Here is a 72,089-nt window from a genome sequence, read left to right on the forward strand (position 1 = left end):
ATTAATGTCTATGGATGTAGATGAGGACAGTGAAGCCCCCGGAGGAGGATGTGGGGGGCACATACTTTCTCCATATTAATGTCTATGGATGTAGATGAGGACAGAGAAGCCCCCGGAGGTGGATGTGGGGGGCACATACTTTCTCCATATTAATGTCTATGGATGTAGATGAGGACAGAGAAGCCCCCGGAGGAGGATGTGGGGGGCACATACTTTCTCCATATTAATGTCTATGGATGTAGATGAGGACACAGAAGCCCCCGGAGGTGGATGTGGGGGGCACATACTTTCTCCATATTAATGTCTATGGATGTAGATGAGGACACAGAAGCCCCCGGAGGTGGATGTGGGGGGCACATACTTTCTCCATATTAATGTCTATGGATATAGGTGAGGACAGTGAAGCCCCCGGAGGAGGATGTGGGGGGCACATACTTTCTCCATATTAATGTCTATGGATGTAGATGAGGACAGAGAAGCCCCCGGAGGTGGATGTGGGGGGCACATACTTTTCTCCATATTAATGTCTATGGATGTAGATGAGGATAGTGAAGCCCCCGGAGGAGGATGTGGGGGGCACATACTGTCTCCATATTAATGTCTATGGATGTAGATGAGGACAGTGAAGCCCCAGGAGGAGGATGTGGGGGGCACATACTTTTCTCCATATTAATGTCTATGGATGTAGATGAGGACAGAGAAGCCCCCGGAGGTGGATGTGGGGGGCACATACTGTCTCCATATTAATGTCTATGGATGTAGATGAGGACAGAGAAGCCCCCGGAGGAGGATGTGGGGGGCACATACTGTCTCCATATTAATATCTATGGATGTAGATGAGGACAGAGAAGCCCCCGGAGGAGGATGTGGGGGGCACATACTTTCTCCATATTAATGTCTATGGATGTAGATGAGGACAGTGAAGCCCCAGGAGGAGGATGTGGGGGGCACATACTGTCTCCATATTAATGTCTATGGATGTAGATGAGGACAGTGAAGCCCCCGGAGGAGGATGTGGGGGGCACATACTGTCTCCATATTAATGTCTATGGATGTAGATGAGGACAGTGAAGCCCCCGGAGGAGGATGTGGGGGGCACATACTTTTCTCCATATTAATGTCTATGGATGTAGATGAGGACACAGAAGCCCCCGGAGGTGGATGTGGGGGGCACATACTTTCTCCATATTAATGTCTATGGATGTAGATGAGGACAGAGAAGCCCCCGGAGGAGGATGTGGGGGGCACATACTTTCTCCATATTAATATCTATGGATGTAGATGAGGACAGAAGCCCCCGGAGGAGGATGTGGGGGGCACATACTGTCTCCATATTAATGTCTATGGATGTAGATGAGGACAGAGAAGCCCCCGGAGGAGGATGTGGGGGGCACATACTTTCTCCATATTAATATCTATGGATGTAGATGAGGACAGAAGCCCCCGGAGGAGGATGTGGGGGGCACATACTTTCTCCATATTAATGTCTATGGATGTAGATGAGGACAGAGAAGCCCCCGGAGGTGGATGTGGGGGGCACATACTGTCTCCATATTAATGTCTATGGATGTAGATGAGGACAGAGAAGCCCCCGGAGGTGGATGTGGGGGGCACATACTTTCTCCATATTAATGTCTATGGATGTAGATGAGGACAGAGAAGCCCCCAGAGGAGGATGTGGGGGGCACATACTGTCTCCATATTAATGTCTATGGATGTAGATGAGGACAGAGAAGCCCCCGGAGGTGGATGTGGGGGGCACATACTTTCTCCATATTAATATCTATGGATGTAGATGAGGACAGAAGCCCCCGGAGGAGGATGTGGGGGGCACATACTGTCTCCATATTAATGTCTATGGATGTAGATGAGGACAGAGAAGCCCCCGGAGGTGGATGTGGGGGGCACATACTTTCTCCATATTAATGTCTATGGATGTAGATGAGGACAGAGAAGCCCCCGGAGGTGGATGTGGGGGGCACATACTTTCTCCATATTAATATCTATGGATGTAGATGAGGACAGAAGCCCCCGGAGGAGGATGTGGGGGGCACATACTGTCTCCATATTAATGTCTATGGATGTAGATGAGGACAGAGAAGCCCCCGGAGGAGGATGTGGGGGGCACATACTTTCTCCATATTAATATCTATGGATGTAGATGAGGACAGAAGCCCCCGGAGGAGGATGTGGGGGGCACATACTTTCTCCATATTAATGTCTATGGATGTAGATGAGGACAGAGAAGCCCCCGGAGGAGGATGTGGGGGGCACATACTGTCTCCATATTAATGTCTATGGATGTAGATGAGGACAGAGAAGCCCCCGGAGGAGGATGTGGGGGGCACATACTTTCTCCATATTAATGTCTATGGATGTAGATGAGGACAGTGAAGCCCCCGGAGGAGGATGTGGGGGGCACATACTTTCTCCATATTAATGTTTATGGATGTAGATGAGGACAGAGAAGCCCCCGGAGGAGGATGTGGGGGGCACATACTTTCTCCATATTAATGTCTATGGATGTAGATGAGGACACAGAAGCCCCCAGAGGTGGATGTGGGGGGCACATACTTTCTGCATATTAATGTCTATGGATATAGGTGAGGACAGTGAAGCCCCCGGAGGAGGATGTGGGGGGCACATACTTTTCTCCATATTAATGTCTATGGATGTAGATGAGGACAGAGAAGCCCCCGGAGGTGGATGTGGGGGGCACATACTGTCTCCATATTAATGTCTATGGATGTAGATGAGGACAGTGAAGCCCCCGGAGGATGATGTGGGGGGCACATACTTTCTCCATATTAATGTCTATGGATGTAGATGAGGACAGTGAAGCCCCAGGAGGAGGATGTGGGGGGCACATACTTTTCTCCATATTAATGTCTATGGATGTAGATGAGGACAGAGAAGCCCCCGGAGGTGGATGTGGGGGGCACATACTTTCTCCATATTAATGTCTATGGATGTAGATGAGGACAGAGAAGCCCCCGGAGGAGGATGTGGGGGGCACATACTTTCTCCATATTAATGTCTATAGATGTAGATGAGGACAGAGAAGCCCCCGGAGGAGGATGTGGGGGGCACATACTGTCTCCATATTAATGTCTATGGATGTAGATGAGGACAGAGAAGCCCCCGGAGGAGGATGTGGGGGGCACATACTTTCTCCATATTAATGTCTATGGATGTAGATGAGGACACAGAAGCCCCCGGAGGTGGATGTGGGGGGCACATACTTTCTCCATATTAATGTCTATGGATGTAGATGAGGACACAGAAGCCCCCGGAGGTGGATGTGGGGGGCACATACTTTCTCCATATTAATGTCTATGGATGTAGATGAGGACAGTGAAGCCCCCGGAGGAGGATGTGGGGGGCACATACTGTCTCCATATTAATGTCTATGGATATAGGTGAGGACAGTGAAGCCCCCGGAGGAGGATGTGGGGGGCACATACTTTTCTCCATATTAATGTCTATGGATGTAGATGAGGATAGTGAAGCCCCCGGAGGAGGATGTGGGGGACACATACTTTCTCCATATTAATGTCTATGGATGTAGATGAGGACAGAGAAGCCCCCGGAGGAGGATGTGGGGGGCACATACTTTCTCCATATTAATGTCTATGGATGTAGATGAGGACAGTGAAGCCCCCGGAGGAGGATGTGGGGGGCACATACTGTCTCCATATTAATGTCTATGGATGTAGATCAGGACAGAGAAGCCCCCGGAGGAGGATGTGGGGGGCACATACTTTCTCCATATTAATGTCTATGGATGTAGATGAGGACAGAGAAGCCCCCGGAGGAGGATGTGGGGGGCACATACTTTCTCCATATTAATGTCTATGGATGTAGATGAGGACAGAGAAGCCCCCGGAGGAGGATGTGGGGGGCACATACTTTCTCCATATTAATGTCTATGGATGTAGATGAGGACACAGAAGCCCCCAGAGGTGGATGTGGGGGGCACATACTGTCTCCATATTAATATCTATGGATGTAGATGAGGACAGTGAAGCCCCCGGAGGAGGATGTGGGGGGCACATACTGTCTCCATATTAATGTCTATGGATGTAGATGAGGACAGTGAAGCCCCCGGAGGAGGATGTGGGGGAACATACTTTCTCCATATTAATGTCTATGGATGTAGATGAGGACAGTGAAGCCCCCGGAGGAGGATGTGGGGGGCACATACTTTCTCCATATTAATGTCTATGGATGTAGATGAGGACAGAGAAGCCCCCGGAGGAGGATGTGGGGGGCACATACTTTCTCCATATTAATGTCTATGGATGTAGATGAGGACAGAGAAGCCCCCGGAGGTGGATGTGGGGGGCACATACTTTCTCCATATTAATGTCTATGGATGTAGATGAGGACACAGAAGCCCCCGGAGGAGGATGTGGGGGGCACATACTTTCTCCATATTAATGTCTATGGATGTAGATGAGGACAGTGAAGCCCCCGGAGGAGGATGTGGGGGGCACATACTTTCTCCATATTAATGTCTATGGATGTAGATGAGGACAGAGAAGCCCCCGGAGGAGGATGTGGGGGGCACATACTTTCTCCATATTAATGTCTATGGATGTAGATGAGGACACAGAAGCCCCCGGAGGTGGATGTGGGGGGCACATACTGTCTCCATATTAATGTCTATGGATGTAGATGAGGACAGAGAAGCCCCCGGAGGTGGATGTGGGGGGCACATACTTTCTCCATATTAATGTCTATGGATGTAGATGAGGACAGTGAAGCCCCCGGAGGTGGATGTGGGGGGCACATACTTCTCCATATTAATGTCTGTGGATGTAGATGAGGACAGAGAAGCCCCCGGAGGTGGATGTGGGGGGCACATACTTTCTCCATATTAATGTCTATGGATGTAGATGAGGATAGAGAAGCCCCCGGAGGAGGATGTGGGGGGCACATACTTTCTCCATATTAATGTCTATGGATGTAGATGAGGACAGAGAAGCCCCCGGAGGTGGATGTGGGGGGCACATACTTCTCCATATTAATGTCTGTGGATGTAGATGAGGACAGAGAAGCCCCCGGAGGTGGATGTGGGGGGCACATACTTTCTCCATATTAATGTCTATGGATGTAGATGAGGATAGAGAAGCCCCCGGAGGAGGATGTGGGGGGCACATACTTTCTCCATATTAATGTCTATAGATGTAGATGAGGATAGTGAAGTCCCCGGATGTGGATGTGGGGGGCACATACTGTCTCCATATTAATGTCTATGGATGTAGATGAGGACAGAGAAGCCCCCGGAGGAGGATGTGGGGGGCACATACTTTCTCCATATTAATGTCTATGGATGTAGATGAGGACAGTGAAGCCCCCGGAGGAGGATGTGGGGGGCACATACTTTCTCCATATTAATGTCTATGGATGTAGATGAGGACAGTGAAGCCCCCAGAGGAGGATGTGGGGGGCACATACTTTTCTCCATATTAATGTCTATGGATGTAGATGAGGATAGTGAAGCCCCCGGAGGAGGATGTGGGGGGCACATACTTTCTCCATATTAATGTCTATGGATGTAGATGAGGACAGAGAAGCCCCCGGAGGTGGATGTGGGGGGCACATACTTTCTCCATATTAATGTCTATGGATGTAGATGAGGACAGTGAAGCCCCCAGAGGAGGATGTGGGGGTCACATACTTTTCTCCATATTAATGTCTATGGATGTAGATGAGGATAGTGAAGCCCCCGGAGGAGGATGTGGGGGGCACATACTTTTTCCATATTAATGTCTATGGATGTAGATGAGGACAGTGAAGCCCCCGGAGGAGGATGTGGGGGGCACATACTTTCTCCATATTAATGTCTATGGATATAGGTGAGGACAGTGAAGCCCCCGGAGGTGGATGTGGGGGGCACATACTTTCTCCATATTAATGTCTATGGATGTAGATGAGGACAGTGAAGCCCCCGGAGGAGGATGTGGGGGGCACATACTTTTTCCATATTAATGTCTATGGATGTAGATGAGGACAGTGAAGCCCCCGGAGGAGGATGTGGGGGGCACATACTTTCTCCATATTAATGTCTATGGATATAGGTGAGGACAGTGAAGCCCCCGGAGGTGGATGTGGGGGGCACATACTTTCTCCATATTAATGTCTATGGATGTAGATGAGGACAGTGAAGCCCCCGGAGGAGGATGTGGGGGGCACATACTTTTTCCATATTAATGTCTATGGATGTAGATGAGGACAGAGAAGCCCCCGGAGGTGGATGTGGGGGGCACATACTTTTCTCCATATTAATGTCTATGGATGTAGATGAGGACACAGAAGCCCCCGGAGGTGGATGTGGGGGGCACATACTGTCTCCATATTAATGTCTATGGATGTAGATGAGGACAGAGAAGCCCCCGGAGGTGGATGTGGGGGGCACATACTTTCTCCATATTAATGTCTATGGATGTAGATGAGGACACAGAAGCCCCCGGAGGTGGATGTGGGGGGCACATACTGTCTCCATATTAATGTCTATGGTGAACCTGGAGATTATAGGCCAGTAAGTCTAACCTCTATTGTTGGTAAAATATTTGAAGGGTTTCTGAGGGATGTTATTCTGGATTATCTCAATGAGAATAACTGTTTAACTCCATATCAGCATGGGTTTATGAGAAATCGCTCCTGTCAAACCAATCTAATCAGTTTTTATGAAGAGGTAAGCTATAGGCTGGACCACGGTGAGTCATTGGACGTGGTATATCTCGATTTTTCCAAAGCGTTTGATACCGTGCCGCACAAGAGGTTGGTACACAAAATGAGAATGCTTGGTCTGGGGGAAAATGTGTGTAAATGGGTTAGTAACTGGCTTAGTGATAGAAAGCAGAGGGTGGTTATAAATGGTATAGTCTCTAACTGGGTCGCTGTGACCAGTGGGCTACCGCAGGGGTCGGTATTGGGACCTGTTCTCTTCAACATATTCATTAATGATCTGGTAGAAGGTTTACACAGTAAAATATCGATATTTGCAGATGATACAAAACTATGTAAAGCAGTTAATACAAGAGAAGATAGTATTCTGCTACAGATGGATCTGGATAAGTTGGAAACTTGGGCTGAAAGGTGGCAGATGAGGTTTAACAATGATAAATGTAAGGTTATACACATGGGAAGAGGGAATCAATATCACCATTACACACTGAACGGGAAACCACTGGGTAAATCTGACAGGGAGAAGGACTTGGGGATCCTAGTTAATGATAAACTTACCTGGAGCAGCCAGTGCCAGGCAGCAGCTGCCAAGGCAAACAGGATCATGGGGTGCATTAAAAGAGGTCTGGATACACATGATGAGAGCATTATACTGCCTCTGTACAAATCCCTAGTTAGACCGCACATGGAGTACTGTGTCCAGTTTTGGGCACCGGTGCTCAGGAAGGATATAATGGAACTAGAGAGAGTACAAAGGAGGGCAACAAAATTAATAAAGGGGATGGGAGAACTACAATACCCAGATAGATTAGCGAAATTAGGATTATTTAGTCTAGAAAAAAGACGACTGAGGGGCGATCTAATAACCATGTATAAGTATATAAGGGGACAATACAAATATCTCGCTGAGGATCTGTTTATACCAAGGAAGGTGACGGGCACAAGGGGGCATTCTTTGCGTCTGGAGGAGAGAAGGTTTTTCCACCAACATAGAAGAGGATTCTTTACTGTTAGGGCAGTGAGAATCTGGAATTGCTTGCCTGAGGAGGTGGTGATGGCGAACTCAGTCGAGGGGTTCAAGAGAGGCCTGGATGTCTTCCTGGAGCAGAACAATATTGTATCATACAATTATTAGGTTCTGTAGAAGGACGTAGATCTGGGGATTTATTATGATGGAATATAGGCTGAACTGGATGGACAAATGTCTTTTTTCGGCCTTACTAACTATGTTACTATGTTACTATGTAGATGAGGACAGAGAAGCCCCCTGAGGTGGATGTGGGGGGCACATACTTTCTCCATATTAATGTCTATGGATGTAGATGAGGACAGAGAAGCCCCCGGAGGTGGATGTGGGGGACACATACTTTCTCCATATTAATGTCTATGGATGTAGATGAGGACAGAGAAGCCCCCTGAGGTGGATGTGGGGGGCACATACTTTCTCCATATTAATGTCTATGGATGTAGATGAGGACAGAGAAGCCCCCGGAGGTGGATGTGGGGGGCACATACTTTCTCCATATTAATGTCTATGGATGTAGGAGGTGGATGTGGGGGGCACATACTTTCTCCATATTAATGTCTATGGATGTAGGAGGTGGATGTGGGGGGCACATACTTTCTCCATATTAATGTCTATGGATGTAGGAGGTGGATGTGGGGGGCACATACTTTCTCCATATTAATGTCTATGGATGTAGATGAGGACAGAGAAGCCCCCGGAGGAGGATGTGGGGGGCACATACTTTCTCCATATTAATGTCTATGGATGTAGGAGGTGGATGTGGGGGGCACATACTTTCTCCATATTAATGTCTATGGATGTAGGAGGTGGATGTGGGGGGCACATACTTTCTCCATATTAATGTCTATGGATGTAGATGAGGACAGAGAAGCCCCCGGAGGAGGATGTGGGGGGCACATACTTTTCTCCATACACTGTATAAATTCATCTCCGTCCTCAGGCACAGTCCATTTCACGGACATGGTGGTTCGCCCACAGTTCACCCTCCTTACAGGGGTTCACATACATATTATTGAGCTGCATTTGCCCATTTAATGCCCCTCGTTCCGTGGTGATGAGGTCTGCGAGGCCGGCATTTGGCCACCACAGCTGAAATGCTCATGTAAACGATAGAGTATTGGAAAATCAATCCTTGTGATGAGATCTGTAATGGGGACACTTAGGCCTCGGTGATCTGGAGGACGAGCAATTAATGCCATCGATCGGATCAATTCACAATTACACAAACACCGAGGCTAATGATAAAAGTTACCACAAATCTAAACAAGCAAAAGACAAGTCTCAATGTTCACTGCGAAAGACATGAAAACTCAACAATGTGCCCCCCTATTGCAGGAACAAATGGACGGAGTCCTGGGGGATAGTCTGGTGGGCCTGGGCCCTGACACCATCAAAGGCCCAAAGACAACCAGAATTTCAGGTGACTTTGGAGCCAATCACTTCCCATTTGGGTCTATTTCTTATGGCAGCGATTATTTCCTCAGGTCAGTCCAAGAAAATCCTAGAATGTTAGAGATGGAAGGGAGCCCCGGGGTCATCGTGTTCAACCCCCTGCTCAATGCAGGTGTCACAAAACCATCTCAGATAGATGTCTGTCCAGCCTCTATGTGAAGACTTCCATTGAAGAAGAACTCACCACCTCTCGTGGCCGCCTGTTCCACTCATTGATCACCCTCACTGTCAGTTTTTTCTAATATCTAATCTGTCTCCTCCCATTCAGTTTCATTCCATTGTTTCTCGTGTTTCCATGTGTAAATAAGAATAATGATGATCCCTCTACACTGTGACAGCCCTTCAGATATTTGTAGACAGCTATTAAGTCTCCTCTTAGTCTTCTTTTTTGCAGCTAAATATTCCCAGATCCTGTAACTATTCCTCGTAGGTCATACTTTGCAATCCGCTCACCATCCTGGTCGCTCTTCTCTGAACTTGCTCTAGTTTTTCAATGTCTTTTATAAAATGTGGTGCCCAGAAATGAACACAGTATTCCAGATGAGGCCTGACCAAGAAGGAGTAGAGGGGGTAATTTATCTGATCTAGACACTATGCTTCTCTTAATACATCCTAGAACTGTGTTTGCCTTTTTTGCTGCTGCATCACACTGTTGACTCATGTGCAGCCTGTGATCTATTACTATACCCAAGTCTTTTTCACACATGCTGTTGCTTAGTTCTACTCCTCCAATTGTATAGATGTAGCTTTCGTTTTCCTTGCGCAGATATAGAATCTTGCATCTCTCCCTGTTAAATACCATTCTATTAGTCGCTGCCCGTTGTTCAAGCTTATCTAGATCATTGCTCTGTCTTCTGTAGTGTTAGCTATTGCTCCTAGCTTTGCATCGTCTGCAAATCTGATTAGTTTACCTTCAGTTTTCTTATATAGATCATTTATAAAAATGTTGAACACCACTGAGGCCAGGACAGAGCCTTGTGGTACCTTACTTGTAACACTGAGGCCAGGACAGAGCCTTGTGGTACCCCACTTGTAAGCCTTGGGCCAGGACAGAGGCTTGTGGTCCCCACTTGTAACATTGGGGCCAGGACAGAGCCTTGTGGTCCCCACTTGTATCACTGGGGCCAGAACAGAGCCTTGTGGTCCTCACTTGTAATACTGGGGCCAGGACAGAGCCTTGTGGTCCCCACTTGTAACATTGGGGCCAGGACAGAGCCTTGTGGTCCCCACTAGTAACACTGGAGCCAGGACAGAGCCTTGTGGTCACCACTTGTAACACTAGGGCCAGGACAGAGCCTTGTGGTCCCCCACTTGTAACACTGGGGCCAGGACAGAGCCTTATGGTACCCCACTTGTAACACTGTGGTCAGGACAGAGCCTTGTGGTCACCACTTGTAACATTGGAGCCAAGACAGAGCCTTGTGGTCCCCACTTGTAACACTGGGGCCAGGACCGAGCCTTGTGGTCCCCACTAGTAACACTGGAGCCAGGACAGAGCCTTGTGGTCACCACTTGTAACACTAGGGCCAGGACAGAGCCTTGTGGTCCCCCACTTGTAACACTGGGGCCAGGACAGAGCCTTATGGTACCCCACTTGTAACACTGTGGTCAGGACAGAGCCTTGTGGTCACCACTTGTAACATTGGAGCCAAGACAGAGCCTTGTGGTCCCCACTTGTAACACTGGGGCCAGGACAGAGCCTTGTGGTCCCCACTAGTAACACTGGAGCCAGGACAGAGCCTTGTGGTCACCACTTGTAACACTAGGGCCAGGACAGAGCCTTGTGGTCCCCCACTTGTAACACTGGGGCCAGGACAGAGCCTTATGGTACCCCACTTGTAACACTGTGGTCAGGACAGAGCCTTGTGGTCACCACTTGTAACATTTGAGCCAAGACAGAGCCTTGTGGTCCCCACTTGTAACACTGGGGCCAGGACAGAGCCTTGTGGTACCCCACTTGTAACACTGGGGCCAGGACAGAGCCTTGTGGTACCCCACTTGTAACACTGGGGACAGGACAGAGCCTTGTGGCCCCCACTTGTAACACTGGAGCCAGGACAGAGCCTTGTGGTCCCCACTTGTAACACTGGAGCCAGGACAGAGCCTTGTGGTCCCCACTTGTAACACTGGGGCCAGGACAGAGCCTTATGGTCCCCACTTGTAACACTGGGGACAGGACAGAGCCTTGTGGTCCCCACTTGTAACACTGGAACCAGGACAGAGCCTTGTGGTCCCCACTTGTAACACTGGGGCCAGGACAGAGCCTTGTGGTATCTCACTTGTAACACTGAGGCCAGGAAAGAGCCTTGTGGTCCCCACTTGTAACACTGGGGCCAGGACAGAGCTTTGTGGTCCCCACTTGTAACACTGGAGCCAGGACAGATCCTTGTGGTCCCCACTTGTAACACTGGAGCCAGGACAGAGCCTTGTGGTCCCCACTTGTAACACTGGGGACAGGACAGAGCCTTGTGGTCCCCACTTGTAACACTGGAGCCAGGACAGAGCCTTGTGGTCCCCACTTGTAACACTGGGGCCAGAACAGAGCCTTGTGGTACCCACTTGAAACACTCTTCCAATTGGATGTGCAACCATTTATTACCACTCTTCGAGTACGATCACTGAGTCAGTTATGAATCCACGTAACCGTAGCCTTGTTAATCCCATACGTGGTCATTACTGAAAAAATAACCAAGTATGGGACCAAGAATCCATAGTCCAAAGTGGCAACTGTAAATGATATTATAAAAATCATATAAAAGGAGGAAGATGTAGGACATGACACATGGTGTAAACCAACTTCTCTCCAGTAGCAAGAAGATTCCACCCAAGTACGACCATCAGACAAAGCAGTCCATGATGCCAACTACAATGTCCACCAAGTACCAACCATCAGCCAAAGACCTACGGTGTCAACTATAACGACTCCCTAGTACCAGGCATCAGTTATTAGACCCACTGTGCCAACTACAATGTTCAACAAGTACCATCCATCAGATAAAGCAGTATCTGATGCCAACTACAATGTCCTCCAAGTACCAGACATCAGCCAAAAGCCTAAGGTGCCAACTACAATGACTCCCTAGTACCAGCCATCAATTATTAGACCCACGGTGCCAACTACAATGCCCAACAAGTACCATCCATCAGATAAAGCAGTCTCTGATGCCAACTACAATGTCCTCCAAGTACCAGACATCAGCCAAAAGCCTAAGGTGCCAACTACAATGACTCCCTAGTACCAGCCATCAATTATTAGACCGACGGTGCCAACTACAATGCCTACCAAGTAGCATCCATCAGATAAAGCAGTCCTTGATGTCAACTACAATGTCCACCAAGTACCAGCCATCAGCCAAAGACCCATGGTGCCAACTACAATGACTCCCATGTACCAGACATTGGACTAACTTTTGGTATAGCACCTATCCCGTATCTTCTGACATCAGTGAGTGCCGTTTTAGAGCTCAATGGCACATGATAGGCTACAGATTCAATATTGGGGCTCAGCAGGACGTTTATTTATGCCCCAGTCACACATTTCACCCTGAAAAGCCCAAATATAATTACACATTTTTTATTGGCCCTAATTTTGCTTCTCCTATTATGAGATGTAGGATTTTGGAATTTGCATTTGTCGTCAGCCATTGCCGCTCTGCACTTGCATATTTGGCTCGTCATTCGTTTTCTTCATCGATATCTTCCTTCACACTTTTTAAGCTATTTTGAGAATTTCCAGACGGATCCAAAACTGAGCGAGCGCATTCGGCTATAGCGAGCTTCACCCGCAGCTCCCGGTCTCTAAAAGAGCAGTTTAATACAAGCTGCTAATATCATTCACCCCTCCGTCTGTCAGTGTTCCAGGGAAGATGTGCAAAAAAAAAGCCACGAACCTCCTACTGCACCTCGTGTCACAGCGATCAATGATGAAGTCTCTGTGTCACCCCCTGGCAGGAGCCGCAGCCTTAGCAGGTTTCTGGATCCTCTGGGTCATCGCTGTTGCTTTCCACTGAGCATTACAGTACAACACCGGAGCTGAAATCTGCGCTACCCCTGTCTGGTGCGGAGTTTGCTGCTGTGAATTTGCTATGGATTTTCCTTTGTAGGAGTTTTGCAACATATCTGGCCCATGTTAATTTATCATCAAGGCAGCAATAGCTGCTGTAACTGCATGGAGCAGAACCTGCTACACTCATTATACACATATGTGCCACACTTTAGGGTTGGGGTTCTTCTGGGAGCTTAACGATTGTGCTTTACGACCACTCTCGCAGATCATGCATCTCCTGGGCAATGGGGCCAGACGTTATACACCGGGGGCCAATGGAGGCGGACGTTATACATGGGGGGGGTTGGGAGGGAGGCAATGAGGCCAGACGTTATACACCGGGGGTCAATGGGGCCGGACGTTATACACGGGGGTAGGGAAGGTGGTCGGAAATGGGGCCAGAAGATATACACGGGGGGCAATGGAGCCGGACATTATACAAGGGAAGGGGGGTGGCAATGGGGCCGGATGTTATACACGGGGGTAGGGAAGGGGTTTGGAAATGGGGCCAGAAGATATACACGGGAGGCAATGGAGCCGGACGTTATACACGGGGGGGCAATGGAGCCGGATGTTATACTACACGAAGGTGGGGAAAGGGTTTGGAAATGGGGTCAGACATTATACAAGGGAGGCAATGGAGCTGAACATTATACACCGGGGGGGGTGGCAACAGGGCCAGACTTTATACAAGAGGGGCAATGGAGCTGGATGTTATACACAGGGGGCAATGGAAATGGATGTTATATACCGGTTGTTCATCCAGCCCCATGATGTATAACCTTTTAAGGCAGCATTAGGGTATGTGCACACGTATAGAGCTCCTCTGCCGATTTTTCCGCAGCAGATTTGATAAATCCGCAGTGCAAAACTGCTGCGGTTTTTCCTGCGGATTTATTGCGTTTTCTTTTGCGGATTCCGCTGCAGTTTTACATCTGCAGTTTTCTATTGGAGAAGATGTAAAAACGCTGCGGATTCCGCACAAAGAATTGACATGCTGCGGAAAATAAAACGCTGCGTTTCCGCGCATTTTTTCCGCAGCATGGGCACAGCGTTTTTGGTTTCCCATATGTTTACATTGTACTGTAAACTCATGGGAAACTGCTGCGGATCCGCAGCAAAATCCGCAACGTGTGCACATAGCCTTAGAGGAAACTATTTAACCTGAACGGGAAATGCCATAAAGAAAAATTAAAAGTTTTGGTGACTGCATTTCACCAAAAAGGCAATAAAAAAAGTGTTTAAAACACTGTACGCACCCCCCAAAAAACATAAAATAGAAACAAACCCACCCACCCAAAAAAAAAGAAAAAAACAAACAAACTGGTGGAATTGCATGTTTTTCACTATTTTAATGCAGTTGGAATTGTTTCCATGTTTTCAGTATGTTATATGATAAAATAAACGGTGTTAAGCAAACCAATAACAAAACCTCATATTGCGATGGCGACAGATACATTGTTATGGTTCTTAGAAGGGGAGTAAAAAAATCTAAAATCCCAAAAAGGAAAAATTGAGTAGTGTGGAGGGGTTAATGATGCGACAAAATTGTGAACCATGAACACTATGATCCGTTTATCAGAATGAGCAGAAACGCAGCAAAATCTCCACCACTGTCATCCACAGTTCTGTCAGGAAAAATCTCCTGTCATACAGAAATGAGGCCCAGCCGCCATCTTCCTGACCCTGGCAGCCATAAGTGGCAGTGCTGGTGACTGCCATAATTACACACATATAACAATAGAGAGCTGTCACCCTCAGCCATACCCACCGTTGCTAAGCGACAGCCCGGGCCTACACACAGCTAATGAAGCCTGTCTAATAGTTTGCATAATTTCTAAGCTATTTGCAGTATATTAACTAATATAAAACGCAAATCTGTTATGGGAGAAGCCTCAATTCTGTTTGTTAATGTCAAATATCTGTTAAAAAAAAAAAAAAAGACAAATTCATTTATAGGCCCAAATATGCGTCATTGACTATAAAGGAAAAATAAGCCTAAAAGTCTCTGGCGGCTTCAGCACAGCGGAACAAGGTCCTTAAAAGCCGGCACGTTAAAATAAAACACCTCAAAATTGCCCCCCAGAGGCGAGAAACGATGCCTGGTTATAAACGGCTAGTAGAAGCCACGACTCCATGACTAAATACATCCATAAACCAGCCGCCAAGTACGCCAACACGGAAATAACGGTCATTAAATGTCCGGGGTGAAAAATGAAATATCTCCGCAGGGGAGGATAAATGCAGGACTGGGATCGTTCACCGTGAAATTCATTCATTTTTTTACAAAGCTAAAAAAAATTACATTAGGTATAAAAACATGAATTATGTTGTATCCCGCACCCGTCCATGGCTTGTGTATTACAGCCCTATTCACTTTTTAAGCAAGCTGTGATTCCGGGTATAGCCTATATACAGGAAGGGCGCTGTTGCTTTAGGCAGGCTGCCATATGGTTCTGATCCAGGACCTTAGCGGCATATTTTTATTTTTTGTGACTTAAATGCATGTATTTTGGGGTTAGAAATATTTTTGTAAATGGTTTTCATTAAAAATGTTGGATTTTTGTTTCTAAAGCCGATCCGTCATTTTAAGTGACTGTTAAAAATAAGCTGTTGTGTGTGTACACGAGTAGCAGCACTATTTTTGCCCATTATGTGGCTTATATTTTTCACTTTCACCAGTTTTCACCTTTGCAGGCTCTTACTGTAATATTCAGTTACACGGTGCTCAATGGGTGAAGACTAGTTACTATGAGGTCTCCCATACACAGCACACAGATATGATTGATTCCTGCTGTTCTGTCCCCACATGATGAGAAGCAGCAACATAGAGGACATTATGCAGCAGTACTGAGCTGTGTGACTGTAAATCCAGCACTGAGAAAGCAGCATTACTAACCTCTGGTTCTGAATTCACTAATTTGGTGAGATAAACAATTACTAGAAATAAATCAGCATTGAGGCCAATATATAGCAGGGTTGAGAAAAATAGATATGAATCAAACACTGGGATGAGATAAACACTATCTAGAAGCAGCAGCAAGGAGGACGTTATACAGCAGTACTGAGAAGTGTAGTTGTGAATCCAGTTCTGGGTTAAAATAAACATTTACAGTAAAGTGACAGCATAGGGGACTTTATACAGCAGTACAGAGAGGTGTAGCTGTGAATCCATTTCCAAGTTATCTAGAAAACTGCTGCATGATGTGGGTGTTTCTGCTTCTCAATAATCTCCCCCTTGTTTGCTATGTAATGTGATACATAGGAGAAAATAGATAAGCCTCATAACGAGTTCACTAATGAATCACTGGTAACTCATTATGCATTTTGATATGTACAGAGATACACAGAGGATGGAGAAGATAGATAAGTGTTACAGACCAGAGTACGAGCTCACTGACTCATCACTGGTATCTCATTCTGCAGTCTATCTGCAATGACAAATAGAAGATGATGAAGAAAAATACTCCAATTTTTTTTTAATTAAACCCGATTAAAAATAAATATTTTTTTTTTTTGCCGAAAATTCATTAAACAAAAAACATTTGCCTCAAAGTTGTCTCCTCCCAAATCATTTAGGACTGTTTATTTCACAGGCCGGATTAGCAGGAATTGGGGTCTCGTGGGTGCTGGATTAAAAGTCAAAGCAAGATAATCAGAGACCAGACGTCTTTATCATGAATAAATAGAAAAGTATTTATTATTATTTTAAGATCTCATGCAAAAGAATATAATAAATCTCTCCACATAAAGAAGAATGCAAAATTAGATCTATTCCAACTCTTGTAAAAACTGTCTCTCTATACATATATACACAGATCTATCACCGGGTTGTGGCAGGGGGTCCGTCTCGCTCACTCCTCCTTCACTGGGGTCTAACTCGGATTTGTCTTATGCCCATTGCTCCATGTGACCACCATATAAAACGTATACGCAGATTAAAGGAATAAGTGGAACCTTAAAGGGGGGTGTCCGGCCAGTTTGCTTAGGGTGTAAAATAATAAAAGCAGTAATTCTAACCTTACCGATCCCCCACTGCTCCTGTTCTGACACATTCGGGGGCCCCTACTGGTCTCTGTACTCCCTGCTTTGTCTGGACAGACACGTGACCTCTGCAGCCAATCACTGCATGTTGTCACTGCCGTGGCCTGTGATTGGTTGTTGTGGTCTCATGTCCATTCAGACGAAGCAGAAGTATAGAGACTGGAGGGAAACCAGGAACAAAAGTGCCAGGGGATTGCTGAATTTTACACCATTCTGACCAGTTTAAAAAAAAATAAAATAAAAAAGTTGGCTAAGAAACCCCTTAAAAAAAAAAAGCCCCGTCAGGTCACATGACATTGTTTTCGTAAATACTTGTATGACCAATTAATAATTCTGAAAACTCTTTTCTTAGACTCTGATGTTCCTCGGTTATTGCTCCTGGAAATTTATGAATACATTACCATCCCGCTTGTGGATTCCACTCGTCCCTGAGTGGGGCGCTGTAAGTGCGCAGAAACATACTGCAAAAGGCGAACAGGACGTCCCAGGTATCCACGTATTTATACATTACCAGGAAGAATAGCAGAGGAACAACACAATGCACAAGTCTAAGAAGAGATGATCCAAAAGGAGCAAATACAACAGAAACGGTTATTTAGGAATTTTAAAGCATTTCTCAACGCTGATCCCAAACTGTGTGCACAGCGCCTTAGGACACTCGTACTCTACGGCTGCACAATGGCCCCTCGCAGAAGTCTTTGTTCTTGGTGGCTACAAATATCCCCTCCTTAAGGATTAGTCCAGACGGGCGGACACTTCAACTGATTTTCCATCCAAATTTACAGGTGGAAAATCTGCTGCGTATGGAAGTAGTATAAAAGAGAATGACGTTTTATCAAAGGTCATATACAAGCCGAAAAAAATAGAACAAGAAAATAATCTGTGCTAAATTTTGGACCTAAAAATGACAGAAGGATAAAAGGTGCAGGCCGGCTTCCTGCCCAGCAGGGGATGCATTGCATTGATGGTCTCCCTGCAGACACCGGACCCCCCTCTCTATATTATTATTGCTTTCAAACTGTTAAAAAAAAAACATGTAAAACATCAGTGGTTCTGAAGAGTCAATGAAGAATATCCGGGACAGTACCTTGGTGAGCCTGCGGAGTGTGCACTCAGGCATTGTCCATATAACACTGTATAAGAAAATATCTCTGCAGGGAGGAAGGATCGGGTCGCCGGCTCCTCCTTCAGTATCTGCAGATCTCTGCACGGAGGAAGGATCGGGTCGCCGGCTCCTCCTTCAGTACCTGATCTCTGCAGGGAGGAAGGATCGGGTCGCCGGCTCCTCCTTCAGTACCTGATCTCTGCACGGAGGAAGGATCGGGTCGCCGGCTCCTCCTTCAGTATCTGCAGATCTCTACACGGAGGAAGGATCGGGTCGCCGGCTCCTCCTTCAGTACCTGCAGATCTCTGCACGGAGGAAGGATCGGGTCGCCGGCTCCTCCTTCAGTACCTGCAGATCTCTGCACGGAGGAAGGATCGGGTCGCCGGCTCCTTCTTCAGTACCTGATCTCTGCACGGAGGAAGGATCGGGTCGCCGGCTCCTCCTTCAGTATCTGCAGATCTCTACACGGAGGAAGGATCGGGTCGCCGGCTCCTCCTTCAGTACCTGCAGATCTCTGCACGGAGGAAGGATCGGGTCGCCGGCTCCTCCTTCAGTACCTGCAGATCTCTGCACGGAGGAAGGATCGGGTCGCCGGCTCCTTCTTCAGTACCTGATCTCTGCACGGAGGAAGGATCGGGTCGCCGGCTCCTCCTTCAGTATCTGCAGATCTCTGCACGGAGGAAGGATCGGGTCGCCGGCTCCTCCTTCAGTATCTGCAGATCTCTACACGGAGGAAGGATCGGGTCGCCGGCTCCTTCTTCAGTACCTGATCTCTGCACGGAGGAATGATCGGGTCGCCGGCTCCTCCTTCAGTATCTGCAGATCTCTACACGGAGGAAGGATCGGGTCGCCGGCTCCTCCTTCAGTATCTGCAGATCTCTACACGGAGGAAGGATCGGGTCGCCGGCTCCTCCTTCAGTATCTGCAGATCTCTGCACAGAGGAAGGATCGGGTCACCGGCTCCTTCTTCAGTACCTGATCTCTGCACAGAGGAAAGATCGGGTCGCCGGCTCCTCCTTCAGTACCTGATCTCTGCACGGAGGAAGGATCGGGTCGCCAGCTCCTCCTTCAGTATCTGCAGATCTCTGCACAGAGGAAGGATCGGGTCGCCGGCTCCTCCTTCAGTATCTGCAGATCTCTACACGGAGGAAGGATCGGGTCGCCGGCTCCTCCTTCAGTACCTGCAGATCTCTGCACGGAGGAAGGATCGGGTCGCCGGCTCCTCCTTCAGTATCTGCAGATCTCTGCACAGAGGAAGGATCGGGTCGCCGGCTCCTTCTTCAGTACCTGATCTCTGCACAGAGGAAAGATCGGGTCGCCGGCTCCTCCTTCAGTACCTGATCTCTGCACGGAGGAAGGATCGGGTCGCCGGCTCCTCCTTCAGTATCTGCAGATCTCTGCACAGAGGAAGGATCGGGTCGCCGGCTCCTCCTTCAGTACCTGATCTCTGCACGGAGGAAGGATCGGGTCGCCGGCTCCTCCTTCAGTATCTGCAGATCTCTGCACAGAGGAAGGATCGGGTCGCCGGCTCCTCCTTCAGTATCTGCAGATCTCTGCACGGAGGAAGGATCGGGTCGCCGGCTCCTCCTTCAGTACCTGCAGATCTCTGCACGGAGGAAGGATCGGGTCGCCGGCTCCTCCTTCAGTATCTGCAGATCTCTGCACAGAGGAAGGATCGGGTCGCCGGCTCCTTCTTCAGTATCTGCAGATCTCTGCACGGAGGAAGGATCGGGTCGCCGGCTCCTCCTTCAGTACCTGCAGATCTCTGCACGGAGGAAGGATCGGGTCGCCGGCTCCTCCTTCAGTATCTGCAGATCTCTGCACAGAGGAAGGATCGGGTCGCCGGCTCCTCCTTCAGTACCTGCAGATCTCTGCACGGAGGAAGGATCGGGTCGCCGGCTCCTCCTTCAGTACCTGCAGATCTCTGCACGGAGGAAGGATCGGGTCGCCGACTCCTCCTCCAGTATCTGCAGATCTCTGCACAGAGGAAGGATCGGGTCGCCGGCTCCTCCTTCAGTACCTGCAGATCTCTGCACGGAGGAAGGATCGGGTCGCCGGCTCCTCCTTCAGTACCTGCAGATCTCTGCACGGAGGAAGGATCGGGTCACCGGCTCCTCCTTCAGTATCTGCAGATCTCTGCACAGAGGAAGGATCGGGTCGCCGGCTCCTTCTTCAGTACCTGATCTCTGCACAGAGGAAAGATCGGGTCGCCGGCTCCTCCTTCAGTACCTGATCTCTGCACGGAGGAAGGATCGGGTCGCCGGCTCCTCCTTCAGTATCTGCAGATCTCTGCACAGAGGAAGGATCGGTTCGCCGGCTCCTTCTTCAGTACCTGATCTCTGCACAGAGGAAAGATCGGGTCGCCGGCTCCTCCTTCAGTATCTGCAGATCTCTGCACGGAGGAAGGATCGGGTCGCCGGCTCCTTCTTCAGTATCTGCAGATCTCTGCACGGAGGAAGGATCGGGTCGCCGGCTCCTCCTTCAGTACCTGATCTCTGCACGGAGGAAGGATCGGGTCGCCGGCTCCTCCTTCAGTATCTGCAGATCTCTGCACAGAGGAAGGATCGGGTCGCCGGCTCCTCCTTCAGTACCTGATCTCTGCACGGAGGAAGGATCGGGTCGCCGGCTCCTCCTTCAGTATCTGCAGATCTCTGCACAGAGGAAGGATCGGGTCGCCGGCTCCTTCTTCAGTATCTGCAGATCTCTGCACGGAGGAAGGATCGGGTCGCCGGCTCCTCCTTCAGTACCTGCAGATCTCTGCACGGAGGAAGGATCGGGTTGCCAGCTCCTCCTTCAGCACCTGCAGATCTCACCCAAGTCCACAGACTGTGGACACAAACATAAAAACGGAAAAGCTGGACACACAGGAACATAAAGGCGGGCGTGTATGCGAACAGACAAGCTGCGGGGAAGAAGCAGCGGGACATATGGAAGCTATAGGAGACACAGCATTGCACGGAGAAGACCACAAAATGAGGCACAAGGCAAGGCCATGAATAAAGAATGTAACGAAACTCGGCACGTTCTCCTCCAGGCAGATGGTGCCGTGTCCAGGGGAGGACGCCATGAATGATCACACGTGTCTATGCCGGCAGGGACGTTTCATGTGCGGATATCCCATGTCTGGCAGCGCAGGTCGTCGGCTCTCGGATGACACAACGCTGAGGTCACTCCACCATTAAGGACAGGACGGTCATCACAGCGATCCCACAGCTAATCAGGAGGACTTGGATCAGGGAGTTCCTGGGAGAGGACACAGAAAGCATAGTCTGACACAAACACTGGACGGAAAGGAGGCACATAATGGAGAACTGTGTACAAGAGACCATAACTATATCAGGGCTGAGCGCCACGGTCTCGGGCTATGCTCATCACACCCAGATATGAGGAGTGGAAGGAAACAATGTCGGCCACAGGTGCAGGTAGAGATACAAAATCCCAGTAGGGAATTACCAGCGGCTACTATCTGAACAGAGAAATTGCTAATCAAGAAGTGTGATTACAGCAGCCTCGGCACAGACCGGCCAGTCTGTAGGGTTTGTAGAAACGGTGCTGACCGGGCCGCAGATCCACAGTACTCATAACACGGAAGCTAATGACAACTGTGGAGACGTTTCCAGCAGAGTGTGAATGTGGAGCTACGAAGATGTCAGCTGAACAAGATCCAACATCCTGACTCTATACAAATGCTGGAGAGAGGATGGGGCTGATGGTTGTCCACATGCCTAATCCTACTGTTCTCTGGGGACAAGAGCTGCTAAGGGAGACATCGGCATTTTCTCACCTCCCTGTTCAGCGTACGTAGAAGAAAGCTAAGAGCAAGTCCCTATGAGAAGGGATTCCTGCAAAATCTCCTTAGTAGAAAGCCTTCACCAAATTTTCAGCGGTAATAACACTAATTTACACGGATATCGTTTCGGTTAACACAGCACAAATGCTGCCGATACTGTGGACTTAAAGGGAACCTGCCTGCAGACTCTTGATGCCCAAACTACAGACAGGAAGAATGAGAGCCGGTTGTTCTCCAAAATGTTCCAAGAAAATACACAGTACAGATCTGGGAATGGGGCTCGGCCTGCACCTCCCCGGATGGTACAAGTCTATCACTGTGCAAGAGACCTGTCAATCACCTGCAGAGGTGCTGGGAAGACGCATCTGGGGAGGCACCAGACCAGTCTCATCCCCGACTATGGACAGTATTTGTGCAGCGGGCCAGGATTCTTCCTGCCTGTGGCTCGGCAGCGTAAATCTGCTGACAGGTTCCTTTTAGTACTTTTCATGGAAAATGGTGAATAACAGCAACACAACGCCGTGGCGCAGAGGTCGGGTCCGCAGCACAGGTCAATAGTTGTTCTCATCCGCAGCAGAAATTTCGTTAAGATTGCATAAAAAAGGGACTGGCCTGAAAGTCTGCACCACAATCTTCCTAGGAGTGCGGACGTGGATTTAACGATTTTGTCGGGGAATTTGCCGCACATCCAATCCATGTGGACGCAGACGCTCAGATGTGGACAGACGGAGGGATTAAAATCAGGCGATAACCTTTATACAAGTCCACATCCCATTAACCCGTTAGTGTCTGATCCTCATCTCAGATTAGAGGCCTTGTAATAATGGACACCCGTCTTCCCAAATATTCCTGGTCTCCAGCTATGAAAGCTCCGATGTCAGGAAGCCTGGAAATATCATTGTCAGTGACGACCATTAGTCTTTACCCTGGACCGGGCGCCATCACACTACACGTGCACATACCTCGTGCTTTTCTCTTCCAACAGGTCTGGCAGCACATTAACCAGCGCGATGTACAGGAACCCGCCCGACGTGAACGGTAAAATCCAGGCCACGGCTTCACCTGTGCGGGAATAAAGGCGATCAGTAATGTATATATAATGTCTGTATCATCTGTGCACAGGAAAGACTCCGGCCGCCAGGTGGGAAGGAGCAACAACATACAACAGCGAGAAGTGCGATGAGGCGGGCGGAGAAGAGGAGTGAATGCCCCCGTTACCTGCCCTATGTGCTGGATTTCAGTCATTCTGATCCAACTTTTATCATAACTTTAAAAACAACTACAAAGGTTAGCCGACCCCCCCAAAAAAACAAAACCTTTTTTCTGCTCCATGATTCATTGTTTCTCTTTTTGTTTAGAATGACTGACGAGGCCTCACGCTGCACCACCGGCATTACCGCTCAGAGACGAAAGCCATGACAGCGGCAGGGAGGCACGTGACCGCCAAAGTCACCGACGGGCTGCCAGACCGATTATACACAAAGGACAGAAGGACGGCTGGAGCGTCACCGCTGGATCCGGCTGGAAACAGACCAGCTATTGTCTTAGAGCTTGTGCAGTCATTGTTTAAAAAAAATGCCCAAAACTTACAAAAGTTGGATCCCCTCTTATTAATTTTGTCTTCGAACCGTTGGGTCTAATACAGAAGGTCGCACTCTCTCACAGACCCCCGCATATCAGGTGCAAGCGTATATTGTCCAGCCGACAACCACAACTGTAACCTTAGGTGCCGAGGGAAAAAAGAATGTGGAAATACAGGAATTGTTTTTTAAATTGTGCTGTTAAATCTATAACTCATCCCATAAAAAACACAAGATCTCGTGTGGCCGAGTCCACGTAAAGGCTCTTAGAAGGGGAGGAAAAAATAAGGGCAGAAAAAAATGGCTGCACTGGAAATGGATTGTCCAGGACAGAGGTTTGAGAATGTGCAGCTTTTCAGCAGCCCGTGACGGACACCTACGACGTTGCCAGTGGCGGACCCTTTGTGCGACTTACGGCGGAACACCGCACGCAGCGCGTAGGCCGACAACGTACGCAGCGCGTAGGCCGACATCGTACGCAGCGCGTAGGCCGACATCGTACGCAGCGCGTAGGCCGACATCGTACGCAGCGCGTAGGCCGACATCGTACGCAGCGCGTAGGCCGACATGGTACGCTGCGCGTAGGCCGACGTCGTACGCAGCGCGTAGGCCGACATGGTACGCAGCGCGTAGGCCGACATGGTACGCAGCGCGTAGGCCGACATGGTACGCAGCGCGTAGGCCGACATGGTACGCAGCGCGTAGGCCGACATGGTACGCAGCGCGTAGGCCGACATGGTACGCAGCGCGTAGGCCGACATGGTACGCAGCGCGTAGGCCGACATGGTACGCAGCGCGTAGGCCGACATGGTACGCAGCGCGTAGGCCGACATGGTACGCAGCGCGTAGGCCGACATGGTACGCAGCGCGTAGGCCGACATGGTACGCAGCGCGTAGGCCGACATGGTACGCAGCGCGTAGGCCGACATGGTACGCAGCGCGTAGGCCGACATGGTACGCAGCGCGTAGGCCGACATGGTACGCAGCGCGTAGGCCGACATGGTACGCAGCGCGTAGGCCGACATGGTACGCAGCGCGTAGGCCGACATGGTACGCAGCGCGTAGGCCGACATGGTACGCAGCGCGTAGGCCGACAACGTATGCAGCCCATAGGCCGACACCGCATGCAGCGCATAGGCCGACAACGTATGCAGCGCGTAGGCCGACACCGTGTAGGCCGACACCGTACGCAGCACAGATGACCCAGAGTTCTTCCTTTTGGGGCTCACTTAACCCTTCGCTCACACAAACGCCATTCACACTTACCGGCTCCCTTGGGTGACTGAGCGCAGACAGAGAATCCGGCTCCCAGGATCCCTCCCATCGCAGTCATCAGCTGCATCTTGGCCGCGCTCCAGCGATCGAACCCGGCACGGAGGAGAATAGCGAAATCCCCAACCTGTAAGAGGAGCAGAGTATTAGAGAGGTGCAGAAGGGGAGAGCATGGAGGATCGCCGGATCACAGCGCCGCACTGACCTCATGGGGAATCTCGTGTAACAGGATGGCCACCGTTGTCAGAATTCCCACCTGGAAGAATAATGTCACGTGAACACACAACTATATCTCCAGGTGGAAGAACAGAGGAACGGCACAATGAAGACAAAGACTCCGCAGCCAAGAAGGACCAACCCCAGCAAAGCTTCTTCACACTCACCTTCCTACTGACCAGAAAGCTGCCGGCCACCGCCATGCCGTGGGTGAAGTTATCGATGGTGTTGGCCAGCAGGTTGAGGTAGCCACTGACCTGTAGCGAATGAGACAATGAGGAGTGTACAAAAAGCTGTCAGTATACAGTATATACCAGGAGTGTACAGCCGCTCCTGTGTATAACGTGCCGTCAGTATACACTATATATCAGGGAGTGTACAGCCGCTCCTGTGTATAACGTGCCGTCAGTATACACTATATATCAGGGAGTGTACAGCCACTCCTGTGTATAACGTGCGGTCAGTATACACTATATACCAGGAGTGTACAGCCGCTCCTGTGTATAACGTGCCGTCAGTATACACTATATATCAGGGAGTATACAGCCGCTCCTGTGTATAACGTGCCGTCAGTATACACTATATATCAGGGAGTGTACAGCCACTCCTGTGTATAACGTGCGGTCAGTATACACTATATACCAGGAGTGTACAGCCGCTCCTGTGTATAACGTGCGGTCAGTATACACTATATATCAGGGAGTGTACAGCCGCTCCTGTGTATATCGTGCCGGCAGTATACACTATATATCAGGGAGTGTACAGCCACTCCTGTGTATAATGTGCCGGCAGTATACACTATATATCAGGGAGTGTACAGCCGCTCCTGTGTATAATGTGCCGGCAGTATACACTATATATCAGGGAGTGTACAGCCGCTCCTGTGTATAATGTGCCGGCAGTATACACTATATATCAGGGAGTGTATAGCCGCTCCTGTGTATAACGTGCCGTCAGTATACACTATATACCAGGAGTGTACAGCCGCTCCTGTGTATAACGTGCCGTCAGTATACACTATATATCAGGGAGTATACAGCCGCTCCTGTGTATAACGTGCCGTCAGTATACACTATATATCAGGGAGTATACAGCCGCTCCTGTGTATAACGTGCCGTCAGTATACACTATATATCAGGGAGTATACAGCCGCTCCTGTGTATAACGTGCCGTCAGTATACACTATATATCAGGGAGTGTACAGCCACTCCTGTGTATAACGTGCGGTCAGTATACACTATATACCAGGAGTGTACAGCCGCTCCTGTGTATAACGTGCGGTCAGTATACACTATATATCAGGGAGTGTACAGCCGCTCCTGTGTATAACGTGCCGTCAGTATACACTATATATCAGGGAGTGTACAGCCACTCCTGTGTATAACGTGCGGTCAGTATACACTATATATCAGGGAGTGTACAGCCGCTCCTGTGTATAATGTGCCGGCAGTATACGCTATATATCAGGGAGTATACAGCCGCTCCTGTGTATAATGTGCCGGCAGTATACACTATATATCAGGGAGTGTACAGCCGCTCCTGTGTATATCGTGCTGTCAGTATATGCTATATATCAGGGAGTGTACAGCCGCTCCTGTGTATAATGTGCCGGCAGTATACACTATATATCAGGGAGTGTACAGCCGCTCCTGTGTATATCGTGCTGTCAGTATATGCTATATATCAGGGAGTGTACAGCCGCTCCTGTGTATAATGTGCCGGCAGTATACACTATATATCAGGGAGTGTACAGCCGCTCCTGTGTATATCGTGCTGTCAGTATACACTATATATCAGGGAGTGTACAGCCGCTCCTGTGTATTTCGTGCGGTTAGTATATGCTATATATCAGGGAGTATACAACCGCTCCTGTGTATAACGTGCCGTCAGTATACACTATATATCAGGGAGTATACAGCCGCTCCTGTGTATATCGTGCTGTCAGTATACACTATATATCAGGGAGTGTACAGCCGCTCCTGTGTACAACGTGCAGTCAGTATACACTATATATCAGGGAGTATACAGCCGCTCCTGTGTGTAATGTGCCGGCAGTATACACTATATATCAGGGAGTATACAGCCGCTCCTGTGTGTAATGTGCCGGCAGTATACACTATATATCAGGGAGTGTACAGCCGCTCCTGTGTATATCGTGCTGTCAGTATACACTATATATCAGGGAGTGTACAGCCGCTCCTGTGTATAACGTGCGGTCAGTATACACTATATATCAGGGAGTATACAGCCGCTCCTGTGTGTAATGTGCCGGCAGTATACACTATATATCAGGGAGTATACAGCCGCTCCTGTGTGTAACGTGTGGTCAGTATACACTATATATCAGGGAGTGTACAGCCGCTCCTGTGTATATCGTGCTGTCAGTATATGCTATATATCAGGGAGTATACAGCCACTCCTGTGTATAATGTGCCGGCAGTATACACTATATATCAGGGAGTATACAGCCGCTCCTGTGTGTAACGTGTGGTCAGTATACACTATATATCAGGGAGTGTACAGCCGCTCCTGTGTATAATGTGCCGGCAGTATACACTATATATCAGGGAGTGTACAGCCGCTCCTGTGTATAATGTGCCGGCAGTATACACTATATATCAGGGAGTGTACAGCCGCTCCTGTGTATATCGTGCTGTCAGTATACACTATATATCAGGGAGTATACAGCCGCTCCTGTGTATATCGTGCTGTCAGTATACACTATATATCAGGGAGTGTACAGCCGCTCCTGTGTATATCGTGCTGTCAGTATACACTATATATCAGGGAGTGTACAGCCGCTCCTGTCTATAACGTGCTGTCAGTATATGCTATATATCAGGGAGTGTACAGCCGCTCCTGTGTATATCGTGCTGTCAGTATATGCTATATATCAGGGAGTATACAGCCACTCCTGTGTATATCGTGCTGTCAGTATATGCTATATATCAGGGAGTGTACAGCCGCTCCTGTGTATAACGTGTGGTCAGTATACACTATATATCAGGAAGTGTACAGCCGCTCCTGTGTATATCGTGCTGTCAGTATACACTATATATCAGGGAGTGTACAGCCGTTCCTGTGTATAACGTGCTGTCAGTATACACTATATATCAGGGAGTGTACAGCCGCTCCTGTGTATAACGTGTGGTCAGTATACACTATATATCAGGAAGTGTACAGCCGCTCCTGTGTATATCGTGCTGTCAGTATACACTATATATCAGGGAGTGTACAGCCGCTCCTGTGTATAATGTGCCGGCAGTATACACTATATATCAGGGAGTGTACAGCCGCTCCTGTGTATATCGTGCTGTCAGTATACACTATATATCAGGGAGTGTACAGCCGCTCCTGTGTATTTCGTGCGGTTAGTATATGCTATATATCAGGGAGTATACAACCGCTCCTGTGTATAACGTGCCGTCAGTATACACTATATATCAGGGAGTATACAGCCGCTCCTGTGTATATCGTGCTGTCAGTATACACTATATATCAGGGAGTGTACAGCCGCTCCTGTGTACAACGTGCAGTCAGTATACACTATATATCAGGGAGTATACAGCCGCTCCGGTGTGTAATGTGCCGGCAGTATACACTATATATCAGGGAGTATACAGCCGCTCCTGTGTGTAATGTGCCGGCAGTATACACTATATATCAGGGAGTGTACAGCCGCTCCTGTGTATATCGTGCTGTCAGTATACACTATATATCAGGGAGTGTACAGCCGCTCCTGTGTATAACGTGCGGTCAGTATACACTATATATCAGGGAGTATACAGCCGCTCCTGTGTGTAATGTGCCGGCAGTATACACTATATATCAGGGAGTATACAGCCGCTCCTGTGTGTAACGTGTGGTCAGTATACACTATATATCAGGGAGTGTACAGCCGCTCCTGTGTATATCGTGCTGTCAGTATATGCTATATATCAGGGAGTATACAGCCACTCCTGTGTATAATGTGCCGGCAGTATACACTATATATCAGGGAGTATACAGCCGCTCCTGTGTGTAACGTGTGGTCAGTATACACTATATATCAGGGAGTGTACAGCCGCTCCTGTGTATAATGTGCCGGCAGTATACACTATATATCAGGGAGTGTACAGCCGCTCCTGTGTATATCGTGCTGTCAGTATACACTATATATCAGGGAGTATACAGCCGCTCCTGTGTATATCGTGCTGTCAGTATACACTATATATCAGGGAGTGTACAGCCGCTCCTGTGTATATCGTGCTGTCAGTATACACTATATATCAGGGAGTGTACAGCCGCTCCTGTCTATAACGTGCTGTCAGTATATGCTATATATCAGGGAGTGTACAGCCGCTCCTGTGTATATCGTGCTGTCAGTATATGCTATATATCAGGGAGTATACAGCCACTCCTGTGTATATCGTGCTGTCAGTATATGCTATATATCAGGGAGTGTACAGCCGCTCCTGTGTATAACGTGTGGTCAGTATACACTATATATCAGGGAGTATACAGCCGCTCCTGTGTGTAACGTGCTGTCAGTATACACTATATATCAGGGAGTATACAGCCACTCCTGTGTATAACGTGCGGTCAGTATACAGTATATACCAGGAGTGTACAGCCGCTCCTGTGTATAACGTGCGGTCAGTATACACTATATATCATGGAGTGTACAGCCGCTCCTGTCTATAACGTGCTGTCAGTATACACTATATATCAGGGAGTATACAGCCGCTCCTGTGTATATCGTGCTGTCAGTATATGCTATATATCAGGGAGTGTACAGCCGCTCCTGTGTATATCGTGCTGTCAGTATATGCTATATATCAGGGAGTATACAGCCGCTCCTGTGTATATCGTGCTGTCAGTATATGCTATATATCAGGGAGTGTACAGCCGCTCCTGTGTATATCGTGCTGTCAGTATATGCTATATATCAGGGAGTGTACAGCCGCTCCTGTGTATATCGTGCTGTCAGTATATGCTATATATCAGGGAGTATACAACCGCTCCTGTGTATATCGTGCTGTCAGTATATGCTATATATCAGGGAGTGTACAGCCGCTCCTGTGTATAACGTGCGGTCAGTATACAGTATATACCAGGAGTGTACAGCCGCTCCTGTGTATAACGTGTGGTCAGTATACACTATATATCAGGGAGTGTACAGCCGCTCCTGTGTATATCGTGCTGTCAGTATACACTATATATCAGGGAGTGTACAGCCGCTCCTGTGTATAACGTGCTGTCAGTATATGCTATATATCAGGGAGTGTACAGCCGCTCCTGTGTATAATGTGCCGGCAGTATACACTATATACCAGGAGTGTACAGCCGCTCCTGTGTATAACGTGTGGTCAGTATACACTATATATCAGGAAGTGTACAGCCGCTCCTGTGTATATCGTGCTGTCAGTATACACTATATATCAGGAAGTGTACAGCCGCTCCTGTGTATATCGTGCCGGCAGTATACGCTATATATCAGGGAGTGTACAGCCGCTCCTGTGTATATCGTGCTGTCAGTATATGCTATATATAAGGGAGTGTACAGCCGCTCCTGTGTATAACGTGCCGGCAGTATACGCTATATATCAGGGAGTGTACAGCCACTTCTGTGTATAACGTGCGGTCAGTATACAGTATATACCAGGAGTGTACAGCCGCTCCTGTGTATAACGTGCTGTCAGTATACACTATATATCAGGGAGTGTACAGCCGCTCCTGTGTATATCATGCTGTCAGTATACACTATATATCAGGGAGTATACAGCCGCTCCTGTGTATAATGTGCCGGCAGTATACACTATATATCAGGGAGTGTACAGCCGCTCCTGTGTATATCGTGCTGTCAGTATATGCTATATATCAGGGAGTATACAGCCGCTCCTGTGTATAACGTGCGGTCAGTATACACTATATATCAGGGAGTGTACAGCCGCTCCTGTGTATATCGTGCTGTCAGTATACACTATATATCAGGGAGTATACAGCCGCTCCTGTGTATAATGTGCCGGCAGTATACACTATATATCAGGGAGTGTACAGCCGCTCCTGTGTATATCGTGCTGTCAGTATATGCTATATATCAGGGAGTATACAGCCGCTCCTGTGTATAACGTGCGGTCAGTATACACTATATATCAGGGAGTGTACAGCCGCTCCTGTGTATAACGTGCTGTCAGTATACACTATATATCAGGGAGTATACAGCCGCTCCTGTGTGTAACGTGTGGTCAGTATACACTATATATCAGGGAGTGTACAGCCGCTCCTGTCTATAACGTGCTGTCAGTATATGCTATATATCAGGGAGTATACAGCCGCTCCTGTGTATATCGTGCTGTCAGTATACACTATATATCAGGGAGTGTACAGCCGCTCCTGTGTATATCGTGCTGTCAGTATACACTATATATCAGGGAGTATACAGCCACTCCTGTGTATAATGTGCCGGCAGTATACACTATATATCAGGGAGTGTACAGCCGCTCCTGTGTGTAACGTGTGGTCAGTATACACTATATATCAGGGAGTGTACAGCCGCTCCTGTGTATAATGTGCCGGCAGTATACACTATATATCAGGGAGTGTACAGCCGCTCCTGTGTATATCGTGCTGTCAGTATACACTATATATCAGGGAGTATACAGCCGCTCCTGTGTATATCGTGCTGTCAGTATACACTATATATCAGGGAGTGTACAGCCGCTCCTGTGTATATCGTGCTGTCAGTATACACTATATATCAGGGAGTGTACAGCCGCTCCTGTGTATATCGTGCTGTCAGTATATGCTATATATCAGGGAGTGTACAGCCGCTCCTGTCTATAACGTGCTGTCAGTATATGCTATATATCAGGGAGTGTACAGCCGCTCCTGTGTATATCGTGCTGTCAGTATATGCTATATATCAGGGAGTGTACAGCCGCTCCTGTGTATAACGTGTGGTCAGTATACACTATATATCAGGAAGTGTACAGCCGCTCCTGTGTATATCGTGCTGTCAGTATACACTATATATCAGGGAGTGTACAGCCGCTCCTGTGTATAACGTGCTGTCAGTATATGCTATATATCAGGGAGTATACAGCCGCTCCTGTGTGTAACGTGCTGTCAGTATACACTATATAACAGGGAGTATACAGCCACTCCTGTGTATAATGTGCCGGCAGTATACACTATATATCAGGGAGTATACAGCCGCTCCTGTGTGTAACGTGTGGTCAGTATACACTATATATCAGGGAGTGTACAGCCGCTCCTGTGTATAACGTGCGGTCAGTATACACTATATATCATGGAGTGTACAGCCGCTCCTGTGTATATCGTGCTGTCAGTATACACTATATATCAGGGAGTATACAGCCGCTCCTGTGTATATCGTGCTGTCAGTATATGCTATATACCAGGAGTGTACAGCCGCTCCTGTGTATATCGTGCTGTCAGTATATGCTATATATCAGGGAGTGTACAGCCGCTCCTGTGTATATCGTGCTGTCAGTATATGCTATATATCAGGGAGTGTACAGCCGCTCCTGTGTATATCGTGCTGTCAGTATATGCTATATATCAGGGAGTATACAACCGCTCCTGTGTATATCGTGCTGTCAGTATATGCTATATATCAGGGAGTGTACAGCCGCTCCTGTGTATAACGTGCGGTCAGTATACAGTATATACCAGGAGTGTACAGCCGCTCCTGTGTATAACGTGTGGTCAGTATACACTATATATCAGGGAGTGTACAGCCGCTCCTGTGTATATCGTGCTGTCAGTATACACTATATATCAGGGAGTGTACAGCCGCTCCTGTGTATAACGTGCTGTCAGTATATGCTATATATCAGGGAGTGTACAGCCGCTCATGTGTATAATGTGCCGGCAGTATACACTATATACCAGGAGTGTACAGCCGCTCCTGTGTATAACGTGTGGTCAGTATACACTATATATCAGGAAGTGTACAGCCGCTCCTGTGTATATCGTGCTGTCAGTATACACTATATATCAGGAAGTGTACAGCCGCTCCTGTGTATATCGTGCTGTCAGTATACACTATATATCAGGAAGTGTACAGCCGCTCCTGTGTATATCGTGCCGGCAGTATACGCTATATATCAGGGAGTGTACAGCCGCTCCTGTGTATATCGTGCTGTCAGTATATGCTATATATAAGGGAGTGTACAGCCGCTCCTGTGTATAACGTGCCGGCAGTATACGCTATATATCAGGGAGTGTACAGCCGCTCCTGTGTATAACGTGCTGTCAGTATACACTATATATCAGGGAGTGTACAGCCGCTCCTGTGTATATCGTGCTGTCAGTATACACTATATATCAGGGAGTATACAGCCGCTCCTGTGTATAATGTGCCGGCAGTATACACTATATATCAGGGAGTGTACAGCCGCTCCTGTGTATATCGTGCTGTCAGTATATGCTATATATCAGGGAGTATACAGCCGCTCCTGTGTATAACGTGCGGTCAGTATACACTATATATCAGGGAGTGTACAGCCGCTCCTGTGTATAACGTGCTGTCAGTATACACTATATATCAGGGAGTATACAGCCGCTCCTGTGTGTAACGTGTGGTCAGTATACACTATATATCAGGGAGTGTACAGCCGCTCCTGTCTATAACGTGCTGTCAGTATATGCTATATATCAGGGAGTATACAGCCGCTCCTGTGTATATCGTGCTGTCAGTATACACTATATATCAGGGAGTGTACAGCCGCTCCTGTGTATATCGTGCTGTCAGTATATGCTATATATCAGGGAGTGTATAGCCGCTCCTGTGTATAACGTGTGGTCAGTATACACTATATATCAGGAAGTGTACAGCCGCTCCTGTGTATATCGTGCTGTCAGTATACACTATATATCAGGAAGTGTACAGCCGCTCCTGTGTATATCGTGCCGGCAGTATACGCTATATATCAGGGAGTATACAACCGCTCCTGTGTATATCGTGCTGTCAGTATACACTATATATCAGGGAGTGTACAGCCGCTCCTGTGTATATCGTGCTGTCAGTATATGCTATATATAAGGGAGTGTACAGCCGCTCCTGTGTATAACGTGCCGGCAGTATACGCTATATATCAGGGAGTGTACAGCCACTCCTGTGTATAACGTGCGGTCAGTATACAGTATATACCAGGAGTGTACAGCCGCTCCTGTGTATAACGTGCTGTCAGTATACACTATATATCAGGGAGTGTACAGCCGCTCCTGTGTATATCGTGCTGTCAGTATACACTATATATCAGGGAGTATACAGCCGCTCCTGTGTATAATGTGCCGGCAGTATACACTATATATCAGGGAGTGTACAGCCGCTCCTGTGTATTTCGTGCTGTCAGTATATGCTATATATCAGGGAGTATACAGCCGCTCCTGTGTATAACGTGCGGTCAGTATACACTATATATCAGGGAGTGTACAGCCGCTCCTGTGTATATCGTGCTGTCAGTATACACTATATATCAGGGAGTATACAGCCGCTCCTGTGTATAATGTGCCGGCAGTATACACTATATATCAGGGAGTGTACAACCGCTCCTGTGTATAACGTGCCGTCAGTATATGCTATATATCAGGGAGTATACAGCCGCTCCTGTGTATAACGTGCGGTCAGTATACACTATATATCAGGGAGTGTACAGCCGCTCCTGTGTATAACGTGCTGTCAGTATACACTATATATCAGGGAGTATACAGCCGCTCCTGTGTGTAACGTGTGGTCAGTATACACTATATATCAGGGAGTGTACAGCCGCTCCTGTCTATAACGTGCTGTCAGTATACACTATATATCAGGGAGTGTACAGCCACTCCTGTGTATATCGTGCTGTCAGTATATGCTATATATCAGGGAGTATACAGCCACTCCTGTGTATATCGTGCTGTCAGTATACACTATATATCAGGGAGTGTACAGCCGCTCCTGTGTATATCGTGCTGTCAGTATATGCTATATATCAGGGAGTGTATAGCCGCTCCTGTGTATAACGTGTGGTCAGTATACACTATATATCAGGGAGTGTACAGCCGCTCCTGTGTATAACGTGCGGTCAGTATACAGTATATATCAGGGAGTGTACAGCCGCTCCTGTGTATAACGTGCGGTCAGTATACACTATATATCAGGAAGTGTACAGCCGCTCCTGTGTATATCGTGCTGTCAGTATACACTATATATCAGGGAGTGTACAGCCGCTCCTGTGTATAACGTGCTGTCAGTATACACTATATACCAGGAGTGTACAGCCGCTCCTGTGTATAACGTGTGGTCAGTATACACTATATATCAGGAAGTGTACAGCCGCTCCTGTGTATATCGTGCTGTCAGTATACACTATATACCAGGAGTGTACAGCCGCTCCTGTGTATAACGTGCTGTCAGTATATGCTATATACCAGGAGTGTACAGCCGCTCCTGTGTATATCGTGCTGTCAGTATATGCTATATATCAGGGAGTGTACAGCCGCTCCTGTGTATATCGTGCTGTCAGTATACACTATATATCAGGAAGTGTACAGCCGCTCCTGTGTATATCGTGCCGGCAGTATACGCTATATATCAGGGAGTGTACAGCCACTCCTGTGTATAACGTGTGGTCAGTATACACTATATATCAGGGAGTGTACAGCCGCTCCTGTGTATATCGTGCTGTCAGTATATGCTATATATAAGGGAGTGTACAGCCGCTCCTGTGTATAACGTGCCGGCAGTATATGCTATATACCAGGAGTGTACAGCCGCTCCTGTGTATATCGTGTGGTCAGTATACACTATATATCAGGAAGTATACAGCCGCTCCTGTGTATATCGTGCTGTCAGTATACACTATATATCAGGGAGTGTACAGCCGCTCCTGTGTATATCGTGCTGTCAGTATACACTATATATCAGGAAGTGTACAGCCGCTCCTGTGTATAATGTGCCGGCAGTATACGCTATATATCAGGGAGTGTACAGCCGCTCCTGTGTATATCGTGCTGTCAGTATACGCTATATATCAGGGAGTGTACAGCCGCTCCTGTGTATATCGTGCTGTCAGTATATGCTATATATAAGGGAGTGTACAGCCGCTCCTGTGTATAACGTGCTGTCAGTATACACTATATATCAGGGAGTGTACAGCCGCTCCTGTGTATATCGTGCTGTCAGTATATGCTATATATCAGGGAGTGTACAGCCACTCCTGTGTATAATGTGCCGGCAGTATACACTATATATCAGGGAGTGTACAGCCGCTCCTGTGTATAATGTGCCGGCAGTATACACTATATATCAGGGAGTGTACAGCCACTCCTGTGTATAACGTGCGGTCAGTATACACTATATATCAGGGAGTGTACAGCCGCTCCTGTGTATAACGTGCGGTCAGTATACAGTATATACCAGGAGTGTACAGCCGCTCCTGTGTATAATGTGCGGTCAGTATACACTATATATCAGGGAGTGTACAGCCGCTCCTGTGTATATCGTGCTGTCAGTATACACTATATATCAGGTACTGACCTTAATACTGTCACTCTTGGCTCTCGGTTGCGCTGCGTTCCCCTGTTTGCTCCCCCCATGTTTCCCATTCATCAGGCTGTCTGGGGGGAGTTTCTGAAACAGAGAAGAACACGATTATCCCACGTCATGACGTACGGGAGGGCGGATTTACTCCGCAGCATAATAGTGGACCAAGAGGTGTAGAAAAACGACCGTTCTTGGTACTGCAGCACCTACTGAAGTGAATGGGAACAAATCTGCAGTACTGAGAATGGGCTCTGATGAGCGGGGGTCTGCATGTCGGATCTACACTGATCTGATGTTGATGACCTGTCAGTATATAATTAGCGATGAGCGAGCGGGCTGGGATAAGGTGATATCACGCTCCTGTGCTAACAGAGTATTTCCGGCGTGCTCGAATACTATGTTCGATTCCCACGGCTGCAAGTATCAGCTGTTCAAAAGCCACAACACGTAAGGGGTCTGTCTGTCTGTTAGACAATCCCTGCAGGTGTAGTGGCGGTCTATCAGAGACATGCAGCCATGGGACGTGAACAGATTTTTCGAGCACACTGAGGATAATCTGTTAGCACAGGAGCGTGATATCCCCTTATCCCAGCACACCGAGGATACTCTGTTAGCACAGGAGCGTGATATCTCCTTATCCCAGCACACCGAGGATACTCTGTTAGCACAGGAGCGTGATATCTCCTTATCCGAGCACGCTGAGGATACTGTTACTACAGGAGCGTGATATCTCCTTATCCCAGCACACTGAGGATACTGTTAGCACAGGAGCGTGATATCTCCTTATCCCAGCACACTGAGGATACTCTGTTAGCACAGGAGTGTGATATCTCCTTATCCCAGCACACTGAGGATAATCGGTTAGCACAGGAGCGTGATATCTCCTTATCCCAGCACACCGAGGATACTCTGTTAGCACAGGAGCGTGATATCTCCTTATCCGAGCACGCTGAGGATACTGTTACTACAGGAGCGTGATATCTCCTTATCCCAGCACACTGAGGATACTCTGCTAGGACACGAGCGTGATATCTCCTTATCCCAGCACACTGAGGATACTGTTAGCACAGGAGCGTGATATCCCCTTATCCCAGCACACTGAGGATACTGTTAGCACAGGAGTGTGATATCTCCTTATCCGAGCACGCTGAGGATACTGTTACTACAGGAGCGTGATATCCCCTTATCCCAGCACACTGAGGATACTGTTACTACAGGAGCATGATATCCCCTTATCCCAGCACACTGAGGATACTGTTAGCACAGGAGTGTGATATCTCCTTATCCGAGCACGCTGAGGATACTGTTACTACAGGAGCGTGATATCCCCTTATCCCAGCACACTGAGGATACTGTTAGCACAGGATCGTGATATCTCCTTATCCGAGCACGCTGAGGATACTGTTACTACAGGAGCGTGATATCCCCTTATCCCAGCACACTGAGGATACTGTTAGCACAGGAGCGTGATATCTCCTTATCCCAGCACGATGAGGATATTGTTAGCACAGGAGCATGATATCACCTTATCCCAGCACACTGAGGATACTCTTAGCACAGGAGCGTGATATCTCCTTATCCGAGCACGATGAAGATACTGTTATCACAGGAGCGTGATATCACCTTATCCCAGAACACTGAGAATACTGTTAGCACAGGAGCGTGATATCCCCTTATCCCAGCACGCTGAGGATACTGTTAGTACAGGAGCGTGATATCACCTTATCCCAGAACACTGAGAATACTGTTAGCACAGGATCGTGATATTACTTTATCCCAGCACGCTGAGGATACTCTGTTAGCACAGGAGTGTGATATCTCCTTATCCCAGCAAACTGAGGATACTCTTAGCACAGGGGCGTGATATCTCCTTATCCCAGCACGCTGAGGATACTGTTAGTACAGGAGCGTTATATCTCCTTATCCCAGCACGCTGAGGATACTCTTAGCACAGGAGCGTGATATCTCCTTATCCCAGCACACTGAGAATACTGTTAGCACAGGAGCGTGATATCACCTTATCCCAGCACACTGAGAATACTGTTAGCACAGGAGCGTGATATCTCCTTATCCCAGCCTGCTGAGGATACTCTGCTAGGACACGAGCGTGATATCTCCTTATCCGAGCACACTGAGGATACTCTGTTAGCACAGGAGTGTGATGTCTCCTTATCCGAGCACGCTGAGGATACTGTTAGTACAGGAGCGTGATATCTCCTTATCCCAGCACACTGAGGATACTGTTAGCACAGGAGCGTGATATCTCCTTATTCCAGCACACTGAGGATACTGTTAGCACAGGAGCGGGATATCTCTTATCCCAGCAGCACGCTGAGGATACTCTGTTAGCACAGGAGCGTGATATCTCCTTATCCCAGCACGCTCGCTCATCACTATGTGGAATTCCTGGACACCTCTCATCATAACGAAGTCTTTCCCGTGTGACTCTCACCCGCACACAATCGGCTCCGGTCGTCGTCTGTTCTTCATTTTTTTCATCTGTAAACGTTTTCTCCAAAATGAGGAAAGTGAAGAATCCGATGATCACCCACAGGCCGAGGAGACGCTGCTGCTGGAGGGACTGAGCGCTGCCTGCCGGGAGGAGGAATCAGATTATACACGGGAGCCGGCCGGAGGGTACGGGAGCCGGCCGGAGGGTGAGGGGGCACGGGAGCCGGACGGAGGGTGGGGGGGTACGTGAGCCGGACAAAGGGTGGGGGGTACGGGAGCCGGACAGAGGGTGGAGGGGTACGGGAGCCGGACAGAGGGTGGGGGGGGGGGGTACGGGAGCCGGACAGAGGGTGGGGGGGCACGGGAGCCGGACAGAGGGTGGGGGGGCACGGGAGCCGGATGGAGGGTGGGGCACGGGAGCCGGACGGAGGGTGGGGGGGCACAGGAGCCGGATGGAGGGTGGGGGGGCACGGGAGCCGGACGGAGGGTGGGGGGGCACGGGAGCCGGCCGGAGGGTGGGGGGGCACGGGAGCCGGCCGGGGGGGTGGGGGGACACGGGAGCTGGCCGAAGGGTGGAGGGGCACGAGAGCCGGACGGAGGGGCACGGGATACCTGTATGATTGGAGGAGTGATGTGCAAGCAGCGGGCTGACAGCAGCGGTGCGCCCCACTCCACCCAGGAAGTCTAGGACTTTTTCCCCCTTTTCACTGCACAGGGGTAACACAGGCCTGTGTGTCATGTGATCGTCACTACTGACACGTGCTGCACGTTCACACATTCTCACCTGCCAGGTACTAACGTGCAGGAACACGTCCGCAGTCACCAGACTATCACATAAACTCTTTTGTCTGATATTAAGATTTGTAGGAGTAAATGCAAAATATTTCCCCACTTATAAAATGAGCACCAGGTAGGTGAGTGCACAGCCCGCGTCTAGGGGGGCGCAATACCGTTCACTTCAACAGGGGAGCGTTGCGATACAGAAAAGCAAAACTTATTAACCCTTCCAGCGTAATGATCTGTAATACACAGAGCTGTTTCAGGACTCCCTAAGAAGCTCTGTGGGGCATCGCTGACTAGTGGTGGTCCTAGAGAAGCCTGTTAAAGGGGATTCTCCAATCATCTTTCACCATTAAAATACGGGTTGGGGACGGCGTGTGACTGCTGCGTCGTGACTGTGGCCAGTGATTGGCTGCAGCAATTACACACCATCCTCAAGCGAGGAGACCATAAGGGACCCCGAGCAGCAGTACAGGGGATCAGTACGTGAGTATATGGTTTTTCTTTTGTATATTTTACACCATGCTGGGGCCATTTTTATGAAGGGGGATATCCTCTTATAACACAAGCTAATTAACAACCGCCAATCTTTCCTTCATTGCACTGCACACAGACTGGAGAGGTGGCGGCGCCCGGGGGGCTCACATACCTGTGGTGGCGCTGCAGGTGTATGCCCAGGCCTCCGGCAGGAGATGAACAAACACGTCGCCCAATAAACCACCAATGGCAAAACTCAGCAGCTGCTTCAGCCTCTTGGCGCCTTCTGAAAACGGAAACTCTGAATAAACGACCTTTACCGAGAATGAATGGAGGCAGTGATAAATAACGGCGGCTGCGGAGGTCGGCGGGGGAATGAAGTGTGCGGCGGTCACACAAGGAGCACTCACACGGGGAAGAGGACGGTCACACAAGGAGCACTCACACGGGGAAGAGGACGGTCACACAAGGAGCACTCACATGGGGAAGAGGACGGTCACACAAGGAGCACTCACACGGGGAAGAGGACGGTCACACAAGGAGCACTCACACGGGGAAGAGGACGGTCACACAAGGAGCACTCACACGGGGAAGAGGACGGTCACACAAGGAGCACTCACACGGGGAAGAGGACGGTCACACAAGGAGCACTCACACGGGGAAGAGGACGGTCACACAAGGAGCACTCACACGGGGAAGAGGACGGTCACACAAGGAGCACTCACATGGGGAAGAGGACGGTCACACAAGGAGCACTCACATGGGGAAGAGGACGTCGGGATTTCTTCTAGTCATCGCCGGATCACAGCAGAACCATCCACATTAACCCCTTCCCTCCGCAGCCAATTTTCATCTTAATGATTCTGTTTTTTCCTCCAGTTCTCCCAAGGCCCAGAACTTTCTTTATTTTACTATCTGGGTTTGCATTTTTCAGGACGAGTTGAGTTGTGGCATTAAATGACCCCATGCGCTTGTGTTTATCACAAACTTTTGTTAAAAAAAAAAAAAAAAAAAAAGGAGTTGCCTTCAGAACTTTCTGGGCACTATAACTTCTCTATTTTCCGGTCAATAACATTTAAAGGGGATGGATTTTTTTGCGGTGCGAGCTGTAGTTTTTAATCATCATCATTTTGGGGTGCGATTTCTTTATTTCTTTTTCTGTAGAATGCAAAATACCCCCCAGCTCCCCCCCCCAAAAAAAAAAAAAAAAAGAAAAAGAAATTCCGCAGTTTTGCAATTTTTTTTTTGTGTTCACTGTCAGGAATAAATGTTATATTAAGAGATGAGACAGTGGTAAAAATGTTAATTTATTTTAGTTTTTAAGTTCTAGGACTAAGGGAGAATTTTTTTTAATTTAAATTAATTATTTTTAATAATTTTTTTTACATTATTTTTGGGCATGACCTGCGCTCAGCTGATCGCTTGTGCACTGCAGAAATTGCCATTTATTGTAAGATCTGAGGCTTGTCTATGAAGCCCGGAGACAGGACGAGCTCCGTATGCTGCAATCTGTATAGCGCAGCCGGCACCCGTAGTGTACAGAGGGGGCTTATCCCCTGAGCCCACCACAGAGTTAGAAAAACATGGCGACTTTCTCTGCACTGGGACGTGATCTGCTGACTAAGCACTAAGGCTAGGTTCACACTAGCGTTGCGCCGCCCTGCGTCGGCGACGCAACGCGCGACGCACGTAAAAACGCGCGCAAACGCGCGCAAAAACGCGCGCGTTTTGCGACGCGTGCGTCGTTTTTGACGAAAATCGGACGCACAGAAAATGCTACAATGTAGCGTTTTCTTGCGTCCGACGCTAGCGTCGGAAACGACGCACGTGGCGAAAAACGCCACCAAAACAACGCACGCGTCCCCTATGTTAAACATAGGGGCGCGTCGCCGCTGCGTCGCCGGCGCAACAGCGACGCACATTGGCGGAACGCCAATGTGAACGTAGCCTAAGCGATGTCTGAGTCGCACATTGGGGGTTTCCTGACAAAACGCAGTTTTTTGGGTCTAGTTTGAGGACTGTCAAGTCCCATAAAAAGGACCGAACACCCCACAAAATAACAATTCTGGAGCATCGTCTTTTGTAACTCCGCACCGTGACTCTGCTGTTCTACCAGATTGATGAATTGGATGGTAAGATTTCCCTGGTGAATGACGGGCGTCCCTACAGGGTCTCACAGCGTCGCACTGAATGCACAGACTGTACTGACAATGGGAATGGTAACAAGATTTTCCAGGAGGAATACCAGAGTAACAAGACCACCAAGAGCTTCCATGATGGAGGCTGAGAGTTTACTGAACTTGTCGCTCTGCTCGTACCTTCAGATCTGAGCGTAGCGCCCGCCTCAACGGGAATCACCAGTAACGGAAGCACCCCGCTGAGTCCCACCAGCAACGAGCCAATCAGAGAGCAGATCCAGGCGTCCAGAGCGGAGGTGTTGGTATTTTCACAGGCACGGCTTCCTGGGGTACAGGCAGCGCTGAGGTGGAGCCCCCCACATGCAAAGAGCAGCCAGGGCAGAATCCTGACCCACATCATCCTGCGGGAAGAGGAACAAGAACAGAAGTAAAGATGAAAAGAGTTAGAGGAATGGTGGGCCGACGAGGCTTCAACTGAGGGGCGACACTGTGGGGTGCAACACGATGTGCCCTAAAACTGCATGGGAAGCAAGGGGAGCGCTCAGTAATGTGAACCAGTCACCCAGCAGAGCGCAAGCTCCACTGCCGAGCCACCGCGTAACCCCTGTCACCGGGGCGGCCCATGGGGCGCAGAACTGTCCCACTGAGCAACACCATGGGGCGCAAAACTGTCCCACTGAGCAACACCATGGGGCGCAGAACTGTCCCACTGAGCAACACCATGGGGCGCAGAACTGTCCCACTGAGCAACACCATGGGGCGCAGAACTGTCCCACTGAGCAACACCATGGGGCGCAAAACTGTCCCACTGAGCAACACCATGGGGCGCAGAACTGTCCCACTGAGCAACACCATGGGGCGCAGAACTGTCCTACTGAGCAACACCATGGGGCGCAAAACTGTCCCACTGAGCAATACTATGGAGTGCAGAACTGTCCCACTGAGCAACACCATGGGGCGCAGAACTGTCCCACTGAGCAACACCATGGGGCGCAAAACTGTCCCACTGAGCAATACTATGGGGCGCAGAACTGTCCCACTGAGCAACACCATGGGGCGCAGAACTGTCCTACTGAGCAACACCATGGGGCGCAGAACTGTCCTACTGAGCAACACCATGGGGCGCAGAACTGTCCCACTGAGCAACAACATGGGGCGCAGAACTGTCCTACTGAGCAACACCATGGGGCGCAGAACTGTCCTACTGAGCAACACCATGGGGCGCAGAACTGTCCTACTGAGCAACACCATGGGGCGCAGAACTGTCCCACTGAGCAACACCATGGGGCGCAAAACTGTCCCACTGAGCAATACTATGGGGCGCAGAACTGTCCCACTGAGCAACACCATGGGGCACAGAACTGTCCCACTGAGCAACACCATGGGGCGCAGAACTGTCCCACTGAGCAACACCATGGGGCGCAGAACTGTCCCACTGAGCAACACCATGGGGCGCAGAACTGTCCCACTGAGCAACACCATGGGGCGCAAAACTGTCCCACTGAGCAACACCATGGGGCGCAAAACTGTCCCACTGAGCAACACCATGGGGCGCAAAACTGTCCCACTGAGCAACACCATGGGGCGCAGAACTGTCCCACTGAGCAACACCATGGGGCGCAAAACTGTCCCACTGTCTCCTTCGTACCTGCACATCCTCTCCCCCATGCCCGTGTGTCCTCCCCTCCGTACCTGCACATCCTCTCTGCTAATCATCCTCTCCCCCACGCCCGTGTGTCCTTCCCTTCGTACCTGCACATCCTCTCTGCTAATCATCCTCTCCCCCACGCCCGTGTGTCCTCCCCTTCGTACCTGCACATCCTCTCCCTCACGCCCGTGTGTTCTCTCCTCCGTACCTGCACATCCTCTCCCCCATGCCCGTGTGTTCTCTCCTCCGTACCTGCACATCCTCTCCCCCACGCCCGTGTGTCCTCCTCTTCGTACCTGCACATCCTCTCCCCCACGCCCGTGTGTCCTCCCCTTCGTACCTGCACATCCTCTCCCTCACGCCCATGTGTCCTCCCCTTCGTACCTGCACATCCTCTCCCTCACGCCCGTGTGTTCTCTCCTCCGTACCTGCACATCCTCTCCCCCATGCCCGTGTGTTCTCTCCTCCGTACCTGCACATCCTCTCCCCCACGCCCGTGTGTCCTCCTCTTCGTACCTGCACATCCTCTCCCCCACGCCCGTGTGTCCTCCCCTTCGTACCTGCACATCCTCTCCCCCACACCTGCACATCCTCTCCCCCACACCTGCACATCCTCTCCCCCACGCCCGTGTGTCCTCCCCTTCGTACCTGCACATCCTCTCCCCCACACCTGCACATCCTCTCCCCCACACCTGCACATCCTCTCCCCCACGCCCGTGTGTCCTCCTCTTCGTACCTGCACATCCTCTCTGCTAATCATTCTCTCCCCCACGCCCGTGTGTCCTCCTCTTCATACCTGCACATCCTCTCCCCCACGCCCGTGTGTCCTCCTCTTCGTACCTGCACATCCTCTCCCGTGTATGCTCCCCTTCGTATCTGCACATCCTCTCTGCTAATCATCCTCTCCCCATACCCGCACCGTTACTAATCCTCCTTCCACACTTCTGCTGGTAACGAGGCTCCGGGGATCACATTTCCAGCTGTCACCTTACATAACAGATCACCACTTGCACCTCCAGGACATTATAAAAACACGTCAGATACATTAATGCACACACCCAGCACCGAAATATTAGCACACAATAATCCAGGCCCGCAGGCACCAAATCCGCCGTCATTCCAGGGCAGGGCGCATTTACAGCGTTCTACACGGGAGACTTTCTGGATCTCAGTAAAACACAGAAGATTTTGCGCTTCGTGTAGGAAATTTGGTACAAGAGAATATAAATATGAAATAAAGCAAAGTGAGACAATAGACCTGACGGCGGCTCCAGTGTGGTGCCATCATGGGGGAACTCGGGGCACATTACTGTATACGGGGGAACTCGGGGCATCATTACTGTATACGAGGGAACTCGGGGCACATTACTGTATATGGGGGAACTCGGGGCATCATTACTGTATACGGGGGAACATTACTGTATACGGGGGAACTCGGGGCACATTACTGTATACTGGGGAACTCGGGGCACATTACTGTATACGGGGGAACTCGGGGCATCATTACTGTATACGGGGGAACTCGGGGTATCATTACTGTATACGGGGGAACATTACTGTATACGGGGGAACTTGGGGCATCATTACTGTATACTGGGGAACTCGGGGCACATTACTGTATACTGGGGAACTCGGGGCACATTACTGTATACGGGGGAACTCGGGGCACATTACTGTATACGAGGGAACTCGGGGCACATTACTGTATATGGGGGAACTCGGGGCATCATTACTGTATACGGGGGAACATTACTGTATACGGGGGAACTCGGGGCACATTACTGTATACGGGGGAACTTGGGGCATCATTACTGTATACTAGGGAACTCGGGGCACATTACTGTATACGGGGGAACTCGGGGCACATTACTGTATACGGGGGAACTCGGGGCACATTACTGTATACGGGGGAACTCGGGGCACATTACTGTATACAGGGGCACATTACTGTATACGGGAGAACTCGGGGCATCATTACTGTATACGGGGAACATTACTGTATATGGGGGAACTCGGGGCACATTACTGTATACGGGGGAACTCGGGGCACATTACTGTATATGGGGGAACTCGGGGCACATTACTGTATATGGGGGAACTCGGGGCATCATTACTGTATACGGGGAACTCGGGGCACATTACTGTATATGGGGGAACTCGGGGCACATTACTGTATCTGGGGGAACTCGGGGCACATTACTGTATATGGGGGAACTCGGTGCATCATTACTATATCTGGGGGAACTTGGGGCATCATTTCTATATATGGGTGAACTCGGGGTATCATGACTGTATATGGGGGAACTCGGGGCATCATTACTGTATACGGGGCACATTACTGTATATGGGGAACTCGGGGCATCATTACTGTATACGGGGGAACTCGGGGCACATTACTGTATACGAGGGAACTCGGGGCACATTACTGTATATGGGGGAACTCGGGGCATCATTACTGTATACGGGGGAACATTACTGTATACGGGGGAACTCGGGGCACATTACTGTATACTGGGGAACTCGGGGCACATTACTGTATACGGGGGAACTCGGGGCACATTACTGTATACGAGGGAACTCGGGGCACATTACTGTATATGGGGGAACTCGGGGCATCATTACTGTATACGGGGGAACATTACTGTATACGGGGGAACTCGGGGCACATTACTGTATACGGGGGAACTTGGGGCATCATTACTGTATACTAGGGAACTCGGGGCACATTACTGTATACGGGGGAACTCGGGGCACATTACTGTATACGGGGGAACTCGGGGCACATTACTGTATACGGGGGAACTCGGGGCACATTACTGTATACAGGGGCACATTACTGTATACGGGAGAACTCGGGGCATCATTACTGTATACGGGGAACATTACTGTATATGGGGGAACTCGGGGCACATTACTGTATACGGGGGAACTCGGGGCACATTACTGTATATGGGAGAACTCGGGGCATCATTACTGTATACGGGGAACTCGGGGCACATTACTGTATATGGGGGAACTCGGGGCACATTACTGTATCTGGGGGAACTCGGGGCACATTACTGTATATGGGGGAACTCGGTGCATCATTACTATATCTGGGGGAACTTGGGGCATCATTTCTATATATGGGTGAACTCGGGGTATCATGACTGTATATGGGGGAACTCGGGGCATCATTACTGTATACGGGGCACATTACTGTATATGGGGAACTCGGGGCATCATTACTGTATACGGGGGCACATTACCCATTACCCAATATACATTACTGTATATGTGGGAACTCGGGGCATCATTACTGTATACGGGGGCACATTACTGTATATGGGGAACTCGGGGCACATTACTGTATATGGGGGAACTTCAAGGCGTCATTACTGTATATAAGAGCATCATTACTGTTTATGGGGGACCTCAGGGCATCATTACTGTATGAGGAGGCACTTGGGGCACATTACTGTATATAAGGGCATCATTTCTGTATACGGGGGGACCTCGGGGCGTCATTACTGTATATGGGGGAACTCAAGGCGTCATTACTGTTTATGGGGCAACTCGGGGGTCATTACTGTTTATGGGGGAACTCGGGGCATAATTACTGTATTTTTGCTACTCCAGAGTTGCTGAGACTTGTAGTTCTACAGAAACAAAAACAAAAGTGAAGCAGAGTGAAGTTTGCAGGTTATCAGGTTTGCTGGGGCCTATAGTCCCTCATTCATACTGACCTAGGGCTGTTACGTGAGGAATGCCAGGCACGCTGGGACTTGCAGTCCACCTTCAGCTGCTGCTTTCACTGCCCCCAGACCCGCACTGCGGCCACTTCTCACCCCCAAACCCGCACAAATCCCCGCCATACATACCAGAATAAATCACGGTCCTGCTCTCGGCTCTCCGCTGGTTCCCGGCCATCCCCGTCCTCCTCCGCCCAACTCCCCGCCCCTCAGCCGGAGCCACGTGTCACCTCCCCCGGAACCATTACGTCATGCCTCCGGCGTCCGGCGGGAAGCATTCCACTGAGCACTTCCGGCTGCGTATAAGGCCACGGGGGAATGTAAATACAGTGGAACCCATTCAGCCTCGGATGAGCAGTTGTTGTGCTGACATCTTGTGGACAGTCTGGTAACTGCAGTGACTGGAAATCGTCCATTACTGGGATGTTTTTCTTCTGTGGAGCCATGAAGAGGGTTAGGCCGGGGGTCACACCAGAGAGGAATAGGGCCGAGCGCTTTGTGAGAAAACATTGCACAGCACCTGGACCAATGTTAATCTATGGGGAAGCTCACATCACGGTTTTTTTTCCTCGGTGTAGTCTACATGCAAGTGAAATCACAGCATGCTGCGACTGTGCGCGTATGTCAGCCGAGTCTTGCTACTCCTAGTCAATGGCTGGAGTCACACACAATGTATAAAAAATCTGTCCGGTATTGTCTGCCGAGAATCGCACAAATGTTCTCCGTATGGTGATCCGTATCTCATCCATGTGCAATGCCAGGATGCGTTTTTTCTCAAAAAAGTGCGCGTCATCCATATGTCATCCGTATGGTGAGATTTTCTCACACACTTGCAAAATGAGCAAATAACGGCTGAGCCTTTCCTGTCACCTGCCCAATGCCTGAGAATTTCTCGCAAGTCACACTGACGGTCCGTGTGCTGTGCGATTTTTTTCCTCGCCCCCATAGTCTTGCATTGCCGTTTCTCAGCTGAAATACGCTGACAATTGCAGCATGCTGCGAGTTCACTCGCAAGTATAATATGGACGAGAAAAAAACGCATGATGGGAGCTGCCCCATAGATTAACATTGGTCCGAGTGTTATGCCATTTTTATTTATCGCTTAGCACTCGTCCGTATTACCCCGGCCTATGGGTGACCCCGTGGCCGGCCTATGGGTGAGAGAAAAAACGCACAGCACTCGGAGCATGCAACTACTGTCCGTCTTTTACGCATCGGTGTCCTTTGAAAAGCCGGGAATTCATGTGCCGCATACAGTAATATCACACTGACAGGTAAGAATAGATATATACACATAGAATATATATCATATACATGTCAGGAACACACATATATATATATATATATTTATATTGAACAGAAAGATAGAAGAAAAGCCGGTAATTCATGTGCGCGTACAGTAAAATCACACTGACAGGTTATAATAGAATAGATATACACACATATAATATATATATACACACACATGTCAGGAATACACATATATATGTATTTATATTGCACAGATAGAAGAAAAGCCGGCAATTCATCTGCCGGCTTCTGTAAAATCACTGCAGGAGCCGACAAAAGAAACAAAAAAATAATTTGTGTATGATCGGCAAAAAAATCAAGAAGCGTGTAACGTCTCTACCGCATCTGGGTCTTTTTCAAAGAATGCTAGAGTTGATTTTAATTAGCAAGACAAATGCTGCACGGTTTAAGGTGGCGGGAATTTGCATGTTTGATAATAATGTCCCTATTGTTTCTTTTGTGGGGTCAATATTTTCATTTATTTAAAGCTTTAGTAAATGATTGAGAGTGCAGCTGTTTAACCTTCGCCTGTTGATCTTTGGATCGGCCCTGGTCAGCGAGCACCTCCTCCTCTCTGAAAGCTGAGCGCGCCTCCTTACTTACGTTCTACTATTTTTGGTGGATGCATGCACAAGCAAACAGATGGCATCACACACCTTTGCCTATGACAATACCTCTGCAGGCAACAAACTTGCAAAAGTCACTGACCCAGGTGACTTCCTGAAGACTCTTCGCACACGAGACTATGAGAAGGAAAAATGCAAGTTAATGTCATATGACCTCCATTCTATCACTCTTGTTGAAAATCATAAACAGAGCCAAATTCCACGAGGCCTGAGATGTAACCTCCGTCCAGCTCTTTGCAGAGAAACCCAAATATTGTGAAAAATTCAGACGGATCCTAAATAAATGTTCCTTTTGACATTATTCTATTAACTATTGATTTTCTTCAAACAGCAATCAGCGAGACAATGGCGAAAATCACGTCGATAGAGGAACAATTATCAGCAACACTTTCCAGTACAGAGTGGGACACCCTGAAGACTAAAACGGATCAAGTCATTGAAAAGCACCGTAAACTACTATAGGAGAGAAAAAGGTCAAAGTTCCAGCGCGACTCAGAAGATTACGCCCAAGAAAAGGTATATAGATGGAGCAAATTCTCAACACTGGGTAGACGCCGAACAAACTGCGGCACACGACATGGCTCGTTCAGCTCCGGAAGCGAAAGTCCAACTGGCTCCCAGAACCAATACAGTTTCTTAGGCAGACGACATCCGGGGAGAGACAACTGACGTCCACTGGGAGGAGGTCAACGCGGAGGTCCAGTTGGAAGCGGAGGAGACAGCAGCACAACGAGGTTGCAGGTAAGACCCCTAACACGGTGGTCAACATTTCATCGTACACCCTCAGTCCAACTGAACTAGCGGTCCTCCCCCGAGGCCTCTCCTTCTGTCCCAGATTCAGACTTGAGCCAGATTTGCAACGATTCTTTCGCAACATCAGGCTCAAGACGCATTTTGGACTCCAGGAATGATCCGTTAAGAACAGAACAGCCCCAACCGGGGAAGTTCTGTTCCTGACTTGTCTATTTCTACTTTAGGTCTTAGAAACATTAGTACTTTCAATCCACTACGTACGAACCATGCAACAGAGACATGCATAGACCTCATACACAGGGATATCTATGACTTCTTAAACTTGCAACAAAAGGGTTCTTTTCCAATGGCCAATAGCATATCTCAGTCTGATAAAGTAGCCATTGACTCGCTCAAGAACAATAGGGACATTATTATCAAACATGCAAATTCCCGACACCTTAAGCCGTGCAGCATTTGTTAGGCCAATAAAAATCAACTTTAGCGTTGTTTGAAAAAAGACCCAGATGCGGTAGAAACGTTACACGCTTCTTGATTTTTTTGCCGATCATACACAAATTATTTTTTTTTTCTTTTGTGGTGTCAATGTTTTCATTTATTAAAAACTTTTGCAATTAGGCCAAGGGGGTGGATATTCAGCAGTAGTAGGGAGGAGGAGCACTGAGGAGCTGTCAATCAGGCCAGGTGGGTGGATATTGAGCAGCAGTAGGGAGGAGGAGCACTGAGGAGCTGTCAATCAGGCCAGGTGGGCGGATATTCAGCAGCAGTAGGGAGGAGGAGCACTGAGGAGCTGTCAATCAGGCCAGGTGGGCAGATATTCAGCAGCAGTAGGGAGGAGGAGCACTGAGGAGCTGTCAATCAGGCCAGGTAGGCAGATATTCAGCAGCAGTAGGGAGGAGGAGCACTGAGGAGCTGTCAATCAGGCCAGGTGGGCGGATATTCAGCAGCAGTAGGGAGGAGGAGCACTGAGGAGCTGTCAATCAGGCCAGGTGGGCGGATATTCAGCAGCAGTAGGGAGGAGGAGCACTGAGGAGCTGTCAATCAGGCCAGGTGGGCGGATATTCAGCAGCAGTAGGGAGGAGGAGCACTGAGGAGCTGTCAATCAGGCCAGGTGGGCGGATATTCAGCAGCAGTAGGGAGGAGGAGCACTGAGGAGCTGTCAATCAGGCCAGGTAGGCAGATATTCAGCAGCAGTAGGGAGGAGGAGCACTGAGGAGCTGTCAATCAGGCCAAGTGGGCGGATATTCAGCAGCAGTAGGGAGGAGGAGCACTGGGGAGCTGTCAATCAGGCCAGGTGGGCGGATATTCAGCAGCAGTAGGGAGGAGGAGCACTGGGGAGCTGTCAATCAGGCCAGGTGGGCGGATATTCAGCAGCAGTAGGGAGGAGGAGCACTGAGGAGCTGTCAATCAGGCCAGGTGGGCGGATATTCAGCAGCAGTAGGGAGGAGGAGCACTGGGGAGCTGTCAATCAGGCCAGGTGGGCGGATATTCAGCAGCAGTAGGGAGGAGGCGCACTGGGGAGCTGTCAATCAGGCCAGGTAGGCGGATATTCAGCAGCAGTAAGGAGGAGGCGCACTGGGGAGCTGTCAATCAGGCCAGGTAGGCGGATATTCAGCAGCAGTAGGGAGGAGGCGCACTGGGGAGCTGTCAATCAGGCCAGGTGGGCGGATATTCAGCAGCAGTAGGGAGGAGGAGCACTGGGGAGCTGTCAATCAGGCCAGGTGGGCGGATATTCAGCAGCAGTAGGGAGGAGGCGCACTGGGGAGCTGTCAATCAGGCCAGGTAGGCGGATATTCAGCAGCAGTAAGGAGGAGGCTTGTTTGGCTTGTGGTTTTAGATGGTGCCCAGAAGATTGATCTATAAAGTCAATTCCAATCATCAGATATTTCAATGTGGATTATGGTAAATTCCAGATAATCTTGACATTATATTCAAGGCTTTGCATCTATAAAATCACAAGCGCCTGGGGTCTCCATTATTGTATTTTGTTCCCCCTTCTATATTAGTAAACTGCTAATAAAGCTTGAAAATTGCATGTAATTGTTATATAAGCGAGTGCCCTCCGCTGGGTTCAGGGGTCAGAGCTGCCACAAGTCGCCATTTCCATCCTAAATGTAGGAGCCCCAGCGATACGGCTGCAGCAGCTGTGTGTGTCCAGTAGAGGGCGCTGGCGGCTCAGCAGGGGCGTCGGACGGTTGTCGCAGATCCGTATTCCGCGTTCTTCCAGTGTGCACGCGCGCTTATGGATTATATTAACCCTTAAAGACCAAGATACTTTTAGTCTTTATCAAATTTTTTCAGATCAGTTTTTTATAGCTAAAGTATATTCTGTACTTTTTTTTTTTGCATCTTCGCAGCATAATGTGGTCATAATTTGGGGGGATATGTTATTTTTTATTCCTTTCTTGCCTTTTTGCACACTATAACATTTATATATAGAAGATGTTTACGTACCACAAAGAACAAGAAAGTAACGAGATGGCGGGAAAAATATCACAAAAATATCAAATGTTTAAAATATCCATAACGTGACGGGTGATGTCCTGCAATGTGATGGGGCGAAGCTCAGCAGTGTGAGGGGGGGATGCTCTTCAGTGTACGGGGCGATGCTCTGCAGTGTACGGGGCGATGCTCTGCGGTGTATGGGGCGATGCTCTGCAGTGTATGGGGTGATGCTGTGCAGTGTATGGGGTGATGCTGTGCAGTGTATGGGGTGATGCTCTGCAGTGTATGGGGCGTTGCTCTGCAGTGTATGGGGCGATGCTCTGCAGTGTATGGGGCGATGCTCTTCAGTGTACGGGGCGATGCTCTGCAGTGTACGGGGCGATGCTCTGCGGTGTATGGGGCGATGCTCTGCGGTGTATGGGGCGATGCTCTGCAGTGTATGGGGTGATGCTGTGCAGTGTATGGGGTGATGCTGTGCAGTGTATGGGGTGATGCTGTGCAGTGTATGGGGTGATGCTCTGCAGTGTATGGGGCGTTGCTCTGCAGTGTATGGGGCGATGCTCTGCAGTGTATGGGGCGATGCTCTTCAGTGTACGGGGCGATGCTCTGCAGTGTACGGGGCGATGCTCTGCGGTGTATGGGACGATGCTCTGCAGTGTGAGGGGGCGATGCTCTGCGGTGTACGGGGCGATGCTCTGCGGTGTATGGGGCGATGCTCTGCGGCATCACGTGGCTCTGACACGTACCACTTGCCTTTACATTGCACAGCGCCAGGGCAGGGCAGACAATTGCCGGTCAGAGGTGGTGATGCGTCCTTCCCAGATCCCACACGTCTGATACATGGCGGTCTCCTCCCCGTTGTGGGGGCATCAGAGACCCTCCACCAGTGACATCACATAGTGGTAATAGGACGTCCGCTGCCCCCTGTATTACATCATGGTGAATAAGGGGTTAAATCAGTAGAAAGTCCCTGCAGTTCCTCTCCGCTGTTCACACTTGCACTTCCTTTTTATAGACTGGATCAGAAAACTCCTCAGTTTCTGTTCCCTCAGGCAGCAGTCGGCGATGGCCCAGTATTGACCCCTGAGAAGCCCGGTGCTTTTCATGCCCGACCTCAAGGGAATTGATCAAAGTCACTTTCCTGATAAGTGTCACAATGTCATCCATGCCTCCATAACAGTGCCATCCACACTGCCTCCATAACAGTGCCATCCACACTGCCTCCGTAACAGTGCCATCCACACTGCCTCCGTAACAGTGCCATCCACACTGCCTCCACAACAGTGCCATCCACACTGCCTCCATAACAGTGCCATCCACACTGCCTCCGTAACAGTGCCATCCACACTGCCTCCGTAACAGTGCCATCCACACTGCCTCCACAACAGTGCCATCCACACTGCCTCCACAACAGTGCCATCCACACTGCCTCCATAACAGTGCCATCCACACTGCCTCCATAACAGTGCCATCCACACTGCCTCCATAACAGTGCCATCCACACTGCCTCCATAACAGTGCCATCCACACTGCCTCCGTAACAGTGCCATCCACACTGCCTCCGTAACAGTGCCATCCACACTGCCTCCGTAACAGTGCCATCCACACTGCCTCCGTAACAGTGCCATCCACACTGCCTCTGTAACAGTGCCATCCACACTGCCTCCATAACAGTGCCATCCACACTGCCTCCATAACAGTGCCATCCGCACTGCCTCCATAACAGTGCCATCCACACTGCCTCCATAACAGTGCCATCCACACTGCCTCCATAACAGTGCCATCCACACTGCCTCCATAACAGTGCCATCCACACTGCCTCCATAACAGTGCCATCCACACTGCCTCCATAACAGTGCCATCCACACTGCCTCCATAACAGTGCCATCCACACTGCCTCCATAACAGTGCCATCCACACTGCCTCCATAACAGTGCCATCCACACTGCCTCCATAACAGTGCCATCCACACTGCCTCCATAACAGTGCCATCCGCACTGCCTCCATAACAGTGCCATCCACACTGCCTCCGTAACAGTGCCATCCACACTGCCTCCGTAACAGTGCCATCCTGGGCATTTGCCCAGTTACATCCCCCCTAACGCCGCGTATTGCAGTGTATTATTGCAGGATAGTCACTGCAAGCAGCTGCAGAAACATCTCTCATGTGCCTTTTGTTACAATGTATCAATATGAAGTTCTGAGAATTGTGCAGAATGGAAACAATTGAAACAAATGTTCAGCCTGAAATAAGAATGTTTGCATTCATTAAAGCAAGCAGAGGTATTGATAATGGTGAAGAGTTTTAAAACAAAGGGCCCAATTCATTATCTGTATTCGCGTATTCTTTTTCTCTAGTTTTTGGAATTTTTGTTATTTTTGATTTTCTCCAAATTCTTTTTTTAATTTGCGACTTTCTTCAGTCTATTTTATGTCTCCGCCTGTTTTTTTATTTTTTTTTAATTTTATTATCACAATTTTTAATATGTTTGCTGCTGATTCATCAATTGAAACTTTTTAAAAAGTTGCAAATAATTTTGTGCAAATGTACTCCAGTCCTCCCATCCCCCGTGGAGTGATTTCTCGTACGTCTGTGACTTCTTTGCTCAAATTTGGTGACTTTTAAGGGAATTTTGCGACTTTTTGTTCTAAAAACGGGCAAACAGGTTAAATAAAAATAAAATTTGTGCTAAAGTCCTGAATCATTGTGCACCATAATGAAGAATTTAGCTCAAAAAGTGGCAACAAATGACAAAATATACAAAAGAAAAGTGATTTAAAAAATCCCAGTGCTGACGCTGCTACACGTTGGGGGTGGCACATAATTGAGATGTATTTCCGCTATAACTAGGCTACAAATGCATCCACTACAATCAAGATCACTGCTACCTGTCAGTAACTCTGTCATCTGTCCCTGAGAATTGCTCCAGAGTTAATCGTTTTCCTGGAGGTTGTTCTGTTTCATATAGACAGTAATATCTGGGGGCATGTGCCACTACTGCTGGCTGCTAGGGGGCGCCACAAGTCACTGCCATAACCAGGGGACTGCAGACAGGAATAGGTCAGCGGACTGCGGGGCGGCACAGTATTTTATGATTCACAAAATGTTCCACAGTGCAGACCATATCCATAACTGGTAGCGCTAAAGTGTTATTTTCCAGAGATGTGTCTGACTGTATTATAATTTCCATTACATGTTGTTTTTTTATTTTGTTGCATGTTGTTCCCTTGTCATTGTGGACCTCTATGTACTTTATATATGTAATGATCTGTTACATGGGCTGGGCTCTGACAGCAACTCTGTACATTGCATTACTAGTTTTATTATGATCCTATGTTACATCCTGTATTATACCCCAGAGCTGCATTCATTATTCTGCTTGCGCAGTCACTGTGTACATACATTACATTACTGATCCTGAGTTACCTCCTGTATTATACCCCAGAGCTGCACTCACTATTCTGCTGGTGCAGTCACTGTGTACATACATTACATTACTGATCCTGAGTTACATCCTGTATTATACCCCAGAGCTGTACTCACTATTCTGCTGGTGCAGTCACTGTATACATACATTACATTGCTGATCCTGAGTTACATCCTGTATTATACCCCAGAGCTGCACTCATTATTCTGCTGGTGCAGTCACTGTGTACATACATTACTGATCCTGAGTTACATCCTGTATTATACCCCAGAGCTGCACTCACTATTCTGCTGGTGCAGTCACTGTGTACATACATTACATTGCTGATCCTGAGTTACATCCTGTATTATACCCCAGAGCTGCACTCATTATTCTGCTGGTGCAGTCACTGTGTACATACATTACTGATCCTGAGTTACATCCTGTATTATACCCCAGAGCTGCACTCACTATTCTGCTGGTGCAGTCACTGTGTACATACATTACTAATCCTGAGTTACATCCTGTATTATACTCCAGAGCTGCACTCACTATTCTGCTGGTGCAGTCACTGTGTACATACATTACTGATCCTGAGTTACATCCTGTATTATACCCCAGAGCTGCACTCACTATTCTGCTGGTGCAGTCACTGTGTACATACATTACATTACTGATCCTGAGTTACATCCTGTATTATACCCCAGAGCTGTACTCCCTATTCTGCTGGTGCAGTCACTGTATACATACATTACATTGCTGATCCTGAGTTACATCCTGTATTATACCCCAGAGCTGCACTCATTATTCTGCTGGTGCAGTCACTGTGTACATACATTACTGATCCTGAGTTACATCCTGTATTATACCCCAGAGCTGCACTCACTATTCTGCTGGTGCAGTCACTGTGTACATACATTACATTGCTGATCCTGAGTTACATCCTGTATTATACCCCAGAGCTGCACTCATTATTCTGCTGGTGCAGTCACTGTGTACATACATTACTGATCCCGAGTTACATCCTGTATTATACTCCAGAGCTGCACTCACTATTCTGCTGGTGCAGTCACTGTGTACATACATACATTACTGATCCTGAGTTACATCCTGTATTATACTCCAGAGCTGCACTCACTGTTCTGCTGGTGCAGTCACTGTGTACATACATTACATTACTGATCCTGAGTTACATCCTGTATTATACTCCAGAGCTGCACTCACTATTCTGCTGGTGCAGTCACTGTGTACATACATTACTGATCCTGAGCTACATCCTGTATTATACTCCAGAGCTGCACTCACTATTCTGCTGGCGCAGTCACTGTGTACATACATTACATTACTGATCCTGAGTTACCTCCTGTATTATACCCCAGAGCTGCACTCACTATTCTGCTGGTGCAGTCACTGTGTACATACATTACATTACTGATCCTGAGTTACATCCTGTATTATACCCCAGAGCTGTACTCACTATTCTGCTGGTGCAGTCACTGTATACATACATTACATTGCTGATCCTGAGTTACATCCTGTATTATACCCCAGAGCTGCACTCATTATTCTGCTGGTGCAGTCACTGTGTACATACATTACTGATCCTGAGTTACATCCTGTATTATACCCCAGAGCTGCACTCACTATTCTGCTGGTGCAGTCACTGTGTACATACATTACATTGCTGATCCTGAGTTACATCCTGTATTATACCCCAGAGTTGCACTCATTATTCTGCTGGTGCAGTCACTGTGTACATACATTACTGATCCTGAGTTACATCCTGTATTATACCCCAGAGCTGCACTCACTATTCTGCTGGTGCAGTCACTGTGTACATACATTACATTACTGATCCTGAGTTACATCCTGTATTATACCCCAGAGCTGTACTCCCTATTCTGCTGGTGCAGTCACTGTATACATACATTACATTGCTGATCCTGAGTTACATCCTGTATTATACCCCAGAGCTGCACTCATTATTCTGCTGGTGCAGTCACTGTGTACATACATTACTGATCCTGAGTTACATCCTGTATTATACCCCAGAGCTGCACTCACTATTCTGCTGGTGCAGTCACTGTGTACATACATTACATTGCTGATCCTGAGTTACATCCTGTATTATACCCCAGAGCTGCACTCATTATTCTGCTGGTGCAGTCACTGTGTACATACATTACTGATCCCGAGTTACATCCTGTATTATACTCCAGAGCTGCACTCACTATTCTGCTGGTGCAGTCACTGTGTACATACATACATTACTGATCCTGAGTTACATCCTGTATTATACTCCAGAGCTGCACTCACTGTTCTGCTGGTGCAGTCACTGTGTACATACATTACATTACTGATCCTGAGTTACATCCTGTATTATACTCCAGAGCTGCACTCACTATTCTGCTGGTGCAGTCACTGTGTACATACATTACTGATCCTGAGCTACATCCTGTATTATACTCCAGAGCTGCACTCACTATTCTGCTGGCGCAGTCACTGTGTACATACATTACATTACTGATCCTGAGTTACATCCTGTATTATACTCCAGAGCTGCACTCACTATTCTGCTGGTGCAGTCACTGTGTACATACATTACATTACTTATCCTGAGTTACATCCTGTATTATACTCCAGAGCTGCACTCACTATTCTGCTGGTGCAGTCACTGTGTACATACATTACATTACTGATCCTGAGTTACATCCTGTATTATACTCCAGAGCTGCACTCACTATTCTGCTGGTGCAGTCACTGTGTACATACATTACATTACTGATCCTGAGTTACATCCTGTATTATACTCCAGAGCTGCACTCACTATTCTGCTGGTGCTGTCACTGTGTACATACATTACATTACTCATCCTGAGTTACCTCCTGTATTATACTCCAGAGCTGCACTCACTATTCTGCTGGTGTAGTCATTGTGTACATACATTACTCATCCTGAGTTACCTCCTGTATTATACCCCAGAGCTGCACTCACTATTCTGCTGGTGCAGTCACTGTGTACATACATTACTCATCCTGAGTTACCTCCTGTATTATACCCCAGAGCTGCACTCACTATTCTGCTGGTGCAGTCACTGTGTACATACATTACATTACTGATCCTGAGTTACCTTCTGTATTATACCCCAGAGCTGCACTCACTATTCTGCTGGTGCAGTCATTGTGTACATACATTACATTACTGATCCTGAGATACATCCTGTATTATACTCCAGAGCTGCACTCACTATTCTGCTGGTGCAGTCACTGTGTACATACATTACATTACTGATCCTGAGTTACCTCCTGTATTATACCCCAGAGCTGCACTCACTATTCTGCTGGTGCAGTCACTGTGCACATACATTACATTACTGATCCTGAGTTACATCCTGTATTATACTCCAGAGCTGCACTCACTATTCTGCTGGTGCAGTCACTGTATACATACATTACATTACTGATCCTGAGTTACATCCTGTATTATACTCCAGAGCTGCACTCACTATTCTGCTGGTGCAGTCACTGTGTACATACATTACATTACTTATCCTGAGTTACATCCTGTATTATACCCCAGAGCTGCACTCACTATTCTGCTGGTGCAGTCACTGTGCACATACATTACATTACTGATCCTGAGTTACCTCCTGTATTATACCCCAGAGCTGCACTCACTATTCTGCTGGTGCAGTCACTGTGTACATACATTACATTACTGATCCTGAGCTACATCCTGTATTATACTCCAGAACTGCACTCACTATTCTGCTGGTGCAGTCACTGTGTACATACATTACTGATCCTGAGTTACATCCTGTATTATATTCCAGAGCTGCACTCACTATTCTGCTGGTGCAGTCACTGTGTACATACATTACATTACTGATCCTGAGTTACATCCTGTATTATACTCCAGAGCTGCACTCACTATTCTGCTGGTGCAGTCACTGTGTACATACATTACATTACTGATCCTGAGTTACCTCCTGTATTATACCCCAGAGCTGCACTCAATATTCTGCTGGTGCAGTCACTGTGTACATACATTACATTACTAATCCTGAGTTACATCCTGTATTATACTCCAGAGCTGCACTCACTATTCTGCTGGTGCAGTCACTGTGTACATACATTACATTACTTATCCTGAGTTACATCCTGTATTATACCCCAGAGCTGCACTCACTATTCTGCTGGTGCAGTCACTGTGCACATACATTACATTACTGATCCTGAGTTACCTCCTGTATTATACCCCAGAGCTGCACTCACTATTCTGCTGGTGCAGTCACTGTGTACATACATTACATTACTCATCCTGAGTTACCTTCTGTATTATACCCCAGAGCTGCACTCACTATTCTGCTGGTGCAGTCACTGTGTACATACATTACATTACTGATCCTGAGTTACATCCTGTATTATACTCCAGAGCTGCACTCACTATTCTGCTGGTGCAGTCACTGTGTACATACATTACATTACTGATCCTGAGTTACATCCTGTATTATACCCCAGAGCAGCACTCACTATTCTGCTGGTGCAGTCACTGTGTACATACATTACTGATCCTGAGTTACATCCTGTATTATACCCCAGAGCTGCACTCACTATTCTGCTGGTGCAGTCACTGTGTACATACATTACATTACTGATCCTGAGTTACCTCCTGTATTATACCCCAGAGCTGCACTCACTATTCTGCTGGTGCAGTCACTGTGTACATACATTACATTACTGATCCTGAGTTACCTCCTGTATTATACCCCAGAGCTGCACTCACTATTCTGCTGGTGCAGTCGCTGTGTACATACATTACATTACTGATCCTGAGTTACATCCTGCATTATACTCCAGAGCTGCACTCACTATTCTGCTGGTGCAGTCACTGTGTACATACATTACATTACTGATCCTGAGTTACATCCTGTATTATACCCCAGAGCTGCAATCACTATTCTGCTGGTGCAGTCACTGTGTACATACATTACTAATCCTGAGTTACATCCTGTATTATACTCCAGAGCTGCACTCACTATTCTGCTTGTGCAGTCACTGTGTACATACATTACATTACTGATCCTGAGTTACATCCTGTATTATACTCCAAAGCTGCGCTCACTATTCTGCTGGTGCAGTCACTGTGTACATACATTACATTACTGATCCTGAGTTACATCCTGTATTATACCCCAGAGCTGCACTCACTATTCTGCTGGTGCAGTCACTGTGCACATACATTACTAATCCTGAGTTACATCCTGTATTATACTCCAGAGCTGCACTCACTATTCTGCTTGTGCAGTCACTGTGTACATACATTACATTACTGATCCTGAGTTACATCCTGTATTATACTCCAGAGCTGCGCTCACTATTCTGCTGGTGCAGTCACTGTGTACATACATTACATTACTGATCCTGAGTTACATCCTGCATTATACTCCAGAGCTGCACTCACTATTCTGCTGGTGCAGTCACTGTGTACATACATTACATTACTGATCCTGAGTTACATCCTGCATTATACTCCAGAGCTGCACTCACTATTCTGCTGGTGCAGTCACTGTGCACATATATTAAATTACTGATCCTGAGTTACATCCTGCATTATACTCCAGAGCTGCACTCACTATTCTGCTGGTGCAGTCACTGTGTACATACATTACATTACTGATCCTGAGTTACATCCTGCATTATACTCCAGAGCTGCACTCACTATTCTGCTGGTGCAGTCACTGTGCACATATATTAGATTACTGATCCTGAGTTACATCCTGCATTATACTCCAGAGCTGCACTCACTATTCTGCTGGTGCAGTCACTGTGTACATACATTACTGATCCTGAGTTACATCCTGCATTATACTCCAGAGCTGCACTCACTATTCTGCTGGTGCAGTCACTGTGCACATATTCTGCAGTGCACAGTCTGTTGGAAGGTGCTGCCGCAGACATATGGGTGTTTTGCAGTAATTACTTAGGACCCACACAGGGAGCAGTGTGACATCATTGCTGTGTATGGAGTATACAGTTTCCTTTATCCCTGCACAGACCTCAGTTGGCAGCAGGACGATGAATCCTCTTGGTGCTAACATCAGCCTGACCACAAGTGGGGAGGATGTCAGTAAGATGGGGGGCTGTGCCGGTGTCCCCTCCGTATACCCCTGCAGGCGCGTGATCTTAGCTCAGCTCCCATGTTCTCACTGTGCAATATAACTGAGGACTTGAGTAAAATCCATCTTGTGTAACAGGACTGACTGAAAATCTGCTTCCTGTTTGGCAACTACTTAACGGCCTGTTTGCAAGAACCCAAACCCCGGGGTGAAGCGATATCTCTCTGTGCACAACAGAGACAAAGGAAACAGCTCATTGTCACCATATGCATAATATAACGAGAGACTGTATCACTGAAAAAATAATCTACCGTTTAGTGTACGCAGCACACATGCATGTCTATGTGTCGATAGGGTGGTCTGGGGCTCCTCCTCTGCACCATAGGAGTGCAGCTCCGGAGGACTAAGTGACAACATGTATTACGTGGTGGCCCATGTATTCGGATTGTCTCCTTGTAGTCAGGTCTGTAATTAGGTCCATTCAGTGGCTCATAATAAGGGATTTAGTCGCCAAGGTCGGATGTAGCGCTATTTCTCCTCGCGTTTCCTGTGGATTCTCCAGCAGACTTGGCAGCAAATGGGCATGAAAAGGGGCATTTTGGGGGTATTCCTGGGTGGAATGGAGATGAGGGGCTTAAAAAGTCCAGTGAAATAATTGATAATTTTGTAGGACAGGATGTAGGAGGATGTGATTCCATATCTCCTGTTACTCACCTTCCCTGGATCCAGCGCTCTGTCCTCCATCTGCAGCAGACGGCTCCATCTGTTCCTCTGCACTCCAGGTTGCAATCGCGACCTGAGAAGTTCCTCAAAATGTCCATCTCTCTGGCCATGTAGATCGGTTCGTTAGACACTGACAAGAAAATCAGGTAGTACAGCGTGAAACCGCTCTGCCAGTTCTGATTACAGACTTTCTGACAAACTCAGCTCTGCTACCGATTGATTCTGCTGTACCTTTGTGCTTGGACTCTGTGACCAACTCAGCTCTGCCTATTATGAGTAAAGAATTACTGACAAACTTAGCTCTGCTGTTGAGTTTGCCTTGCTCTGCTAGCTTTGCATAAGGATATTATGACAAACACAGCTCTGCTACTGAGGGACTCCTCTGTACTGTTTTACCTGGGGTCTGTGACCAAATGACTGCATCAATGCTTGGATCTATGAAGTGGCTGCTGGCCGACGGAGCGAGCTGGTAGAGGATGCTTAGAAAGCCCTGTCAATAGCAGGGGGTCAAGAATAGACACTGAATCATAACACAGAAACGTGACTCAAACAGGATGAACAAAAACTGAATAACCGGTGTGAACCAGAGCAAGTATAAACTATAACTGGCAGCTCACAGCAAAAAAAACTGAATAACCGGCTTTAATCAGAGCAAGTATAAACTGTAACTGGCAGCTCACAGCAAAAACCTGAATAACCGGTGTGAACCAGAGCAAGTACAAACTATAACTGGCAGCTCACAACAATAAACTGAATAACCGGCATTAACCAGAGTAAGTATAAACTATAACTGGCAGCTCACAGCAAAAAAAAACTGAATAACTGGTGTGAACCAGAGCAAGTATAAACTAACTGGCAGCTCATAGCAAAAAACTGAATAACCGGTGTGAACCAGAGCAAGTACAAACTATAATTGGCAGCTCACAACAAAAAAACTGAATAACCGGCATTAACCAGAGTAAGTATAAACTATTACTGGCAGCTCACAGCAAAAAACTGAATAACTGGTGTGAACCAGAGCAAGTATAAACTATAACTGGCAGCTCACAGCAAAAAACTGAATAACCGGTGTGAACCAGAGCAAGTACAAACTATAACTGGCAGCTCACAGCAAAATAACTGAATAACCGGCGTTAACCAGAGCAAGTATAAACTTTAACTGGCAGCTCACAGCAAAAAACTGAATAACTGGTGTGAACCAGAGCAAGTATAAACTATAACTGGCAGCTCACAGCAAAAAACTGAATAACCGGCGTTAACCAGAGCAAGTATAAACTATAACTGGCAGCTCACAGCAAAAAACTGAATAACTGGTGTGAACCAGAGAAAGTATAAACTATAACTGGCAGCTCACAACAAAAAACTGAATAACCGGCGTGAACCAGAGCAAGTACAAACTATATTTGGCAGTTAACAACAAAAACTGAATAACCGGCGTGAACCAGAGCAAGTACAAACTATAACTGGCAGCTCACAGCAGTAAACTGGGAGCATAGAAGGTTCTGGTGCTGTCCCATTGGCCACAGCGAGGAGCCAATTAGTCCTGCTATACAGCATACTTGCCTATACGGTCAGACTGTCTTATTAGAGGGGTCCCCCGTCTATATGAGGAAGGTACTAGCCATCAGCTGTCCTTGCTTCGGCAAACTCAGTGTCATGATCCAGTCCGGGGTTTGTTTCTGATTATTGTCTCCCTTATTCTGTCTTGCGGCTCTGACTTCTTTGGCTTGTTTCTGACCACGTGTATTGCTGTGACCTCTGGTACTTTGTTCCTTCTCTGTTGCTGACCCGGCTTTGTCTGATTTACTCTTTCGCTACCTAGTGGCTTGTGCCTACTGCTCTGTGACTTCACTGTGAGTCTACCTGTTTTCCTTCACCCGCACCCCCCTGGTGGAGGTTGTGTGCTACTGCGCTGCCGCAGGCATTACACTCAGGCCATCCATGTACTGCACAAACGGCCAAAAATCTTAATGATCACCATGTCACATCACATATTGTCCAGCCACATCAGCCGCTACCATACAAAGTATATATAAAGGAGCAATATATAGAAAAAAACAAAGACACGTTATGTTACAATGAAACAAAAATTCCATCGCCTTGTGTCCAAATTGTTGCAATATATATATGTTTCACACAATCCGTAGAATGTCGTGACGTAACGCGTGACTGTAAGATTCCGTGTTGGGAGCCGGGGATCGGTTGCCCGCTGAGCAGACCGTTCTGGAGTTCCCCTGTGCAGCCGCTCTTCACGTGGTAATTATAAATGATTCCTGTCTGCAGACTCAACCACAGCTCCAGGTTCACTTCTCCACACCAGTAACACAGAAACCAAGATATATTTATAAGCAATCTATAAAACCGAGAGACAAGTGTCGCGTGTGGTGAGAGCCGCATCGAAATCCAATCTTGGCTCCGGCACAGCAGACATGGTGCGCACAATGATTCCCTGTTGCAGTGCTCCCAAGCTTGTGACTATGTGAGCTGGATGATTTATTTTAGTGACTACATGGTCATGTGGTGTATGGATGTGGCAGAGGGAAAACTTCACCCCGTAAGCAAACTGTAGGAGAGTGTGGCATTGCATGGCAGCAATTTATATTAATGAGCACAACCGGGTTGATCCTTCCAAAGCGAAGAGTTGCTGCAAAGAGTGGCTACCATTCTGGAGGAGCAATGAATAGGTATGGTGCAATACCACACTTCTCCTGCAGTGGCCGCTGTAGCAGAGTGTGAGCACTGTCAGATGCCAAACCCATGTCGAACAGGAGATCTATAGTATATACTATATAATCGTCTAAGGTCCACTTCCATCTGTTTGTCTGTCTATCTGTCGCCGAAATCCTGCGTCGCTTATTGGTCGCGCCCAGCTGACCAATCAGCGACAGGCACAATCCGGCCGCGAATTGGCCCCTCCCTACTCCCCTCCAGTCAGCGCCCCCTCCATACTCCCCTCCAGTCAGCTCCCACATAGCGTTTTAGCAGTCCGTTAACGCTGCCATTACCCCTGAGTGACCAACTTTTTACTATTGATGCTGCCTGTGGTATCACAGGGGCGGACACAGACAGCTTGGGGCCCCTGTGCAGGAAATGTGTTTGGGCCCCCCCTTCTTTAAAGGCGACAAAGCTAATATATATATATATATATATATATATATATATATATATATATATATATATATATATACTGTAGAATATGCCCATGTCTAATAAACACCTGTGTCTACTGCATATGTGACATAGTATACATTAATGTATAAGGGTATGGTCCACGGTCAGGAATCGGCAGCGCTTTGGATGCAGCACGTGTCCGCTCGGTCCAAAGCGCTGCCGGCTTTTGTACGAGTGATGCTTCCGCATGTGTTCATTGAACACATGCAGAATCACCGCATCCTATACATTGGACTGTGATATTTATCTTGTGGAGACTGAGCGTCTCCGCAAGATAAATAGACATGCTACAGTCTAGAAAGATGTGCCGCATGTCCGTCTCTGCAGGGAAGCTGCGGGTGCCGCTGCATACATAGTGGACATTGGATTCCTTGAAATCTCATGCACTATGCTGTTACATCAGGAGCTGCGGACTGGATGCTGCGGATGTACACAGCGTCCAATCCGCAGAGTTTACTGACAGTGGAAACATACCCTTATATGTGTGTTTAATGCAACAGATACAGTATATGTGAAAAAGTCTTCACTGGGGGATGGGCTCAGGGGTCAGTCCCAGCCTGGATCTGATACTGCAGTGATGACTGGAGTCCCGTCAGAGAATAGACCCAGTGATTTAGTGACTGTGTTCCTGAGCTCTGAACTCTCTGGTCCCTGCTGTGTGTGGATGAAAATCCTGCACTGACCAGAGAACACAAAGCTCCGGGGGTCACAGTCAGTAAATCACTGCTTCTAGTCTCTGACTGCTGCCCCTGTCTCCCCTCTTTACTCTGCAAACAATCCGTCACATTCAGACTGTTCTTTACCTCCTGTTCAGGGGGTGATTGAGGTCCTGCACAGCTGCAGCTTCCTTCCAGGCATGAGTGTGCAGGAGCCAGTGTGCGGCAGCTTCCTGTCTCGCACAGCCGCAGCGCGGAATGATGATGTCATTCAGCTGAGCCGCTGCTGTCTGTGTGAGAAAGGAAGCAGGAAGCATCCATTCCCTGCAGATCCGTTGCCATTTTCTCTTGCAGGCAGCGGAGCTGCAGGGATTGCTCCATGCCTGCCGCACATGAGGGCAATCTGGCCAGGGGGCCCCCGGAGCCTCGGGGCCGGATAGGCTGGCCAGATTGCCCTCTATATTAGCCGCCCTCAGGGGTGAACCTAGCCTCTCTGCTGCCTGAGGCGAACGGAAAAATGGCTCCTAACATAAATAAAAACATGAGAATTAGTTAGTATCACAAATAACATTTACATCCAGGTACCTTATAGATAACGTCGTCTCTGGAGCTGTTCTTCTTTTCTTCATCTTGTCCAGATCCCATGATGAGTTTTCTCAGCCACAGCCATCTCTGCAGACTTCCATCTTTTCCGCTCTTTTGCAGAAAGTCTCCACAAGATGCCCTTAAAGATACAAGTGTCATTATAATGCTCCGGAATAAAAAATTGCCCCTCACTATATTGTCTGCACAAAATATGACCCCCACACTGTCCCTCTTATGGTACATGCTCCTCACACTGACCTCTCCTTTCTATACCGGCCCCCTCTTCACACTGTCCACTCACACTGTGTCCCCCCTATAGGGCCCAATATTTATACTCCATATTTATACTCCATCCTCCCACCCTGTGTGCATGGCTCCCCCATCCTTCTCCCCTGCGTTCACGGCTCCCGTAATTCCTTCTCCCCTGCGTTCACGGCTCCGCCATCCTTCTCCCCTGCGTTCACGGCTCCCCCATCCTTCTCCCCTGCGTTCACGGCTCCCCCATCCTTCTCCCCTGCGTGCTGGGCTCCCCCATCCTTCTCCCCTGCGTTCACGGCTCCCCCATCCTTCTCCCCTGCGTGCTGGGCTCCCCCATCCTTCTCCCCTGTGTTCACAGCTCCCCCATCCTTCTCCCCTGCGTGCTGGGCTCCCCCATCCTTCTCCCCTGCGTTCACGGCTCCCCCATCCTTCTCCCCTGCGTTCACGGCTCCCCCATTCTTCTCCCCTGCGTTCACGGCTCCCCCATTCTTCTCCCCTGCGTTCACGGCTCCCCCATTCGTTCTCCCCTGCGTGCATGCCTCCCCTATCCTCCCACCCTGCGTGCATGGCTCCCCCATTCTTCTCCCCTGCGTGCATGGCTCCCCATCCTTTTTCCCTGCGTGCATGGCTCCACATCCTTTTTCCCTGCGTGCATGGCTCCACATCCTTTTTCCCTGCGTGCATGGCTCCAAATCCTTTTTCCCTGTCATACTTACCTCTCACCGCGCAGCACAGAACAGAACTTCCTTCCTGGCATCTCTTCTGCAGCGTCTTCCTTCCTGTCTTCAGCGGTCACATGATAGCGCTAATTAAGGTCATGAATATGCGCATATTCATGACCTTAAATTAGCGGTACCATGTGACCGCTGAAGACAGGACGCGCTGCCGGCGCTGGGACGCAGTTGCAGCCACCGCTGGAGGAAGGTGAGTATTACGTCTTCAGGGAGGGGGGCGGGAAGGAGGGAGGGAGGAGGAGGGGGGGCGGGCACTTGACCCCGGAGTTTTAGAAAAAAAAAAACTAGCAGCGCAAATTCACTTACTATAGAGTCTGCCCCCCTCTCTTCTGCCGCCTGATAGTCAAATCGCCTAATGGTAGCAGCGTACCTGGCCGCCCTGCAGGGGCCCCCCAGAGCCTCCGGGCCCCGGTGCAGCTGCACCGGTTGAACCGGCGGTATGTCCGCCCATGGTATCACTAGACAGATGTCAGAGGTCACTACACACATATAGATATATATAATATATATATACACATATTCCACCACACTGCCTATGCAGCATCAATAGTAAAAACAGATAATGTTAAAAATAATAATAATAAAAAAAATCATTATATTCTCACCTTCCGGCGTCCGCGGCAGCCTTTCCCGCTCCTCGCGACGCTCCGTTCCCAAGAATGCATTGCAGCAATGACCGGAGATAACGTAGCGGTCTCGTGAGATGATGACGTAGTGGTCTCGCGAGACCGCACATCATCATGGGTTATTGCCGCAAGGCATTACTGGGAACGGAGCGTCGCATGGAGAATCGCTAAAGACCTGGGCTGGATCCGAGGGCCGCCGGAAGGTGAGTATATAACTATTTTTTATTTTAATTCTTTTTTTTTAACAGGAATATGATGCCCACATTGCTATATATTACGTGGGCTGTGTTATATACTATTTGGGCCGTGTTATTTACTATGTGGCCTGTGTTATATACTGCGTGGGCTGTGTTATATACTACGTGGGCTGTGTTATATACCACGTGGGCTGTGTTATATACCGCGTGGGCTGTGTTATATACTGCGTGGGCTGTTATATACTGCGTGGGCTGTGTTATATACTACGTGGGCTGTGTTATATACTACGTGGGCTGTGTTATATACGGCTTGGGCTGTGTTATATACTGCGTGGGCTGTGTTATACTACGTGGGCTGTGTTATATACTACGTGGGCTGTGTTATATACTACGTGGGCTGTGTTATATACTACGTGGGTTGTGTTATATACTACGTGGGCTGTGTTATATACTGCGTGGGCTGTGTTATATACTGCGTGGGCTGTGTTATATACACGTCGCTGTGCTTTACACTACGTGGGCTATGCTATATAGTACGTGGCTATGCAATATACTACGTGACTGTGCTATATACTACGTAGCTGTACTATATACTACGTGGCTGTGCTATATAAGCTATATGTGCACAAGAAACCTTCCACTTTGGTGGCTTTGGCTTGTAGAGTAGAGATTTGTCATCTCTTCCAAGAATGTCTCTCTTCTTCCGGTAGACTGCTGCACATTTCAGGAGAGTCGGGGCGCATGGGGTACAGCGAAATGCCCAATTGGGGCTGCAGTTTTACTAACCATAACCCTTCTGCTTCCTCGGTTGGGAAGTTCAGGCCACATCAAGGCCATCGGTGGTCACCATCACTGTGAAGCCCGTATGGACTGTGTCCTGTTCTGAGTTGCTGGGTCTTGTAGTGAGCGGTACTCGGGGTAGTTAATGACCGGACAGCCGGGGATTTACTTTTTGCTGCGGCTGTATATGAAGATAACCAAGTCAGCCAAGACAGGTTTGCGTCTACTTTCTGAGTGTAACTCTTCATTCATTTTCGGCACAAATTCGCCCAAAATCAACTTTGCTGATTTATATGAAATCCGTTTTTTTTTTTTTTTCTCAGTGGCAGTGCATCCAAAATAAAAGTTCTGTATATAGCCTGAGGATATTAGAGGAGGGGGACTCGTGGGGGGAGGACGGAGGCTTTCTGACTCATCTTGCTACCCACTTATGCAATCAGGCCTTTGCCGAAAGAGGAAGAGCCGTTTGGTCACAACGCAGAGAGGTTGGAAGGATTGAAGCCATGGAATTTTATTCTTACTCATCGCATTAACAGTTTAAAAAACAAACAAAGTGTATACTGTATATATTTATTTATATGAATAATAGGATGATGGCCCAAAGTATCAAACAGCACGATGCTAAACAATGGGGAGCAAAATTCAGTCTGGAGCCGGTGTTGGGAGATCCGTCACATGGACTCGTGCCTTCATAAATTTGGCACATTTTTCCATTCGCCAGGAAATGAAGTTTGCACCAGCTCCGAGTTGGCGAAGATTTTAGCTACTGTGTGCTACATTATAGCAAATTTGTTGCTCAGTGGTTCTGCAAACCAATTTTTATTGAGCCTCGGTGATAGTGCCAAAAAATACAAAAAAATCACAACTCTTTGTGAAACTATCCTTTGCTCCATATCTTGCATCTTTTTGACAACAGTTGGTGTGGAGACGTTCCTCCATTTTGGTTTTCAGTGGTGATTATTGAGTCAGAGATATTATATTCTAAAAGTGATAGGGTCTGCGAATAATGTTTTTTGGAATGTTTTATTTCTCTTTTCCAAAAGCTTCTATATTAGTCTTATAAAATCCAAAAACAAACATACAGGTCCCCCGGCTAGGACATGCATCTATCTCCAGGACGGGGTCCGATCCTAAGCATTGATCAATGTCCCATGAACAAAGCAGCAGATAGACTTATTGGGGCCATGCATTTGCGGAGAGTTGCACATCTGGCAGCACGCTCGCTGCGTGCAGACCCCGGCCTGGCCGCAGGTGGATTACACACTATTACCCTTACATGTGAGGCTGACAATTGCTGTGGTTGTGGTCAGGTTAGCTAAGGAAGCTGCTAAATAAGATAAGACATGCAAGGATCTGCTCCAACTCCATCGTCTGTACAGAAAACCACAAAGCTTGGAATTTACCCCATTTCACCGCACGATAGAGAACGGACACATACGTGACCTTATACTATCATTATGTACGTGGAAATATGGAGGAATGAAATAACAAGTGCTCGGTAATTTTAAAAACTTATCTCCCTTACTTTTGGAGGTCTTTGACCTCTCTATGCTGACATATTGGAATCCAAAAATTATATCAAACCTGCAATAGTGAAGACTGAAAGGCGAATTTACATCAAACAAGTGAAGTGCTCAACCTAATCAGGGCCTAAACAAGCACAAGAAAGGGGTTCTGGGTTTTACTATGGTGGTCCCCTTTCTTGGCAGTTGCCTTTCTGCTTTGTATCTGCCCAAAA

General features: G+C 48.3%; 1 protein-coding gene across 3 annotated transcripts; it reads right to left on the bottom strand.

Moving 5' to 3' along the window:
• Positions 1–18,558: 18,558 nt before the first annotated feature.
• On the bottom strand, positions 18,559–53,861 carry SLC39A13 (solute carrier family 39 member 13). 3 transcript variants are annotated; one of them, XM_069739734.1, is made up of 10 exons: positions 53,843–53,861; positions 42,784–43,004; positions 40,638–40,751; positions 39,210–39,349; positions 36,752–36,844; positions 25,392–25,481; positions 25,214–25,264; positions 25,003–25,135; positions 23,119–23,218; positions 18,559–21,609 (listed from the first exon to the last, which is right to left on the bottom strand). In XM_069739734.1, exons 2-10 carry the CDS (start codon positions 43,001–43,003, stop codon positions 21,534–21,536), a joined length of 1,017 nt encoding a protein of 338 aa, XP_069595835.1. In that variant the 5' UTR covers position 43,004; positions 53,843–53,861; the 3' UTR covers positions 18,559–21,533. The 3 variants fall into 3 exon arrangements, with proteins under 3 accessions (XP_069595835.1, XP_069595836.1, XP_069595834.1); XM_069739735.1 differs by lacking the exon at positions 53,843–53,861 and adding an exon at positions 48,112–48,205; XM_069739733.1 differs by lacking the exon at positions 53,843–53,861 and adding an exon at positions 47,977–48,102.
• Between the last annotated feature and the right edge of the window lie 18,228 nt (positions 53,862–72,089).

The sequence above is a fragment of the Ranitomeya imitator genome, chromosome 9 (assembly GCF_032444005.1).
Source record: "Ranitomeya imitator isolate aRanImi1 chromosome 9, aRanImi1.pri, whole genome shotgun sequence".
Lineage (NCBI taxonomy): Eukaryota > Metazoa > Chordata > Amphibia > Anura > Dendrobatidae > Ranitomeya > Ranitomeya imitator.

Excerpts from the sequence above, each read along its gene's own strand:
- SLC39A13 (XM_069739734.1), bottom strand. The coding sequence starts at position 43,003 with ATGATGTGGGTCAGGATTCTGCCCTGGCTGCTCTTTGCATGTGGGGGG. Across the intron at positions 36,845-39,209 it reads CCGGAGCCGATTGTGTGCGG|AAACTCCCCCCAGACAGCCT; the intron begins GTGAGAGTCACA and ends TCTCTGTTTCAG. Across the intron at positions 25,482-36,751 it reads CCAAGAGTGACAGTATTAAG|GTCAGTGGCTACCTCAACCT; the intron begins GTCAGTACCTGA and ends CATTCGCTACAG.